At 38.6% G+C, this 72,089-nt stretch overlaps 1 protein-coding gene across 1 annotated transcript; it reads left to right on the forward strand.

Annotated features, from left to right (window-relative positions):
* Nucleotides 1–20,720: 20,720 nt before the first annotated feature.
* PTGFR (prostaglandin F receptor) lies at nt 20,721–56,700 on the forward strand. The gene is made up of 3 exons (XM_042461428.1): nt 20,721–20,793; nt 28,416–29,263; nt 54,837–56,700. Exons 2-3 carry the CDS (start codon nt 28,475–28,477, stop codon nt 55,140–55,142), a joined length of 1,095 nt encoding a protein of 364 aa, XP_042317362.1. The 5' UTR covers nt 20,721–20,793; nt 28,416–28,474; the 3' UTR covers nt 55,143–56,700.
* The last annotated feature ends 15,389 nt before the right edge of the window (nt 56,701–72,089 follow it).

Here is a 72,089-nt window from a genome sequence, read left to right on the forward strand (position 1 = left end):
TGGCTCCCTTTACTCTTCCAATGGTTTTCCTGAAAATAAGGAAACAGCTTTTCATGGCAGATAATTGAATAGCAAATGCACCCACAGGGCAAAAAATAGACTGTGGGCGGCATGTGGTCCCATTTCCATTTCTGCTCCCAAAACATTTTCACCAGCAACAAAAAGCATGGCCAGTAATGTTCCACGAGCCGTACATAGTTATAAGGTAGTTTCATAGCAGGCCTGGGTGCTGTTACTTTCTAGTCAACCTCTTAATTATATTTTCTTTTATCATTCGATGCCTGCTTAATTTTGCATCTGCATTTAGATATACAATTAACCAGACCTCAATTAAGAAGATAAGAAAATATATTTAACAGCTTGATTGAATGAGTTTGATATAATTAGTTTAATTAACTACTGGGAAGTTGATAGGTCTGGAACTGTAGAAAACCTGTATCCAGTTACATCAACCAGGAGTTGAAAGCAGGAAACAATGGAACTGGATGACTGATATAATGCAAGCAATTCCCTCATAACCTTGTATGCAATAGATAGATGACTGTAAAGTGTGATTTTCAGCTTTGACTCTTTGCTTTAAAAATTCTGAAGATATCAAAAATCAGTGTACTTATTTTATGGAAAGTCATTTGTAGATTTTTGAAACATATACAATTCTGTCTACATCTCGTCCTAAGCAAAATGATGGATTTTAAAGGAAACAAAGAACCATGCATTTCCAGAATAGCAGTATCAAATTTAGCTTCCATAAAAGGATTCAAAGCATGAAAGCACTTTCCAGTATCAGTGTAGTATTTAAAGAGCATGTTGCATACATGACCAAAAGATGAATGATGTGAATTTCAGTAGATATCTAGCCTTGAAATAAGATATATCATTATACTCTTTATGTATTGTCATGTTCTGCATGGTCTTCTGAAAGACTGCAGAAGTGAAAAGTGGGAGGAACAGTGGGAGGAAAACGTCTTCAAAGATTGAATAAAGCCATAGCTTGTGCTTTGCTTTATCTGGCTGTGAAACATTGGCTGCATTTTTGCATGGACATTCATATCTATTTTTGCATACCTATTTTATAGTGTTTTCTTAATGTATAGATGCTTTCCCAAATTTCCTCATTGACTGAAGTGTATTTACCTGAATTTGTTAATGACACACATTTTTAGTTAAGTACATTTGTTTCTATATAACATTGTTTAAAAGAAAATGAAAAAATATTCTGATATTTAATAGTGTCCTTCTAGTGACAGGAAGTTGAAATGTATGAACCTTTCAATTTTCTGTCACTAAGAGGACACTGCAGACATCCAATTATTTTTCTTTCTCTTTTTTAAAAAAATTGTATAAACTTCCACTTTCATTAACTGGATGATTAATGGATTGGAAATTATTAAAATAATCAATTCATGCAAGTTTCTTTTACATTTCTGGATTCTTGTTACATGGAATACATGGGTGAGGCTGTCCTTGCCAGCTCTGTTTCTCTTTTATGGACATAAAAGTCTGAAGAGAGAATTCTGTTCTAAATGGTTCCCAACTTGTGGTCCTCAAGAAAAACATCAGCTCCCATAATTCCCTATTGTTGGCCACATTGGCTGGGGCTTTTGGGGGCTGAAGTCGAAAACAAATGGAGGACCAAGGACTGGGCACCACTGCATGACTAACAGATAAATCAATACATGCCTATTTGAAAGTAAGGTTGCATCCACACTGGAGAAATAATCTAATCTGACACCTGCCATAGCTCAGTGCTATGGAATTCTGGGAGCTGTAGTTTGCTGTGGCACCAGAGCTCTCTGACAGAAAAGGCTAAATGTCTCACAAAACTACAGTACCCAGATTTCCATACCACTGAGCCTATTGCAATTAAAGTGCCATGAAACTGGATTATTTTTCTGCAGTGCAGATGCAAATGGATATGCCGTTTTTTGGTCTCTTTTCAACAGAGATTGTCTGCAAATGCATTACAGCTATATTTTTGCCAGGGTTGTAGCCATAACATCATAGTTTGGAATCTTTTTCATGTAGAATTCTAATCTAAGGAAGAACATAGATAGGTGCAGAAGGATCATATGCTGCTCCTGCATGAAGTCACACTTATGTTTCATTGAAACTAATGTGAAAAATTTATGCTTAACTTGAAACACATTGATTTTAGTGGGAAAAACGTGTGACTGACCTTGCCAGGATCCAACACCCATCTATGTTATGTAGCACTTTTAATATCAACAGATTTATTAATGTTTGCATCATGGGAGGAAACAAGGCATGGGGCCAAATTATTTGAGAATATATTCCATTTATGTACTTTTTATGAGCAAAGATATTATTTAAAATTTGCCAAACTGTTCTTTCAGGATCAAATAACTTGGAGCTTGTTAACCTGCTCATAATTTCCATTTTAGAAATCTGGACTGCATCACATTGTAACATCAAAATGGTATCTGTGGAATGGAATTTAGAGGAGACATGAAAGAAGAGGGTAACTGTGATAACAGCAAAAAGCTATGTGAAAACCTTAAGGTTAAAAAACAAACCACAAACAATCCTCTTAATCCATGTACTTTATTTCCTATGGAATCTTGGGAGAACTACAGAAGAACAGTGATCATTATTAGAGAAACTGCCATTCTTTGCTGAAGAAACTCAAAATGCCAATGAAAATCCTGTTTCAAAGCCAGTTGAGAATAAAATGCGAAATGGTACAGTGCTGCACTTTTGGATGGGTGAGCTACTTTGTTTTCAAGCCATACCACTTCTGAATCTTTTCACTTTCCCCAATTTCTGCATTAATCTGTGATCTTTTTTTTTTAAAAGTCCTCTTGAAAACCCATATTTAAATGTGTATTTTTATTTATTTTTTAAAAAAATGTGTAATAAACATTTTAAATTTATTTAAATCCTGGCGATTAACCTAGGAGGATGCCTTGTTGAACTCTGTGAGACCTATGTGTAAGCTGACATGCACAGGACTGATCTCTGAAATTGGATCTACCACTCTGAACATCTGGAACTTTATCAAACATAACATGGGCAAACTCTGGGGAAGAGGGAACCAAGTTTTTATTCTCTGGACCTACCATGAAAAATGTGAGACTCATAGATACCAGAAAAAAAGTAGTTGAATCTTCGCTCTTGGGACATCTTGGACGCAAACAAGTATAGGTGTTGCACCTTGTTTTTAAGGAAAATGTATGGAAATTTTTGTACAAAATGTTTTTGGGAGGGACAAGGAGGTCTGGATGGGGCCTGGGTGGGTGGCACAATATGGGCCTGGATTGCATGTGTCTTGTGGATCACATGATTCACATCCAAGATCTTCCTTCAGAGGGTTTTCTCCCAATGAGTCTTAAGAATTCAGAGAATTATGCCCAGGACTCCAGGACTGTCCTTTAAATAAGTTTCCATTAAAAAAGGGGAAAAAAAGAAAAAGACAAAGCAAACAGCATTTTGAAAAAAATTCTCTCACTGTGCACATCTTAGGTCTGAAACACACTACAGAAATAATCCAGTTTGAGAGCACCTTAACTGTCCTGGCTCAATGCTAGGGAATCCTGTGAACTGTAGTTTTGTGAGACATTTAGCCATTTCTGTCAGAGCCACAATAAACTACATTTCCCAGGATTTCCTAGCACTGAGCCAGCGCAGTCAAAACAGTCAAACTGGATTATTTCTCCAGTGTGTTTTGGACCTTAAACACATTTTTTAAAGTCAAGAAATGTGTTACAACATTTGAAAAGTGTGGAATTTGCTGGGTTAATAATTTCTGATCCCTCTCATTAGTTTTAAAAGTGTAAATCAAGATTCCTTAGTCATCCCTAATTACAGGTTCAGGTGATATAAATCACTGAATGATTACTGTTCTAATACCAAGCATTTCTAAAACTACAAGGAAATTCACCTGGCATTGATTGAACTGATGCTGATCATTTCACTTATTATCTGAGTGAATCAGAAATTTGGCTAGTATTATGACCCATGCAAATCCCCACCAGTAACCCCTCCCAAAAGGTAAAAATATGTCAGTTGACCTTAAACTTCTGTGAAAATATTCAAAAGTCAACCTAAGTCTGGATATCAAGTTCAGGAAAATCCATAAATTTGCATTGTAGAAATATATGAAATGTGTATTCAGAAAATGCCAAAGTAATTTGACAGATTTTGTCCAGATCCTTACTGTTATCTCCAATTTGTTTCTTTTAGATAACAGAAAGCTTGGTGGCTTTGCAGTCAAGCAGATGGATCTGTATAGCATAACCAGGGAATGAGTTGCTTTGTAGTGTAAATGTAGAAGAAAAGTTTGGTCCAAAACAGACGGCCTGGTAAAGCTGGTATCTAGCCAACTTGGGGGCATAGGGTTTAGACACGCCACGCCCCTTAGTTGCCCGGAAGCTGTGCTAGCAATTACATGCCAGATGGCTTCTGGGTGAATTGGGAGCATGGCGTTTAGATGCCCTTCACCGCAGAGCCAATGAAAAGCCAGCTCCAGCAGCAGAAGGGTGGCTTATCCCCACCCCAAATAGGAGAGGACTTTTTCCACTCCTATTTGGGGCAGAAGCTGGCTGGATCGGGGCAGCAGCATGGTGTTGACATGGTGCCATGATGCACGGCTCCATGGCGGCCCGAATCTGGCATTTTTTTGTGGTCTGTTTCGTCCCTTTGTTAAGGGAGATTATATTAGTATTGTCACTTTCAGTATTTAATCACTGCCACATTTTAAGGTGGAGTTGTACATTTAAGACTTGTATTATTTTGTTGTATCAAATCCTAACCTTAAATCATTTTTTGATAACTTTTGGCCTTCACACAAAAAGCTAACCCACATCGTGGAAACCTATTTGGATTTGGCAAAATGATTGGAACAGACCTTTGGGAGGTTGACTAGCAACAGGATTTTTGTGTTTATGGTAGGAAGTTATTACGTTGGGCTTTAATCTCTAGACAAAGTGGCTGGAAGAACAGTAAACTGTAAGGAAGGAGATTAGATCAAAGGTATCAGGGAATAGGAAAAGAGCTTTGTTGAGCTACTTGTTAACAAACTAGGACCAGCAACAGAGTATGTGGTGTAAATGCATGCTTATTAGATAGGGAAACTCAAAGGTTTTGGGGGGTATTCCTGTGCACATGGTTGTTGCACACAGTTCTTTCTCCTCCTGAACCTTTTCATTATAAGTGGAGCCTTGCACAAGAGCACCATGTTTGTGTGTCATGTAATGCACTATGGATGACACCATTGCATGAGATTCACCCTCCTGTTCTACCTATGCCATTGCTACTAACCTACCAGTGCAGGATTGAGGATACTGCCCAGAGCCCCCACCTACCTGTTTTCCAAAGAGAAAGCCATAGCCAGTGCCAACTGAACAAAGAAGATGAAAATATGGCCTTGCAGATGTTGGACTTCAGCAGCACCCATGAATATAGGCAATGATGGATGTTGTAGTCAAACAACATCATGAAAGTCACAAATTCCCGTATGCAATAAAAGTAGAACCCTACTCAGCTCATCCTGTATCCAGACACTGACAGAGAGAAGCTGTCCACCAGAGGAAACTTAATGTCCCCTTAGTGTAAGAGTGGGGGAGGGAGGTTGAATAACTGTTAGATTCATTCTGGGTTCAGGTAGTGACAGGCAAAGAACAGGCAAAGTGTGTTCCACTTTGATAACTTTGCCCTCCCCTCTGGTAGAATGAGAATAAGTGAGAATGTTGAGTTTTTAAAATCTAGATGCAAAATTATCCAATCTGCATTCTAAATCCAAATCATGATTCTGAAATCTAGATTCCACTGACTTGTACTAGGAAATCAAAATGACTATAATTTGATCACATGTTGTTGTTATTGTTGTTGTTGTGCGCCTTCAAGTCATTGCTAACTTACGGTGACCCCAAGGCACCCCAATCATGGGCTTTTGAGGGCAAGTTTCTTCAGAGGGGGTTTGTCATTGCCATCCACTGAGGCTCACAGAATGTGATTTGCCCAAGGCCAGCCAGTGGATTTATGTGGCCAAACTGGGATCATATATTAGATGTTAAACTGGGAATTCACTCAGACAAATTTTGCACATTGTAGCACCAGTGGGTTTCTAGGGATCCACACATTTTGCTGTTTTCAGAACAGCAAAATCTGCTCAGTCTTAACCAATCAAGCTTTTTTTTTGTCCTGGTGTAGATCTCAGTATTAGCAATCCTTTCTATAGTTGAAGAAATGTACCAGTGGAGAACAAAGGCAACAGGAGCCCAGTTAGGCAGGCAGCTATACTGGATGGATATGGGTATTCAAACAATCAGAGTGTCAAACATGTCACTGAATTAATTATAATAGCACTAGTTTTCATATAGTTTTCAAGTCTTGATTTAAGATGATAAGTATACAGCCAGCTAATTCTATTAATATGTTTGATCATGATAATACAGTGTTGATAGTGATGATGAAATGGAGCCTTACTTGAGGAGAGATACTTTTTATTTTTATTTTAAGGAGTCCAAATGATGATATTCTGTGACACACCACAAGGAACTAGAGAGTGATGATGAGAACATGCATTACCAGTAGAGCAAGCAGTGAAATCAGCCAAAGAATTTTGCATGGTTAATGCATTTGGTGATCTGGGCTAGCATTAGAAATTTCTACCTCATGACCTCATATATCCTCCACTTTCATAGCTGTCTGACTAAGTCTCTTGGTAAGGAGAAGAAGCTGAGAGCTGTCACCACCAGTATTATTTGTTCTTGCCATATAGGTCTTCCCCCTGCTCCCACTGTCCTGAGGAAGACCACTTGGTACTGCCACCTGAGGTGCTTGAACATTTCTATGATGTTTCTGACTGCCCACTTTCAGTCCATGAGCTGCCTCTGCCATGGTGCTTCTGTTGCTGAATCCTCTGATGGTCAGTCAAATAGAGCCACCCTGACTATGAAAGCAGATTTGTTCCCACTTGTACTATCCTGAGCCCTCACATGTCTTACTGCGTGAAGACTGCTTCCCCCTGTTCCTAGGGGCATCGTGTGGATTTATAATACTGCTGCACAGATACCTCATAATAGATTGAGTTAAACTAATAATTAAATGTAACAGAAATGATAATAATTGCTTAAACTGTAAGTGTTATGTATATTTAACTAATGAACTCAATTCTGAATTAAATAAACATGCCTGTTGTCATGCTGAAATCATACACAGAGACAAGACTGGAGATAATTTTTAAAAAATGAATCACACTAGGAAACCAAACCAGACCTGGAACAGCAATTACAGCAGTCGGGGCATTGAGAGCAAGACAATAAATTTCACCATCTAGGACTGCATCTCCACTGCTGAAATTATGCAGTTTGACATAACTTTATGCAATTTGACACCACCATGGATCAATAATGTGGAATTCTGAGATTTGTAGTTTAGTGAGATATTTAGGCCTGATACAGACAGGCCAAAATAAAACTGCTTCGAGTCACTTTGGAGGTATGCTGTTTAAATGATATATGCATCCTAAGAGTCCAGAAGCCACATCAAAGCCATGCTCCAGTCCTAAGGACTGGAGTGCAGCTTTGGTGCACTTCCAGACTCTTAGGGCACATACATCATTGAAACACCATACCTCCAAAGTGACTTGAAGCAGCTTTATTTTGGCCTGTCTGTATAGGGCCTTAGTCTTCTCTGTCAGAGAGTTCTGGTGCCACAACAAACTATAAATCTGAGGATTCCATAGCATTGAGCTATGCCAGTTAAAGCAGTGTCAAACTGCATTATTTCAGCATTGCAAATGCAGCCTAGCACACACACACACACACACACACACACACACACAAACTTATGAAGAAACTACAACTCTAACAACTTAACCAAAAAAAATAAGCAGAGTATTAGGCTAGGCAACAGCAAAATGGAAGTCTGGAAAGTTAAAGAGAAAGACAGAACATGTTCAGATGACAATGAACAACCATCCAAACTCTTCCCACAACTCTTTTCAACAATCTGCTACTAACCGTTAAATCTAGCAAATGAACAAAGGGATGCAAGAGATAATTGACCCTTAACAAAATTCGTCCTCAGAAGCAAGGCAAAAAAAAAAAAAAAGGGGGGGGGGATGTGTGGTCCCACCAGCAGTATCAGTATCTCCTTTGAACACTAGGTAAATAGCTGAAAAGGAGGTATGCAAGAGGTGGGTAACTTCTGGGAGCTTTTTACATTTATTTATACCAAAACTAGCCACACGAAACTCCAAATCTGAGTAAATAATGAGGTTTTACCTAGAGATGGAGGGTTAATAGGTATATTTAGCAACCTAGGAGAGAGAGGTCTGCTGAAGACTTGGACATCATCAAAGGGTGATCGCTGAAGACTCAGACTGCATCTGAGAGTTGACCATGAAAAATGGATTGATGTGATCTGAAACAACCCTTTGATGATCAGGTAGGAGAAATGTCAGGACTTCAAAGAGAGAATAGTCTCTGTCAGTTTGACAAATGTCTTGCTTTGCTTCTTTTTCTGTGGGAAATGCAAAATAAAAAACTCAGAAGAATGTGTCATGCTTAGCATAACCCATGGTGCTTGTCTTTTGTTCTTATCTAAACCAGGCTTGCCCAAGGTCAAGTTAACCCAGCACTGGTATATTTTAACCTGGGTAATTGTGCCCCCCAAAACATGTATCAGGTCATTGTGACTTCCAGTCCTGCTCCATATTAGGTATTATATATGAACACCCCATATTCAGCTGGAGGGGTGATAGAGTATGCTAAAATTGGTTATTGGGGAGTGCTGGAAAGAATAATTCCAAGTTTGCATTGCTGAACTCCCAGCAATTCAAGACAAACTGACCACCTTGAGACTACCTTGACATTTTCTTTATATGGTATGCTGGAGACACATTGTCTGGCATTTCCCTCCCTGATTTTCAACATCTCACTTTCCAGTTTAGTCCACATCACTTCAGTTTGTGCTGTTCCATGCTGGAAAGGTAATAGATGAATCTGATTTGACCCTATGCTGGTATAAATCAGAACAAATTGGCCTTTTTGCCAGTTTGCCTCAGGATTCTGCTAAATTGGTTGTACAGACCTAGTGATATGACTGATCTTTGAAACATGTCTCTATTTATTCTATTCATATTTGACAAATTCCAGCTATTACGTGCCTCCCCCTTTTTTAGTGAATTGGTAGCAAAAGAAGCTATTTTATTCTGCTTATTGCTATCTAATAAAATCTAGAAATATTTGGAGCATTCTTATTAACTTGTGCCAGGCTTGTGTTCCTCTCTCAGAAACATAATTAACCACTTTAGCAGACTGATTGTAGAAATTCTTCCGTCATCATTCATTCCCCACTTTTTAAACATCTGTGGTCATCCCTCCTTGCAGCAGTGGCATCCTTTTCATGAGGAAACTGCTGCTGCTGCTGCAGGGAAGCGGGGCCAGATGTGCTCACCCCTTTCCCTTGCAGGAGATGGCCCAGTTGGGAGTCATTCCTCATCTGAGGTGTCACCTGGTGTGGGCTATAACACCGCACCCCCTCTACTGGTGCCACTGGATCTTTCAGGTGTCCTCCAGAGGTCTGTAAGCATGAAAACATAACTGGATGGCTTCCCTCTATCCTTTCCTGATCACTAAATGGCTGTGGGCATGGAGCACAGTAGAGAGATGCTTTGTTCCACTCACAGGGAGACAGAAGAAGAGAGCTGAGTTCTTTTTCTATATATGCATCAGATTTGCATTCAGAGTGTTAATCTGATTTCCAAAAATCAAGGGCCATCACCTTGTTTTCTATGCTTCTCACTATGTTCAATATTTAACTATGTATTTACTAATTTAAGACATTTATATACCACTGTTATTTATAAATCACAAATGTGTATCAAAAGAGAATTTACAACAACAAATAAAAAACCCAAAACAAGCTCCATAAAATAATATGAGTGGTAAAGGCAGAAGGCACAATTGCTCACTAATTATCAACTCCATTAACCATGTCTTTATCTCTTATTAACAGTAAGACTGGAATATTCGAAGGACCACAAAGTATCATTTCTCAGAAACTGCTCTTCTTGTTCATAATAAGAGGCAGTGAAAATTTAGAAGCCTTTTTAAAACTCCCTATTGGTTTTGTGCCATCAGCTTTTTAATTTTCCACTGAAATGACGTAGCATACAGATTCTGACAACTCTGCTTGCCCATTACATGTCAGATTCTGTGCTGTACCTGCCACTTGACTGATATTCTGATTATAATCTGAAAATAAGGGCAGAGAAATTCCTCCCCTCCTGTTGTTGTTGGAATGAGACTCTCATCAGACCTAGTCACCATAGCTAGTGGTGAAGGCGAAGAGAGCAGTAGATCCAAAATGTCTGAAGGTCTACACATTCCTTAAGAGAGCCAGCATAATTTATTGCTGTGAGCATTGAATTAGGGCTATGGGACACCAGGGCTTGAATTCTCATTTGGCTATGGAACCCTACTGGGAAAGTCACATTCTCTCAACTTCAGAGGAAGGCAATGGAAAAACCACTCTGAAGAAATCTACCCACCCCACCTTTGCCTCAAGTCAGAAATGACATGAAGGTGCATAACAACAACCATACATTCCTTGAAACCTAGTAAAAGGATATAACCCCTCATTGTGGTAATTAGAAATGCAGAAAACTGTGGTGAGCCAGTAACTGTAAGGAATTTTATGGACATATATAAGTCATGTATAGGGTTGCCGTGGCTTAGTGGTTAAAACGTCAGTACTGATGATTGGAAGATCAGAAGGTTGGCAGTTCGAGGCCCAGGTGCTGCATGATGGGGAAGTAGTCCCAGCTTCTGCCAACTTAGCAGTTGGAAAGCATGGAAATGCAAGTAGATAGATAGGTACCACTTCTCAGAGGGAAGGCAACAGTGTTCGGTGGAGTCATGCTGGCCACATGACCAGCAGAGCAGTCCTTGGACAACGCTGGCTCTTTGGCTTAGAAACTGAGATGAACACTGCCCGCTACAGTCGGTTATGTCTAGACATTCAGGTCAAGGGACTACTTTTACCTTTATAAGCCACTAGTTAGGCTTTCTAAGTAGATTAGACCCATGGTGTCAATGGAATTTACACAAGTATTCACTTACAACATTCTCACTGATTCAATGAGTCTACTCTAGTTAGGACCAATAATAGAATTTAGGTTAAAGAAAACCTAATTGCTTTAAAGATGCACATATTGTTATTTAATGTTAATTGTTATTTAATGATTCCCACCATCAATAACTATTTATCTTGAAGGGTTACTTTAGCAAGGATGAAATATCTCACATTTTCTACAGCAGAGTTGGGGGAAATTGATTTTTTTTGAGGGGGAGAGGACAGGTCAAAAATACTAGCTAATGAAATAACAGAGAATGGATTCAGTTTCCAATCTGCAGCTCTTCAGAAATCACCTGTGCATAATTATCACTAAAACTCACATCAACGTGAAATGTATTGTTTGCTCTCCACCCATCACTTTTAATCCACATTCATTTACCTGAGCCAAAATCAATGTTTGCTAATATAATGACCCAATTAAGATTGTTTTATTTTTCTTTCTACAGAGATAGGTAACTGAAAAAACAACTAATGTAATTTGCATTACAACTCTGAAAACCTGTAACATTTTGGCCACATTGTTCCTGTGCTTGAAGCAAATTTGAATTTTTTACATTCATCTATCAATAAATCCAGTGCTAACTGATATCCAAAAAAGGTTATTTTGCAGGAAAGGTGTCCAGTGTTCTAAGTAGATCAAAGATTTTTTAAACTGAGTCTGTTTCAGACAAATGCTTCTGCATATGAAGATGACATCTTCCTTACATTAAGATGTTGGTCAACATCTACATTTTTTTTATTTTCCCAATCAAACATTCAAGGCATTCATTTAATTTAATTACTTTGATAAGTTTGAAAGTTTGAAAATTCAATTAAAAAAGACAAAATGCATAGAGGGAACAAGAACATACTTAGGAATAACTAAAGAGAAGGAGAGGATCTGTTTACCTGAGGAATTACAATGGGTGTGTTTTTAAATGGCATTGCTGATCTTAAAATGTCTACATCTATACAGATACAGATATGGAAAGGAATATAAATGAGGAAAAAGAATGAGAATGCATCTTAAAAAAAAGATGAGCAAGAAAAACAACCTCCCTCTATTAAGGACACAATACGAAAGTATGACAAGTGTCAGAGGCAAAAAGCTCCCTTGATGTGGAAGCAGGGCTTCCACCCCGTTACTTCTCTGGCCCAAACCAGAGGAGGAAAGGTAGCTCTCCCTCCTTATTCACCTTCTTTTTTTGGCCAGAGTGGCATTCAGTGGCAATGTGGAGGAGCCCAAAAAGAGACTGCTGTGTCCATATTTAATAAGGGCTTTTTTTGCAGCTGCTGCGATGACAAGTCACTTGCTCTGAGGTTAGAATGAGGCGCCCAGCCATGTGAATGACACTGGGGACCTTGTTTGGGCTCAGAACCACAAACTGTAGGCCATTCAAGAAAACAATCTAGGACATTACAAAATAAAAGCTAAAAACACGTATATAGATGTACATTCATACCTCTTAGTAATGCTCAGAATGGGGGACATTTTGAAACTCCTCCTGGACAGAAGGTGGAACCTGGAGTTAAAAGCAGTTTAAGTTTTTGTTACTGATTAATTAGGGGAATGTAAAGAACTGGGTAAGACTTGAACAATCAAATGAGAGATGACAGCAGGGACAACCAGCTAATATCTGAAACATTCCAACAACTATGACAATCAGTTAGTATGCACTGAAGAACATTCAGAGTTGTAGTACAGAAAGTTAACTCAAGAGAAGACATTAACAGATCTTGTAATTACTGTATAAGCAATTGGAAGCATTAGCATTGGGGACATTTTATATTAGAGAACAGCAAGCAAGTCAACTGCTTTCCTCTTGATTTATGAGGAATATACGATGTTTAAAAGATACTTTAAAAGACACTGGAAGCTCACTTGTAATATTCATTATTCATTATGGACTATCTCATCAGTTAATGCTCCAACTGTGATCCAGTGGAGTTTTCACAGTGTGTGTAAGCCTGACTGGATGTTCTCAGCACTGACAGTAACAGAAGTTGCTCCCAGTGCTGCTCAGATGATATGTCTGCTGTGGGTGGCCATTCCATTTGTTATGTGTGAAAGCAAAGAAATTAATGAATATGGCATCCTTAATGGCCGTCCAAAATATAGTGGTGGTTGGTGACTCCAATGACTCTGGAGCAGTGGTTCAACTTCATGTTTTGACTGAGATTAAAGCAGGGATGGGGAAAGTACTACCTCTGGACTGCAGGTGGCCCCAAAATCCTTGGTGTCCTCCTTTGCAAGCTGAATTTGAAGCTATCCAAGGTACTGGATCTATTTCAGGCATAGGGTTTATGCCATTTGGTTATTCCAGTGGTACTCAATTTTTTTAACCATTGGAACCCCCCTTTACATTTACATGCAGATGTTGCATGAGACATAGTATATGAGCAAAAATATTATCTTTATTTAGTGTGTGTATTTTCATTCTCACATTCATGTATATTCATATTTTAACATTTTATAAGGAAATAACATTGTTCAAAGTAGAACAAAGTTTTATTTAAGTAAATTTAGTATTTAACTTGACACGTGTGTAAATTTCACACATAAACAATTTGGGAAGAGGAGGAGAAGGAGGGATTAGAGCCTCCAAGTCTCGTGTCCCCTTGAGCAACTCTCATGCTGCCACTGGGGGCCCTGCTCCACTATTTGAGAACCACTGGGTTATACAATTATGCTATTGAATTATGGTATTGAAGGGGCAAGGCAGTGCTGTGTCATTTGAGTTTAACCCAGCACTGTGTCACTCCTGCTGCAAATCTGTGGGTTTTCTTCCTCAAAAATGTATTAGCTCCAGGTAGGGGAAAAATTGGATACATCTCTTTATTCTTGCATAGCTTGCCCTGTCTAGCATTTGAATGCTGCTATATCTAAATCTGCCACTATGGCAGCCACCTGGGGGAATCACACTTACAATTTTGGCAGCCTGTGGAATTTATTAGCTTTATCTGTCTTGAGCTTTATCTTATTTTTATTTCTGCTTGTTAGCTTTATCTCTGCAGTCTAAACTGTACATCTCATTAAGATGGCAGTCTAAGTGCCTTTGCCATAAAGTTAATGAGCTGATTTGCCATCATCTGACTCAGTTCCATTGAAAGCTTTTGGGCCACACTTTGCTTCACTTGTTAAAAAAAAGTACATTTACCATTCAAACTGGGAAGCTTAGCTAATAGGAGGTTAGTTTTGAACTGTAGTATCAGATCCCAGCTGGAATTCTTTTTCTTTAACAATTATATCTGCCTTCACCACAAATGCTTAGGTGTCTGGTAGATGATTTCCCGAGAAGCAGAAAAGATGGGGAGTGAATGATTTATCTTTAACAGTGCTGGCTTTACACATTGGGCACTGTATCACAACATCATAAGCTCAAGGAATTCAGGCAACATTCGCTGTAATACCTTAAGGGGGGGGAAAAGAGATGTTTTGTTTAATACCACAGATCAGGATCCAGTGGTTTACTACTGTATGTAATACCAGTGGAAACTGGACTTTCTTTGCTTTACCACTGCATTTTCCATGGCACAAAAATCCTGTAGAGAACTCCTTGGCTCTCTCAATCAGGTTTTTAGTATGGATAGTAGCTGTATATGGGAAGAGGAAAGAGCTCATTCTTTCAGAAGCCATGATCCAACATACATGAACCTAGCCTTTGATTGCTTCAGGTTATATCCACGGAAGTAGGAATTTTTGCAACTGTGTCTGAAAATTAATACATAGCCAACCAGTCTATGTTCAAGAGCAATCACCAGCCACACACCAGAATAACAAATTTTGATGAGGTTAAAATGTGCCATTGCTTAAAGTGTGTATATCTGGCTTTGCTCACCTATCATTTGCGTGGTACAGACCGTGCAAATATGCTGTACTGGTGCCAATTTTAGGGTTAGGGACCGTGCAGCAACCGCAACAATGGCAGCATCCCATGTACACGGGCACCACCATTGTTACGTAAGTGCCGCGTGACATCCGCACATCACCACACATCACTTACATAATGAGTGCGCTAGTGGCGCCCTCATTGCATCGGCCCTGTGGCACAAAAAGAACCTGGTTTTTCCAGGTTCTTTTTTCTCCGGAGGAAAGCTGTGTGGTTTGGTGGCTGTGGCTTCCCTCCAGAGGAAATTAGGCTGTCGGTAGGCTGCCCTTTTCGGGCGGTCTGTCCCATGCCATTATCTCTCAAAAGTTATAGATATATGGTGCAGAGTTCTATTGAAGTCATTGATCCACTGAACAGTTACTTCATAGGATTTGGCCTGATCAGTTAAAATTATAGCTGTTTGCCTTTGGCTTGTGAGAAGAAAAGGTGTAATCCATTAAGCAAAAATTCCAGAACACAGGAACATGAAGTCTTCCAGATGTTGCTAGACTGCATTCATGCCAGGTGTTTTATTCACTGAAGAAACTGTTTTGCAGTTGGGTTTAATTATTTTCACCTATCTAAACCAAGAATAGGAAACTATTCTAATAAATAAATAAATACTGCAAGCAATATGATACTGAATAATGGATTTCATCCAAACCTGTTCTTCCACAAGCATAAAGTCTCATTTTTACACAGAAGAGCTATTCCCAATGGTCCAAAACAGACTGCAAAAATAGTCCAGCCTGAGACCACTTTAATTGCCCTGGCTCAATGCTACAGAATTCTGGGAACTATACAGTAGTTTTGTGAGACATTTAGCCTTATCTGTCAGAGAGCTCTGGTGCCACAATCAACTATAGTTCCCAGGATTCCCTAGCACTGAGCCAGGGCAGTTAAAGCAGTCTCAAACTGGGTTATTTCTGCAGTGTGTTTTGGACCAATCTTGTGGAGGAGTGTTTGATGAGGAAAGTGTCCCTAAATTCAGATAAGTTGTTATGGAACTCTAGAGTATGTGGACGATACTGTTGTGCTGGGCTATTTTTGTAAGAATGCAAAGAAACTGAAATCCTTTCTAGGATGGCTGTGGGTTCAATTAGTTCCCATCTACAGAGACGTTATGATTATATTTTATTATAATATTGTGTTTACACTTTCCCAGAGAGCAACTCCATCAATTTGTTATCGTAAAAATAATAGAGATTCCTATGGCACTTTAATGATTATCACATTTATTGTGTCATGAATGTTTATAAGTATGAGCCTCTTTATTTTGTGTGTTTTATAATCTGAAAAATATAAATGGGAAGTTGTTATCATTTGCTCCATGCCTTTGGTGAAGTGCTTTTAAAAACAGAATAAATTATGGTCCATCTGGCATCCCATGGTCTTGCTCTATCTGATCTGTCTATTTCCACCCAAATAGACTAAATTGAAGAGCCAGAGGCAATAAAATATGAGTTCCAGCTGAAGAGGAAAACGCAAGAAGAAGTTATTATGTGCTCAAAGGAAGTGAAGGGCATAAAGACGTATAAGTAAATGTGAGAAGTTTGGGGGCTGATAATATACTTTGAGGCTGGTCAGGTGAACCCAACCATTGCCCACAAAAGTCACATTCAGTGCACACAGTTTATATGCTAGTTAAAGAAATGCATCTGTGAATATATAGAAGGGAGAGCTAATATTTGTTAAATGGGAGGACAAATGGAAAATGGTGAATGATTCTTATAAAGAAAAACAGCACACCCAACTTTATAACCCCATATTTCTCTTAAAACAAGACAGTTTGTAAGTAGTTTTGCCATAACTGGCTTACAATGCATATAAAGCTGAAAGACAAATAAGTAAAAAAGAAAGATGACAGCCAAAAGAAAGGAAGAGAAACCCAGACAAAACACAGGTTTGGATCCAGACATAAGCCCTTATCAGATGAGTGTGGAACTGGGGGGTTCGAATTCACGTATTTCGCACAATACCATCATACCAGCATTCGAATGGCCCAATCTGCACCACGTGAATGCACGAGCTGCCGAACTGAATGGTACTATGGCTCCTCTTTTGGAGCGTGTTGGCCAGTGCGCTGAAAGGGGATTGGCAATATCCGGATTGGGGCTCTGTTCGATCTCAGTGCGAATGGGTCTGGTGTGACTACCAGTCCTGAATTCCATCGCAAGACCCCCAATTCCAATTTTTACTTCCGGTGGGTCTTTCCTCTTGCCGGTTCCAGGAAGCGGGGGGGGGGGCGGGGCGGTTCCCAGCGGCCCCCCTCCGTCCTCCCCCGGCTTGAGAGTCCCTGGCTGCTCCAGGCAGGGAGGCGCGGGGCCCTGAAGCGGTTCCACAGCCTCCTCCCCTCCTCCCGGCTTGAGAGGCATCCCTGGCGCGCATCCCGGCAGGGAAGAGGCCGCGGGGGCCGCTGAATCGCGGTTCCAGCAGCCTCCTCCTCCTCCTCCCCGCTTGAGAGCACCCCTGGCGGCATCCCAGGCAGGGAAGAGCGCGGGGGCCGCTGGAATCCGGTTCCAGCAGCCTCCTCCCCTCCCTCCGGCGTGAGAGGCATCCCTGGCTGCATCCCAGGCAGGGAAGAGGCGCGGGGCGCTGGAATCGGTCCAGCAGCCTCCTCCTCCTCCTCCCGGCTTGAGAGGCATCCGGCTGCATCCCAGGCAGGGAAAGGCGCGGGCCGCTGGAATCGCGTTCCAGCAGCCTCCTGCCCCCTCCCGGCTGGGAGCCAGCCTAGGCTGCCTCTCAACGGGAGGAGGAGGAGGAGTATGTTGGAACGGCGGGATCGCCGCGATTCTAGCGCCCCGCGCCTGTTCCGCCTGGATGCAGCCCGGGCGGATCCCAAGCCGGAGGAGGGGAGGAACTCTTAATCAAAGCATCCCATTTACTTAGATGCATCCAGCCTCTTTACAGCCGCTGGAACTGCTCCCCCCCCCCCCCAGAAACATACTCACACCTCACACACAACACACACACACCTTAGAACCGGCATTTCATTGCTAATTTGTTGCAGCAGGGAAGGTCATGGTAACATTAAAACCAAGCAGGAATGTAGAGGAGGAAACAGTAATGGGCACGTTGTATCGCGATTGTTATGTTTGCAGGAGCTGGCTCTCCAGCTGTTTACCGGGCTGTCATGACGTGACCTCCCCCTTTCACCCCGGAAGCGTTTAAGTCGCACACATGCAGGGCACCACTGAGCATGGCGAGGGGCCGATACGAATCGGCCAATCCTCATGTTGAGACCGGTGTGACAAAACATCTGCACTGAATGCACTTCGCGGCGAATGCGGACTGGCCAATTGAATCATGCCAATGCGGAGGGACTCCCAGGTAGGAGGGTATGTTGCGAAATAACGTGATTCAAACCGCCCAGTGCAGAAGACCCCCAGTTCCACACCTCATCTGATAAGGGCTACTGTCATACTTAGAGTGGATCCACTGAAATAAAAAAAAACATCAGGCATCTTTTTGCAATATGGGGATAAACACGGTCACCCAACTCAAATTCCATTAAACCACACATGTGCATAAAACTTCTGTTAAAGATACATCTATGGGCCCAGTTGAAAAATTAGACTTCTAAGCTCAGGGTTAAAAGTATCAGCCTAAATCAAATCCCATTGTGTTTGTAGCATATTTCCAATGGTCATTGCAGTGTCAGCCAGAGTTGGATCTAACTAGATTACCACACTACACAGTTATATCGCTGCTGTTCCACTTTAACTGCTCTGGCTGCCTCCTGTTGCATTCTGGGATTTGCAGTTGAGGGAGGGGCATTTAGAATTCTCAGCTAGAGAGCTCTCAGGCCTCACTGAACTACAAACCCCAGAATGCAACAAGAGGCAGCCAGAGCAGTAAAAGTGGAATAGCAGCACTATAAGAGGGTAGTGCAACGCAAGGTCAAGGAGGACTTTGTGCTGAGCCTTATTTTTATCAGTTGCATATCTTTGAAACTCGAACCATGAATTAATGTTCCTTCCTTGCTAACATCAAAAAACATTTCCTGCTAGAAGCAAATCCTCTTCATTTCTGATAAAGGTGTATGGATTTTCTCTCTCTTTCACCCACCCATCCACCCTCTCACCCAACCCTGTTTAAAATATGTAAAAGCTTGTTTGGGAATGTTTTTGAAAAATTAAACTGACTGTCAACAGAGCTGCTCCTCAGTCTTGTACTATATTACATGGGTTATGAATACAGTCTTGTACGACATTTAATACAGTCTTGTATTAAATGGGTTCATGCGCCTAGCCAAAGCAAATGTGGCAGCATTTTTGTGGGACAAGCCAGCATGGTATAGTGGTTTGAGCGTTAGACTATGGAATTTATCACACAGGGGCTGATTTTGACATTAAAGAGAGATTAAAGCGCATTTAACACATCCCGCAAATCAAGCGGAAATGGCGAGTAATTGCGCAAATAATTATCACATGCAGTTGCACAAATACAACGATATCGGACATGCATTGTCACTAAAATCCCAAAATTAAAAAGATGCATATTAATGCTTTTTTGCGACCACTTTAATGGCAGGTTTTGTGCGACATCGTGTGAAATTGTTATGCGTATTTATGCAATTTTTCCAGGATATTCATGGGATAAACTCCCGATCGCCTTTGTGTGGTAAACTCCTCTGGAGACCAGGGTTTGAATTCTGGCTCGGATGTGAAACCAACTGGGTGACTTTGGGCAAGGCGCACACTCTCAGCCTCGGGGGAAAGGCAATGGTAAACCGCCTATGACCAAATCTTGCCCATGATAGGGTTGCCTTCAGTGTACCATAAATGAGAAACATCTTGAAGGTACACAATCACAAAGTGCAGGCCAGATGGAAAGCAGGCTTATCATAACACTGACTGAGCCAGTTCCCTGGGCTTGTTTACCAAGCATGGCTGGCCTTTCCAACCACAGACCGAGTTGGGGAGCCTCTTCTGGGATCACTCTTTTGTGGTGTCCCTCTATCACCCAAACCACACCGAAGGTGAACACTACTACTAGTCTCTTATTAAAAGCTCATTTGACGCAACCGGGCTTCGTGGGTAGAGCAGTTTGGAAAGATGTCAGGGGCTAAGCATTTTTATGTGGAAACCTCAGAGCAGAGGCCAGGCCGAGAGAACAGTCATCGTCTTCAACTGGAGGACAGACAGCTCAGGTTTGGGTTGTTGTTGTTTTCCTTCCATTTCTGAAAATGGCCTCTGTGCTGTCCAGCAACCTCTCTCTGGAGAAGGAGACTGGGGCTGCATCCACACTGGAGATATAACCCACTTTGGCACCGCTTTAAGTGCTCTGGCTGGGAAGGATGGAAAGCAGAAACATGAATATGGGCTGCATCCACACTGGAGAGATAACCCGGTTTGGCACTGCTTTAACTCTTTTCTGGCTCAAGGGTATGGAATTCTGGGAGTTGGAGTTTGTTGTGGGCCCAGTTATGAGAAGCCGAAGGGGCTGTAAGAGATGGGTCAGTGACAATACAATTAAATAGGGTCTAGGCAGAGGGACTAGGCGTCCTCTTTTTCCAGGACATGTCCTCCATTTCAACCTTCAGCCTGAGGAGGGAGGACTGTTTGCAGCAGAGAGAGGAGGAATGGTGGCCCTCTCTCTCTCTCTCTCAGGAGCTGTTCAGTGCAGAGAGTCTCCAGAAGGAGGAGGAGGAGGGCGAGGGAGGGAGGCTGGCTCCAGCCCAAAGGGGCGGGAAAGGGGCTGAGTCCTGGGCTCAGGACCATTGAAGCAGCAGCAGCACCAGCAGCAGCAGCGGGATGAACCCAGACAGAGGCTCGTCTGCACCAAGGACCCTGCAGAGGCAGCAGCCATGGAGCCTGGCAGGAGAAGAGGAGTCCAACAGGTAAGACCCCCTTTCTTTCCACACTGCAGAAATCATCCCCTTTTTGGACGCTGGCATTTCTGGGGGACTCAACTCATGCGAGACTTTTAGCTGCATCCACACTGGAGAAATAACTCGCTTTGGCACCGCTTTAACTCTTTGTCTGGCTGAAGGCTATGGAACTCTGGGAGTTGGAGTTTGCAGTGGGACCCAGAGGGTTGTCGGAGGGTCCTCACTGCTCTGCAAAGGAGGACCTCCAAGAAAAATGGAGGACGCAGCCATCATTAAGCTCAGAATGCTCCCTCCAATGTCATGCTTCTTAGCCCTGCTCCAATTGGAGGACATTTTGACATTCTTCCAGGACAGAAGGTTGACATGGAGGACATGTCCTGGAAAAAGAGGACGCCTAGTCACGCTGCCTAAACCCCGTTAAATTGTATTGCCACTCGCTCATCCCTTACAGCCCCTTCAGCTTCTCATAACTCACAGCTCCTCCTTGTTTGGGTCCTTTCTTTCTTTCCTTTCTTCTCATTGGAGTTTATCACACTACTTTTGACATCAAAGAGAAATTAAAGATCATTTAAAGCATCCTGCAAAAGAAGTGGAAATATTGACTAATTGTGCAAATGATTATCATGCGCAATTGTGCAAATAAAGTGATATCAGAAATGCACTGTCACTGAAATTCCGAAAGTAAAAAGATGTGCTTTAATGCATCTTTGTGACCACTTTAATGGCAGGTTTTGTGTGATGTTGTGTGAAGCCATTACGTGTAATTACGCAATTTTTCTGGGATGCTCACGGGATAAATTTCTGATCTCCTTCATGTGATAAACTCCAGTGTTTATCTTCCCCATAAGTTTCTCCTCCATTAAGACTTTTATGTCCCAGGTCTGTCCCTTCCTCTCCACTCATCCTATTTCTTCCATTACTTCCATCAGTATTTCCCCATAACATCTGCCTTTCCAAATGCCTTGCTCATTTCCGCTGAGCCTTGTCTCTCCTCCAAATTTCCCCTTTCCTGAAAGACGCATCCCAAACACATTGAAAACCCTGGATTCCCAAGTTTCTGTTCTTAAGAGCCCGGCCAATATTTTCAGAGTGCTTCTTGCATTCCTTTTGAATCTTCCCATGCTTTTGATACTCTCCCTTCCTGGCTTCAGACCCCTTTCCTCCTTCCCTGTTTAGCCTCCAGCTATGGCTGTATTCTCACAGTATATACTAGTTTCTGTTATTCCATCTGAGTTCGCAGGGAAACATGTTATCAATCTGCATCGGATTTCTTGCTTTAGTTCTGGATCTCAATGTTCTGACTAACATTGGAGCATGTCATCTAAATCTATATCACCACTTAGTCTGGTGGAATAGCAACTTTGGGGCTCCCTCTTACAATTTGGTTAGGATATGATGTTCTGTGCAATTCAGTGGTGCTATAGTTTCTGAAAATAAGAGTGAGTGGCATGTTGTGGAGCCTCTTAAAATTGCAACCCGTCTTGCAACCTGTTTGTGTTGTGGTTGTGACATTGTGAGGCAAAACCACAAGTGTCTTTGTAAATGATTGTAGAAATAACATTTGAATTTCCCACTTCTACCAATCAAATGAAGAAAAAAGAGATTTATTTGCTTTTAAAATAGCTGTTTCCGATTTTCATGAGTGTCATTTAATACAGAAGCAAATTTAGCATCACCTGTGAAAGTGCTTCTGTACTTATATGTTCTACATTATCATGTAGGTCTCTAGGCTTACAGGAGATTTAGTGTTGATAACAGAAAAGCTTTCCTTGCCAATCTATTGTAAACAGTAAGTTCTTTGTGCTAAGAGCTCCACCACTATGGCTCAGTACAGGGTCAAGTATTTTCTTAGCTCTATATAAATCTTAAGTGTATTTAAGCATATTGTTTATCAGAACCTTCTGTTGAAGAAACAGACTAGATCCTGAGTCAGGGAAATCAGTACAACTGGCCTTCAGTGGATTGGTTGGTTTGAGGTAGTAAGGAATTGCTGCGTTTATCCTAGAAATGCCCGATTTGCTTTTTCTTGGCTTAGTTGACTAAATGATGCCATGTTGACAATCAGAACTTCTCTGAATATTTTATGTTGAGCAGACAGTTTGAGACTAGAAGAGTATTTGGCAAGAAACAAGGGGAAAACATCATCAGGGAGTGTACTGAGCATGTGGGCTGACAAGTAACACAGAGATGAGTATGCAAAAGGCCAACCAGCTCACCACTAACAGTTTAATGCAGGGATGGAAACTGCGTGGCCCTGCAGAGGTTGCTGGACTGCAGTTCCTATCAGTCCTAACCAGTATGGCCTTGGTAAGGAATGCTGGAAAGTGAAGTCCAGCTACAGCTGGAGGGCTGCCCAATCCCAACCCATTCTTTACTGGGTAGCTGAACACTATATAAGACAATGCATGACAAAACAGATTCCTTGTATGCTGGTTCACTAAAGAAAAATGATGTAAACATTTAGATAGGATAAAAGTCATAGAGTGGACTTTTCGTATCCACTGTGGTTTGGTTCCAGGTTCCCCTGTGGATACCAAAAATCAGTGGATGCTCAAGTAGATGGCAAAATCAAACTTTGCTTTTTGGAATATATATATATTAATATGTTCAAACCATGGATAATTCAGTTCATGGATATGGAGTGGCAACTGTAGAACTGTACTACTGAATTTAAGCTTTAATTAAACAATTCACGTTCGCACAATTTAGTTCTAATTTATTGAATAGTAAGGATTGTTTGACAGGTATTATGAATAACAAGCAGTTCTCTCTTTGCAATATTCCAAATGTAAAGCATAGTGTCTATTTTTCCTGATTTTGTATATGCTTTCAAAAGGTATATTTTGCATCATCTATTTAGAACTTTGAATGAGCAAAAGCAGCTTTGTTTGCTTTGCTTCTTAACACTGTGATTCTCACAAGTTTTCCTAATGTGTTATCATGAAGAAGTTGTAGCACTGGATGGGGATGGGGTGCCAATTCCTAAGTATGCTCTTTTGCTGTTGAAGTTAGTCTAATTCTACTCCTTCATCCCCTCCAGCTCCCAAGTCATGCTATGTGGGGATGTCTCTTGTACAGTGAAATAGAACTAAGAATATATTTTTCAAGGACTGAGTGAAAACAACCTTCAGTGTCTACATGTGATGTAGTCAATCATAAAAATAATGCCCTATAATTGAAGTTTTGTAATAAATTATTTTGTACAATTTATAGGTTTATGTGATAAAAATGTAGGAAAGTGTGTTAATGCTTTTTAAGGAGTTTTGAACAATGTGAAATAATGGTGTTTACTGTCAAAGACATGGCGTTTTTAAGTCTTTGACAGCTGCATTTTTAAGTCTGTGAAATATGTATATACAAACACACACACACGTGTGTGTCTGTGTGTGTAGATGTAGTGTATATTTTATTTGCAGCAGCCAATAGTTAGGTCTACATACGGGTAATTAAAACACTGCAATGTTAACTTAGGAGTTTACCCCATTGCTAGAAAACCTGATTTACCCCTGCCACATTGAAGTCTCTTTGAATAAAGTCAGGTATAATCATATGCAAAATGCCACTGATGCTGTCTGGTTAACTTACAGCTAGAAGCTGTACTCAGTCAGCCTTTTTTCAAAACTGGGAAGCAATTAAAATATTTTAGATTGCTGTGGACCAGAAAAGTGGATCCACAAAAACTAGGTCTATAAAAAGTAGTCACAAAAATACAGTATACACACGAAATCAAATGCTTTAAGGCTGAAGCAAATAAAGTTTGAATCTAAAGTCGAAGGCTTTCATGGCCGGCATCCATAGTTTTTTGTGAGATTTTCGGGCTATGTGGTCATGTTCCAGAAAAGTTTCTTCCTGACATTTTGCCAGCATTTATATACCCAAGTCCTTTCCAGGCAAACATTCTCTGAAGATGCCAGCCATGGATGCTGGCGAAACGTCAGAAATAAACTTTTCTGGAACATGGCCACATAGCCCGAAAAACTCACAAAAAACTATACATAAAGTTTGTATGGTACTATACTGTTTTGAGTGTTGACTCTGGAGACATGGGTTTGAATCCCCATTTAGCCATGGAAACCCATTAAGGAAACTTGGGCAAATCACATTCTCTCAGCCTTAGTGGGAGGCATTGGCAAACTCCTTTTGAACAAATCATGCTTAAAAAAAACCTTGCCTGTGATAAGTGCACCTTAGGGTCGCCAAAAGTTGGAAATTACTTGAAGGCACACAGCAACAACAAAACCAAGGGGCCTTTAGCTATTCAAGACATGTACTGCGAATGCTGAACTGAGCAAATTTTTCTTTAGTAAAGTTATGTACAAAGACTGCTATATACATAACAAGTGAAATTTTGAGGCTCATTTGGTTCATTGTGATGGTGAAATTCAGTCCCCAAAACCATTTTCAGACCCTTTGTGATAACAAAGCATAGTGAAAAAGTCAACAATTATGATAATATTCCTTGATTAGGGCAGTGCTACATGTTTGAAATGTGTTTGGTTTAAACACAGTATTACATACTTGGCTTTCTTTTTAGTATTTATTTTATTTACAAGTATAGAGACATGGTGAATTAAAGATTCCCAAAGCTCATTCCCTGACATCTCTCCCTGACTTGTAAAAACCCTCCTTCACAACTCTTCTATTTTGTTCAAAATCATATTGCAAAGACTTGTTTCAATTTCCTCCTTTCAAGTTCTGAACATTCCAAGTTGGGAGAGAGATTTTTGGCATTCAGAGTTTATTAGAATTTGTCATGAAAAACTATATCCTGCTGACACAGATGAGATCCTGCACTGGGAGATTCAACCTAGATGGAACTGTGAACACTTTCCTGTCCCACAGGACTTACCTTCTTTCTGCACCACTACAGTCATTTTGTGGCTGGTGGAGAAAAGGGGGTACGTAGGTTTTGGAGAAGCATCTGGCTGTGGCACTATAACCAGATACACGATTATGATATTATCTGGGACCTCGGGAGAACCCCCAGGAGATGCCTCTGTCATTCTGTGTCTGGCAATAGAGACATAGCTAGATGCTTCTCCAACCCTTCCTAGACTTCACTGACCATTATTTGGCCACAGGGAGGGCACCTTATGGAGGAGTTAGGTGAGTCCTGCAGGTGTTAGTATCACTATATGAGAAAGTTAATAATTTTATTCCCTCTGTAACAATTCCAAAAGCTCAATAAATAGTAAATAAACTCAGTACTTTCAGCCACTGACAGGATCCCACCAAATATTTTCTTAATATAATCTTGGTTATGATTTCTCTTGTCTGGTTGCTCATTTTAATAGTGTTTTGAGTATTTCCCAGATTTGGGGCTGGAACAGACCGGCATAAAATGCTAGCTTCCAGCTGGCTTGGAGCTGTGGTCTGCAGACGACTCATGTCAAATTGTTAATAGGTGTTGGCCGCAGGGAACACACAACTCTCTTTTTGAAACACCTCTGTTGGCTGCCACAATTAAGTCAAAGTGTTGGTGATGACCTACAAAGCCCTATACTGCTTGGGTCCAGGTGACTGGATGATACCTACCTATAAAGAGCCCATTAGAGCTGTAAGATCTTCAGGAGAGGTCCATCTCTCTGTCTCACAACCTTCTCAGACTTGTTCGGTGGAAACAAGGAAGAGGTATTTTTGTGTATGTGTGTTTCTTCCAGACTGCAGTTCCCTGCTTCAGGAAAGTAGGATGGCTGTCTCCTTGCTCTCCTTCCACCATCAAGTAAAAATATTCTTATTCCATTAGGCTTTTAGAAATTCACTGTGATGGTTTTTAATGTTGTGCTGTGCTGTATATACTCTTTTTGTGTGTGTGAGGGACAAGGTGGCTCAGCAGTTAAGATACTAACTCTTATGACCACCAAGTTGGCAAGTCAGCAGTTTGAGACCCAAGTGACATAGGACAGAGCGAGCTCCCATCACTAGTCCCAGCTTCTGCCAACTTAGCAGTTCGAAAGCATGTAAAAATGCTAATAGATAAATAGGTACCACTTCAGTGGGAAGGTAACAGAGTTCCATGCAGTCTTGTTGGCCACATGATCACAGAGTCATCTTTGACAACTCTGGCTCTTTGATTTAGTAGCGGAGACGAGCACTGCCACCTACAGTCAGACTTGACTTGACAACCTTGTTAAAGGGGAAACTTTTACCTTTATATAGTTTTAATGGTATTAACTTTACAAATTGTTTGATTGTTTTAAAATGATGTTTATATTTATACCCTTTATGAATGTTTTTGTATAGTTTTTCACAGGCAAACCTTTTCTGAACAAATCTTGCCAAGAAAATCCCAGGATCATCATAAGTCGGAAACAACTTGAAGGCACATAACTGCATTGAATGCTATTATTGGGAAGAGGTGGGGTGTAAATAAATAAAATAAATAAAACATTCTGGATAAAAGCTTAGTAAATAGAAACATAAGTGAAACATAACAAAATCATAATGTAACTGTCACTAAAAAAGCATGGCACATGGAGATTTACAATATTGGCTTAATATACATTATATCAATGAAAGATGGCAATAGAGACATAGCTAAATGCTTCTCCAACCCTTCCTAGTCTTCACTGTTGCATCCCTTTGGGAAAAGAAATAATTGGTGATAAAATGTTTGAAGTGTTACTTCCTATATATTTTTGATCTCTGGCAGGAATTGTGCATTGGTAAATATATGTATTACTCATAGGTATGTTTCCATAGCTACACCTTTCAATGCTGTCCCCCTACCACAAATTATGTAGTCGAGTTTCCTGCATTTGGGGAAATCCCAGCATGGAGAATGGGGAGACTCAGTTGAGATACATCTGTGCACCTGTTGTAGCATGTCTAGCTGTAGGAAAATAGCCAGACACTATTGAATCCCTTGCTTTCCAGTGACAAAGAAGTGGCCATGTTGTAGGTGCTGCATTGCTTAACATATGAGTTAAGTGAGGAATTTGTTCAGGTGGATTTCGTAAAGAAGCCTCTGCAGGGGCCAAAAAACCTGAATTCTGATGTTGTAAATCAACTATGCCATCATAATTGACCAACAGAATTCCAGCCTTTGGCACATGCATTATTTGTATATGTCCTGGCTGCACCTGTCAATTCAACTGTCTACTGCAACTGGGTCAGGACCATGGCACCTGCACAACCAGTAGGTGGGCAGTGGCTGCAGTACCCAACCTATGCTACCAGGAGCTGGATTATCCTGGCTCTTTTTTGCTCTGGCGTGGCTTCAGGCTGCTTTGGCAGTATGCGTCGTTTGAACACCACACTTCCAAATCAACTAGAAGTTGCTTCATTTGACTGTCTATTCTGGGCCTAAGATATAAATTGTATGTAATAATAGAGAGAAATCTGCTTTCTCTTTCCTTGCATGCTGTTGAAATGCCTTGACAGAGCTTAATACTGCTGGGGTGAGTTTTACATCAAAATAGGAGTGGATAGGAGTTGCAATTGGAAACTTAAGTAGTTATTGCTACATATGAATGTTTGTTAAAATTAAGTAATATGCTACATCACACTCTGAAAAAGTTGGCTGAATGACTGTCACAGAAATACTGACGTTCTTGCTGAACCCATCAGGTAGATGAGCGATACATTGCCATTCTTTGTTTTTTAAACAGACTTTTTTTAATATGTTACAGATGCCTGATGATTTCCTGACTGTTGAAATGTTCTGAATGCTGAACTTTCTTCTCTGACAATGAACAATTCAAAACCACTGTCGTTGGCTGGAATTGGTATATTTTCCAATGCTACCTGTCACACAGAAAATAGGATCTCTGTGTTTTTTTCCATTATCTTCATGACAGTGGGGATTTTATCCAACAGTCTTGCAATAGCAATCCTTATGAAGGCCTACCAGAGGTTTAGACAAAAGTCGAAAGCATCCTTTTTGCTTTTTGCCAGTGGCTTGGTTATCACAGATCTGCTGGGCCATTTAATTGCTGGAACCATTGCAGTGTTTGTATATGCATCTGATAAAGATTGGATTCGATTTAATCAATCAAATGTTCTCTGCAGTGTTTTTGGCATCTGTATGGTGTTCTTTGGACTATGCCCTCTTTTTCTGGGCAGTGTGATGGCTGTTGAACGCTGCATTGGAGTCACTAAGCCTATATTTCATTCAACAAAGATGACTTCTAGACATGTAAAAATTATATTGACTATGGTATGCCTTTTTGCCATTTTCATAGCTTTGCTGCCTATACTTAGGTTAAGAGCCTATCAAATTCAGGCATCAAGAACTTGGTGCTTTTACAAAACAGAACATTTTGAAGACTGGGAAGACAGATTTTACCTCTTACTTTTTTCATGCTTGGGTTTATTGGCCCTTGGTATTTCATTCTTGTGCAATGCTGTGACGGGAATAACACTTTTAAGAGTCAAATTTAAAAGTCAACATAGACAAGGCAGATCTCATCATTTTGAAATGATCATTCAGCTCCTGGCTATAATGTGTGTCTCATGCATTTGCTGGAGCCCCTTCCTGGTAAGAACTTAAATCATTTTATCATTTTCTTAATGTGTGTTTTCATATGGACTTTCTCGCCTTTTTTGCCATTAAAAACCTTCCCACACCGAAGAAGAAAATTTGATGCTTTCATATTACAGTTTCAATGAGCAATAGTTCAAGTGCTACCAAAGCACACACTTAAATGCAATAGCTTTTTCCAGATATGCTGTCTGTGGTAAGTAAATACACATAGAGCAAGACCGGAATTGGGAGTGCAGTCACTGGATGCATCTGCACAGTTATATCAGTTTCACACTACTGTAATTGTTATTAATCTATTCCAAGGAATCCTGGGATTATAAGTGTTTGTTTGGATTTATGTGGGATGAATTGTAAAGGAAAATTTTCAAAAACACTGGGGAAATGTGATGTTGGTATTGTTTACACAAAGGAAAAATATTTTAATTACTTCAGGAGCCTAAAATCTATTATGTCTAATTCAGTTTGACATAAAATTATACTGCTTTGCACAATAAAAGTACAGTTTATTCAGTTTATAATGACAATTGGAATGTACTTTTAAAAGTGTTTATTTTTGCTACAAATGGGGCTACAAGGTCCTGAATTGTAAGGAGCACCTGAAGTGTAAGGAAGCTGTTTGCAGGTAAAAAACAATAAAACAGAAGAAGCCATGAGTGTTAGCAAAACAAAGAAATTTACTTGGTCTTTTCTTATCCACTATAGTATGCAGTGGGATCCTGTAGAAGGTTTGAGATTAATTGCAAACTTTACAGTGCTCTATAAATAAATGTTAATGTTAATAATCAAAGGAAAGAAATGGTAGCATTAGCTTTCATACATTTGGTGTATGCATATCAGGAAGTAGACCAAGTCTACGAAAGCTTATGCTATAATTTCCTTCGCAGTTAGTCTCAAAGGAGCTATGAGATCCCTTCGCATACTGATATTCTAGACTAACGTGGCTATGTCTCTGAAGTCCTTCATAGTGTCAAACATAGGACACGCGTTTGCATAGAAATGAGATAAGGAAGCTAGCAAGGAATTGCAGTGATCTGATGCCATCAAACATTACTTGCTACAACGTTTTAAGAAATAATTTTGAAGGAGTAAATATATGAAAGACATTATGGTGTAGTGGTTTGAGTGTTGGATTATGACTCTGGAGACTAGGGTTTGATTCCCGACTTGGCCATTGAACCCACCTTGGAAAAGTGACATGATCTGAGCCTCTTTGTATCATTCACAACTTATGATTTATCAAGATAGCACTGAATGCACTGACAATGAGGGGATTACACTGATATTACTCAGATGTAATACCAAAAAGTATTGTTTAGTGCTTCAAGAACAATCCACAGTGAATTTAAGACTAATGTGCTCCCTCTTTCTCCTCTGAAGAGGAGTTCAGAAGCTTTTACATCTATTTTATATTGCAACTTGCAGTGAGGTCTGTCTGAACCCAGACAACAACTTTTAACAACAACAACAACAACAACAACAAACATATGAAAACCTTTTCTTAAACAGGCTACTTATAATTCTAAAATAAAATATAGAATCATCTGTTTCTTCATTTTTCTATGGAAAAAAGGCTTCAAAAATTGGAAAAAATGTACAGTACCTCAACCCCTGAAATTTTTTGCTTTTTCTTCTGGGACTTCATACTTTTTAAATCTTCAGTGCATACAGATTATCACACACCTTCCCTTTGTAAGTTAAATTTTATGTATAGGTTACATTTCATTTTAGGTTTCTTTTACTTCTTTTTTATATATTTGAAAATTGTAACCTAAATTTTCTAAATTAAAAAGCAATTTCCCCTTCTGTCTAAAATTCCTTATCTATTTATGTACATGTGCACCTCATTGAAATCAATGGATGTGTTACATAGCTTGGTTCTAGAATTCATATCACATTTGATAATGTGTGTTAGAGACTTAGAAAGAGCAAGGCAAGAGTATTTAAATATAAGTAAAATTAATTCAGATTGAGTACTGTGAATGAAGTAGTGCTAGCAGGCTCATCATTATTCCTAAAATTAAAACTAGGATTAAAAGGGTATCAGCCTGAATCAAGTTTGCTCATATTCTAGTTTGATGCATAAACATTCTGCTAATTTCAGCAAACACTGTTAACTTCCTTTTAAAGACAAGGTGGTTGAAGGCTTTAAAAATATATATATATAAATATTTTGATATTTTAGGTGGTGGCTTAGTTGCTTTCCCTTTCTTATTTTGAGCAAAAATGTATCCAGGAATATTGTTACATCATACCGAATTGCTTCCATGGGGGATTCTGTCCAAACCAACACAGACAATGGGTTGAGTCAAAATACCTTCCTGCAGAAGACAAAAAACAGCCACTGCATTATTCAAAACCACAGTGAAAGACTCCAATATCCCTGCTCTTCTTCAGAGCTGGGAATGATGCATGCTGGATATAAAAATTGGTCCATTTCGAGAGCTTCTTTCAGCATGGAAAGAGGAACAACCTAATCAACTTAAAAACTGGATTCTTAGTTGATGGGATAAATAGCAAAAATCATTTATATCCTTATACTGTAGTTTACCTATAACATATTTAGAAGCTTTCATGTTTGGAAGCTATGGTATGGGTTTGGCATGAGATGCCTGAATGGAACTATTACTTTTTTAGACTTATCTCTGGGGGAAAGTGTAGCTTCTGCACACCTTGTATGCAGGAAATACCAATTGAATTCCTGGAATCTTCAGGTAGTACTGAAGATTGCTGCTTGAAACCCAGTAGAGCTGCTGTCAGATGGACTGAAGTGGACTGAGCTAGATAGACCAGTGCTGTGACTTGTCAGCTATTTTGTACTTTCTCAAAGACAGTTATGCAAGCTTTAAAAAGAAACAGAGTATCTCTGGTAGTGAGATGTGAAATAATTAACATCCAGAGCCAAGAATCTGAAGTGTCTCAACAGCAAAGTCTGTGACTTTTCTGGACATGACTCAGAGGGCTAGTTGACGAAAGTATCAAATGATTTAAGAATATAAAATGTTATGCTATATATTTCAGTCATATTTGGATCCAGTTTTCTTAATTAAATTAGGACTGAAAATCTCTTTCATTGGCAGGACACATTTACGTTTCTCCAACACCAAACTGGGAAAGCTTTTGCCTGATCAGCTTCTGTTTATGTGCTGTTTTGAAAGCAAAGGAGGGCTATCCGAGAAGGAAAAATGTTGGCAGCCCTAGTTTAATTTCTTTGTATCATTCACAATTTATGATTTGTCAAGACAGCACTGAATGCACTGACAGTGAGAGGATTACATTGATCTTCCTCAGATGTAAAACCAAAAAATATGGTTTAGTGCTTCAAGAACAATCCACAGTGAACTTACGACTAATGTGCTTCCTCCTTCTCCTATTAAGAGAAGCCCAGAAGCTTTTACATTTATTTTAGATTGCAACGTGCTGTGAGGCCTGAACCCAGGCAAACTACTAACATTAATTTCTGGAAACAAGCCAGGTTCAGCAAGATGATACTGGCTTCCTATCTTCTCTCAACCACACCAGATCAAGGGAAAGAAGGGGGTAACAGACAAGCTGGTGTCTTGATGCAGCTCAGTATTGTAATGCAGCCATTGTCCCTAACTGGGATGAAGATACTTCCCTATTTGCAGATGAATATATGCAGATAAATATATGAGAGCAAATGTTTAATATGGAAATGTTATTTGTTTAATAGAATATTTATAGCAACACACTTTTTATTATATCTTAGTAATCAGTTGGGCTTTACAGACTGAGGAAATACTTTTGTTTGAAAAGACAAGCTCAGGACTTAAAATTTATGACATTGTTCAATTTAGACACAATTGTACAAAGAGATTTTGGCATGCTAGACCATTACAACATTTTAAAACTCTGGCTTGTTAATTTATTTTTACAAAATGAATGTGTTCAGTGTCCTTTGATTATTGTCTGCCTTATATAACTGGTACATTGTTAAATAAGTTCCGTTACATGTAACAGGACTTCCAAGTATGTGTTTGACAACCAAATGCTATGCAACCTATTTGTACATAGCTCAGTATTATTTATTTTTTTTCCTTTTTCTGGCCCAAATTTAATTGAAGTAAGAGTTTTCAACTCTTTCCTTTGATAGATGTTAAGCCAAGAAGACTGTCATACTACTAATTTCATTCTCTGTGGTTCTAACTAATGTGCATTTAAGCTTAGGCACAGAAAACTATAATTTAAGCACTTGCTCTGGAATTCTTTTGGCATACTGTGTTCTTCAGAAAGCCTTCCCTATATTTCATTACAGTGGACCCTTGTTATACAGTGGGGTTTGGTTCCAAGATCCCCCATGTATAACAGAATCTGTGTATGCTCAAGTCCCATTAAATATAATGACATAGCAAAATGGTGTCCCTTATGAAAAAAGGAAAATCAAGGTTTGATATTTGAAATGTATACTTTTTTGAAACATTTTCAAAACGTGTATGCTTGAATCTGTGTAAAAAATCAGTTTATAAGAAGGGACGACTGTATTTGCTTTTTTGATAAAAAGATTTGGCACACCTAGTTGGCAGATGGATCAATGAATCTTAGAAATCCAAAACAGGCTGCAGCTTTGATAAGATGTATTTATCTATTCCACATTGATCCATTTATGTATTTGTTGTGCATAAAATGATGACCTTTTAGTTTACAATGTATATTAGGTGTACTGAAATGATCAGTACTATAAGTTTTGATTGTGATGTGATCATCATTAACAACAACGACGACGACAATAGAAAACAGCAACTTTCTCCAACATGGTATGCAAATTAGAACAAGTACAGCATAGTTGAAATATGCAAATGATCAACATTAAAATGAATTAAACTATCAACAGTGCTAAAAATAATTTACAACATCCAATTGAGAATGATAAAAAGCACTACAATTAAAGAAGTGTAGCACCCTCTTTAAGTAATGTAGCTATATCTAAATTGTTTTATTTGATCCTGAATGCTAAACATTTGGGCTATAGCTAAGACTATTTATACCTATCTACTGCTTATGGCTAAAATCTACAAATAACTGAAATAATTCCTCATCCTAGGACAGTGGATTCTATAAAGAGCAAAGTGCAGGATCTCTTATATTGCTACCAGAGATGATGTGGTGTAGGTGTCTGGAAGCAACATTACAAATGCTAATAATGGGCTCAAGCAGATAGGGCAATAGGAGCAGCCAGAGGCTGTTCCCACAGTGATCGCCCTGGGACTGTGGCAACCAGATGCCATGGTACTGAAGGCACCCACTGCTGCAGTCCACAAAGGGCTGCACAAAGGAATGATAAGAAATTGCTCCTTTTGTGGCCAGTTTTAGGCCACATTTGGCAGCCCCGGTGCAGCCTTGGCATGACCTCCGAGCAACAAGAGCATGCATCATGTGTATGCCCCAGATCAGTCCAATGACGGCCCTTTTGGGCCATCTGTTTGAGGCCAGTGTCACCCATTTGCTACAATATATTGACAAATATATACAATATATTGACAAATTCCAATCCATAATATATGCACACTGCATATATTAATATTTGTGTCCTCTGAGAAAACCTCTTACTGCAAGGGAACTAATTTTCAATAAGCAGAATATATTGCTTCACACCTCAAGACCAAGAGAACAGCTGCTTGACAGACCTGCATAATTTTATAGAACTCCAGGTCCTGTTCTCTGGAGCTGCAGAAAACAAGCTTGCATCATCCTCAAAATGGCATCCTTTAAAATATTTCAAAAAGGCTATCATATTCCCTTCTCCATGGTAAGCATTCCCAGCTCCTTAAGGCTATCCTCATAGGGCATGGTTTCCAGACTTTTGCCATCTTGGTCATCCTCCTCTGGATACGCTCCAGCTTGTCAACATCCTTTTTTTGAACTGTGCCCAGAACTGGAGACAGTATTCCAGGTGAGGTCTGACCAAAGCAGAACAGAGTAGTACTATTACTTCCTTCCCTCTCAACAATATACTTCTATTGATGCAGCCTACAATTACATTGTCTTATTTAGCTGCTGCGTCACACTGTTGACTCATGTGGTCTACTAGGACTTCTAGATTCCTTTCACTTGTAATGTTGTCAAGCCAGGTGTTCCCCATCCTATATCTGTGCATTTCCTTTTTTTCACTCTTAAGTGTAGTACCTTACATTTCTCCATGCTGAAATTCATTTTGTTAGTTTTGGCCCATATTTCTAATCCATTAAGATCATTTTGAATTTTGATCCTGCCCTCTGGGGTCCTCTGGGGTATTAACTGTCCTAATTTGGTACATCTGCAAATTTCATAAGCATGTCCTCTATTCCTTCATCCAAGTAACTTATAAAGATGTTGAATAGCACTAGGCCCAGTGGCACCCCACTGTCACTGGGCCCTAAACAGATGGGCCAAAAGGTGTGGCTTCCAGTCATTTCGAGGTCATGGTGTGCAGATGGTATATATCCCCGATGTGGCTGGAAGCTGCTCTGAGGCCGCTTAAGGCGGCGTGAAGCTGTCAGCAAAAGGAAAAGGCAACAGTCCGCTCCTTGCTGGCAGCCCGTTTGGGACTGCGGTGGTGGCCTGCTTTCAGAGTTGGCCATCCAGTCTGCGGCTGGAAGCTGTGCTAAAGGCATGTCAAGGCAGCAAAAGTCAGTCTTTTCAGGAGCAGATTAAATCTGCTCCTGCTGGCTGCCCATTTGCAACTGCAGTGGTAGCCTGCTTTGAGAGTGGCCCATGTGATCACTGAGGTTCTAGGCTGATTGTAGCTGGAATGCCTTCTGGCTGCTCTTTTTGACCCATCTGCTTCACCCCTATCTTAAGATTTCCAAATATGGGCAGGATGGGACTGCAGGTTCTGTTTCCCACAACTCCACAAATGGAGTTGACCTGATGCCCCAACCATAGACAAAGTCAAGAAAATTAAGAAAAAAGCAGAAACCATCATGCCCACAAAATCTAAAACATTCCTGTGAAAACAGCAAAATATAAAAGGAGGGGGGGCTGGCTAAATTTGGTCCAGGCTGAATGTACCTGTGGCACAAGGAACTGGTTTATGTTTCTCTAATAGACTGAAGAAAACCTGTCTCCCAACAGCAGCCCCTCTGATTTTCTGCCCAGCTAGGAAGCAGGAAGAGCTGGACCACAGAGTGTGCCAACTCTTTCTGCTGATACTTCTGCAAAAAGAAACTAGAGAGCACTAGTGAGCAGTTCCATCTTGCTTTGTAACCTCATAGGTGCACAAACACAGAGTCCAGGTAAGCTGGAAAACTGCTTGAATTATGTTTCATTCTTTATCCCTAGGGTTTGGACTAGAAAAAGCTGTAAAATTAGATTCTCAATTTTGAAAATACAGACTTCCATGGTAAACTGAAAAGTGTCTTGTTCTGCATGATATTCACAAGCTCATTTGTTACTGAAATTCACAAGCTCATTTGTTACCAGAGTAATTAGGCGTTTTTTCTCAATAGAAGCAAAACTGTGTCACATTATCTTGTGGCTGGAGGAGTTAAGCCCTGACAGAATAAAGTTTCATTTTCAAGTTATATAAAAATCCTCTTTCTTTAGTGCAGTTTCCCACTGCTAACAGCTAGATTTGGTACGTTCCAAGTCATACAAAAAACTGTGGTAGACATGGGATAATATAGTAGCTGTAAAACAAATGCCAAACTGTGTATCATAGTAATAGCTTTTATTAGGCAAGCCATGAAGACTGAAAGTGTGTGCAGACTTACGTTTTAAGATTTACCCACATTGCAGTTAATCTGCCAGCTCTGTTATACCTTTTCTTTCTTTTTTCTTTTTTGGCTGTTTAATAATGTCTTCTCATGTACTCATGCCATGAACTCAGATAGCTCTTTTGCAGCCCTTGAATGGTCGGTTGGAATGGCAATTCTGTAGCATACTGTTCTGCCCTTCTGCACATAATTTGGTGATTATTTTGAAACAAAGGATGACATTTGGTCAAATGAATCTCTATTGAATTGAAGGCTTTGGGGAACTGGCTCGCTAAAGCCTATAGGAAACTATAAAATGTGGAACACATAAGACATGAAATCTGGATAGAACTCATGCATTGAAATATCAGAGAAGCCAGGTGTTTAATTTTTTCTTTTAATATTGATAAAATTAACTTTTGGGGAGGGATAAATATAGATTGAAAGGACAAATTGTATCATTCTGGCATCTTTTTAACATGGATCAGTTTATGAGGAGTGCACAGTTAAGCTGCTATTGTAAACAGCAAGAGGCTTTTGCTGCTGTGTTTTGGATGAACCTATCACTGGTGTTTTTAATATTTTTACCATAACCATAAGGTTGCTAGATATTTTCAAATGAAACCTGAGTTCTAAGAACAATGAACAGATTTGCTATGGCTAAGATAAAAATGCTTTGCAGACCATTATGTAGTGTAAAATATGATGTTCTGCATTTAAAACAAAACAGAAATGAATTTACAAATGATGTTCTGTTAACCAATTATCATTTGTCACTATTAACATTTAAATGTTGATGTTATTGGATGTTGGGTGGCATCCTATTGGTTAGTCTCACAAACAGGAGACCCATTCATTCAATTGTTTTATGGTGAGTCAGCAAGAAGGTAGATCCCATTGATTAAGTTTATTCCAGTCTTAGCTAACAGTAGCACTTGGCACTTTATTTATGAGTCCAGCTGACTCCTTGATCGATGGGTGTTATTGTTTTTAGATTTGATGTTTTTTAGGTTTTATGTTTTTATTTTATTGTGGTTTTAATGTTGTTGTAATTTTAATTTTGTGATTAACCTTGTTGTGATCCTGCTTCGATCCATGGGGAGAGTTGGGAAGATAGAAATAAAAATTATTATTATTATTACAATTACGATTCAAACATATTCTGTTAGTTTTAATTTTTATTGTGTTCATTTATGATGATGGGATAATTTATCTATCTGGATAGGGTTACAGTAAAACAGTTCACCAAGAGTCCTTTCATCCAAATCAGTGAACGGAACAAATGCATTCAGATGTTTTGTGAAAAATCAGTGTGGCTTCTAATGCGCTTTACATGCTGATTAATGCAACATTTTCTGGTTATAGATTTGTAGCACCCGTGAATGACATATTCCACTGTGGAATCACAATGCCGTTAGCTGCTTTCCTCTGAGTGTATGCACACTAATATGTAAGACACTGAAGTGTGATCAATTTCAGAAACAGGACACAACACAAAGTGGCAATTTTGGGAATAAGATAAGCCAGTTGATAATTAAGAGTGTTTTGGATCCAATAACAAAAAGATAGGAGAAAGAGAAACAATAATAATAGCTAAAAATAGATTAATAAGTATACACTTCCTTAAATAAAAAAAGAAAATATAGCTAAAGTACCAACAACTAGAATATAACAAGATAGTCAAAATGGACAGGTATATGGGCAGTACTGATAAGGAGGAAGTTTGTTTGAATGGAGAGGTATTTGAGAAGGTGAGAATAAGTGAATTAGAAGGCAGAGAGACAAAGTAGTTGAAGATGTAGTGCAAAGGCAGAAGATGTAGAACAAAAGGTGAAAAAAGATGATGAAAGACAGATGGAATGGTATCATGATGTCATGATAATGGATGATATGAGGATGTGGAAGGGTATGATTGGGAGGATGAGAAGTATGCTTTATTATTAGTATTATGTAAAATATGTAATTCGTTTGGAGTTGTTGGATAGTGGACTAATGTGTGTATAAGACTGTATCTGCGCTGCAGAAATAATCTATTTTGACATGACTAACTGTCATGGTTCAATGCTATGGAATTCTGGGAACTGTAATTTTGTGAGACATTGAGCCTTCTCTGTCAGAGAGCTCTGGTGCCACAACAAACTACAGTTCCCAGAATTATATAGCATTGAGCCATAGTAGTTAAAGTGGTGTCAAACTGGATTATTTCTGCAGTGTGGATGCACCCTAAGTGAGATCTTGTTTATTAATAAAAATTATATTAAGAAAAGTAACATAAATATGTCTGTCATATATTGAAAAAATGAAGAAATAATTTTTATATTGTTATTCTGTATTATGTCTTTTAAAATTCACTTGTTCACTTCTTGTAGTTTGAAACAGAGAAATACATGCCAGATGTGCCCACTACACTTGCCTCACATTAGCTACATGAAAGGTAAAACTGTAATGGCTCCTCCAGATCAATAGATTGATAATTCATATGACGGTATACTGAGTTTCCACATCATTAATGATACACCCTGGCAGTGTTGTAGAAACCTTCTGCAAAATAATGGGTTGTGTGTGGAAAACTGCTTTAGGCATATGTGGGCATGTGCATGTATGTGAGTGTTTATGTATGTGTATGTGTCTTCAAGTTGCCTGTTGACTTATGGTAACCTCATGATATGCATAGGGTTTGCTTAGGCAACTAATACTCAAGTGGTTTGCCATTGCTTTCCTCTGAAGTATAGTCTACAGCATGTGGTATTCTTTAACAATCCTCCATCCAAGTATGAACCAGGCCTGACCTGGCTAGCTTCAGTATTGGAAAAAAAAATACATTAAAAAACAAACAAAACCAAAACCAATCTTTTTGTTTAAATCAAGTTTTTTAAATTAATATTTTAATGAAAAAAATTGAATCCTGCTTATTATATTGCTGCTGTAAAACATTATTTTATGTTAGAAAGCTTGATCAACCATGTTTTAATACTTTAAAACAATAACAATCCAAAATTATTAGGCTTTGATATGATTTATGTCAATAAAACTTTAGGAACTATATTGATAAGTTGAAAGCCTATGCCTAGGTGTATAGGACTACACCAATATAGCACTGTATCAGAAAATTAAGGAGCAAAATGCAGTTCAAATGTTATGGCCACCAGCTTAAATAATTGTTCTTTCAAAAAGTCATCTTCTTAAATGAAGTTGTTTTCATTGAAATTATGTTAATTGTTGGAAATATAAAAGCAAAATAGGTTCATATTTTCACATGTGGTGGGCATGCAAAAAGATTCAAAATAACTAGACCCAAATTCATGATGAAATTAGGAAACTCTTAAAAATTAAACTCCAAAAGACCCTAAATTATACTTCTTAAGTATGATAGACGCAAAATAGAAGAAAAAAATGGTAGGAGACTATATTATATGACAACCACAGCCAGATTAGTTCATGCAAAGAAGTGGAGATCAGAATTGCCTCCAACAAAAAATGACTGGCTGTGGAAGATGTTAGATTTAATAGAGATGGACAAAATAACCTACCTTCTTAGAGATAAATCCCTTGATTTGTTTAACGAAGAGTGGTTAGATATATGGAATGAGATCCACTCTATTTTGGAAGAAAACTAACTGAGAAGAATCTTTGTTTCGATAATTATGGATGATTTTGATGTTTATGAATCTGAATTTTAATTTGTAATTCAAAATTTATTATGATTTAGTAACTTGGCTTTACTTGGCTAATGATTAAGAGTTTTATTAATTCATTAATGAAGATTACATAATTAAAGAAGCTTCATTATTAAGTAAAATTAATTTAAATAAAGTTACAGGAATTGCTGGAAAATTTACAAAGCCAGATTATAGAAGCTAGATATGTGCATCAGAAAAGGAACTTGGAAGTCAGGTTTTAACAAATATTTGACTAGGTATGTGTTTTGTTTTCTGTTTTTATTTGCTTGTTTGTTATATTTTCTTAATTGTTTTGTATGTCTGTATGCTTGCGAGTTGTGAGCCTTTTATATATACCAAAAAGTTTTTTTTTGGGAAAAAAAGAAATTATGTTAATTGAAGAATATGTTACTGAATCACATTTTAATGCATTATAAAATGAAATGATTAAAAAGAAGCAACTGAATTCTAACTGTGAACAACTGACAATAAACTGTTAAAGGGACTGATCAGATAGACTAGGATAGCACGGTCTCAGCTTATGATATCCTAGCTCTGGTCAATGTGGGTACGGACGGGTATTCACCCACCTGTCTTTGTGCTGACCCATGACAGTTACACATTCCTTACCTTGCTACAACATTGCTTCACTTAGAAGCCCCCCTGCCACCACATCTGATGCAGAAATGGGGCACCTGGCCACATGGGTGCAGCCAGATACCACATTGCCACATCACATGTAGTGATGGGAGGGCTTCTGAGTGAAAGCAATGCCATGGCAAGGTAGGGAGAGCATGGGGTGGTAGTGGTGGTGTAAACAGCCAGGTTTTGCAGTGGAAACTAGGAAATTCTGTGTAAAACTAGGAGTATTTTACCTTGGAGTGAAGGCTGTTTACCCCAGGATTGGGCCACATCCTCTGGATCTATGTCTGGTCTGGAAGGATTGAGCCTGCCCCAGGAGTTTTGTTGTCCAGATTAGATGACATGAGATTCGTGGGAAGCCGGATCTTTTGGCAAGTGTGGACAACCTCAAAGTTAAAATGTTTACATTCAAACAGTTGTTCTAGTAAGAGGGTTGGACAATAGTAAAATACCCAGTCTCTCTCTCTCTTTCTCTGAATAATCAATTAAAATGTCAGGTGTGTTCCCCCCCTCTCAAAGTCATTTGGTTTAAACCAAGTTTTAAACCATGATTTGAATGAACCTGCCCTGCTTATCTTGCAGGATCAGATGGAAACTGGTGCTTTCAGGCTATTATATTGCACTACAAACGCAGCATGCACACAGTTCCCACATTTCACTTCAGGACTGTACTCCTCCCAACACTATTGCTCTCTTTTGACATTGAGTGGATATCACTATTACTTCCCTTAAAAATAATAACATTCTGAGAAGTAGAATTTCTTCCTGGATTATTTGGAGCTAATTTTCTGGTGTTTTAGTTTAAGAAGGCTATATGGTTTCTCCATAAGTATTGGAGGGTCAGCAAAATGAGGGAAGGGTTGAGGAGGTTTGTGGGGATTGTTGGGGAGTGGAAAGGGTTACATGGGCAGCCATATGATTCATACTCCTGTACTCCTGGCTTTGGGAGTAATGTTTACTTCTCCATTTTTGAATTTATCTTGAGATATCTTTGTAGGCATGAAGTATCCTTTCCCTTTATGTATTTTTAAACAAATGAATATTTTTTAAAATTTATTTATAGCACTTATATCCTACCTTTCTACCTAAAAGGGGTACAAGATTGCTAAAATTTATTTATTGTGAAGATGTATTTGGTTCTTTGTAGCTTGGGCATGTATAATTTTAGTTGTGCATCACAGTCTAATCTTTTGAAGCTGAAAGGATTTTGGACACATTTGGAAGAAATAGGGTGGCCTGCACATATGAAGAATTTAGTTTCTAGAGAAAAGAAACCATTTTGATGGACAAACTTGAGATTACTGGTTTTAATGTTGACATTTTTTGGAAATATTCTGCTATATTTCCTTCTACATCGCTTGAAGCATTTTTTAAAATTTTATATGCAGTTTGGTTATACAGATCTTATACATTTAAAAGAAATGCATACAGAATACTATTATGTTCACAATAGCAAACTGTTTTCCTAAGTATGCCATTTCTCTCTCTCTCTCTCTCTTTTTGGCTTCCCCATCTGTTAAAGCAATTTTATTTCACAATCCGTCTCAATCTAATTTATTCTTTGGGTAGCCAAGACCTCCATTTTGTTGGGAGATTGGAGTGTTCTTGGAATAATATGCTCATCTCTCTCTCTCTTTTTTTATGGGAAATATTCCAGTTACAAAATTAAGAGGAAGAAAATGCCCCACAGCAATGAATCATGAAAATTTCTACCTCTTAAAATCCTGAGTAGAAAATATAATCAGAAGGAAAAATACCTTTCTCATTATAGCCCGTTCTTTCTTTGTTATTCTGAAGTGGCCCAAGAGCTCTTGTTCACCAGCTGTTGTTTAGTCTGGATGGCTAAGAGAAAGACTGAGAGGCAGAATATTATGGTGTTAGTAAGGAGAATGCATTTCATAAAAGACCTTATTCCATCTATTCAAGGTAGCTCTTCTGTAAGATGACCAGTTTAAAAGGAAAAAAATCCTATTTATTTGAAATGAGAAAAGTATTTGCAAGTAGTCACTGTTCTGATCTTTTCTACTATATGGTTAAGATTAATTCCCACAAGAATCTAATTAGGTGCTACGTATAGGAAATCATTTTTCCTTTATTTTTTCATAAAGAGACAATCTTTTCTGTCAATACTTTACAGGATTGAACATTTTCTTTTTCATTCTTTTGAAAGATCACTATTGTTCATGCATCCTTATTACTTTTTCACACCTCCTTTCCAATTTATTAGAGAGGGGGGGAAAAGAAAAGAAATGGCGGCATGAGTAATAATTACCACCTTCATTTGAAATTAAGAAGAGGATGACAAATTGCACTTGAACAGATATATTATCGATGCCCTAATGGAAGAAGATTTGATCTCCTCCTCCTCCACTGTTATGATGAGTTCAGGCTTATCAATGGTAGGGATGGCTGAGAATTTTGTTTCAGTTTAGGTTTGATCAGAACTTAGCAAAATTTGCAAAATTCAAATGGAAGAAAGTAAAACAAACAGATTTGTTTCATCCCTAGTAAAAAGTTGGTCACATGGTAGCCAGTGGTTAGTAACAGTGAACTTTGTTTATTTGTTGTTAACTGCCATCAAGTTAACTTCAACTTATGCCAACCCTGTGAATGACAGACCTCCAAGTCATTTTGTCATCAACTGCCCTGCTCAGGTCTTGCAGACTCAGGGTAGTGAACTCAATGGGTTAATTTTATAATGTTAGTCCCCCGTTTCTTTTTCTAGGCCAGAAATGATTCACAAAGATATGCTTAGGCAGAGAAAGTAAAAATTTCTCGCAGGTTAATGCCTTTTGTAGATTTAGGCCTAAATCCAATTACTAGCCTGAATTACAGTAGATCCATTGACTATTGGTTCAGCATTAATTTAATGGCTCTATTGTAATTGAAATTACCAGTCTATGTAGGCCTTATTTACAAGGCTGTTACAATCCTCATGTGTATATTTGTCTGTCTCTGTGTGTATAATAGAATTCTGACACAAATAATATTTGGAAGAGTAAAGAATTCTGACACAAATAATATTTGGAAGAGTAATACATGGGTATAATTGCTTCCCTTTAAATTGATTTGATTCTAAAGTGCTTAGCTTTGGCAGGATTGTGTCCTTATTTTCTAGAAAATAATTGGAATTCAAGTTCATGATTTCTCTGGTACAGTAGTTCACAAAATCTTTTTGTCCAATGCACAAGGTTTCCCTTTTTAAATGAAAGCTTCTGTTATATGGTATCTGTTTGCACTGCGCTGTGTCTGCTATTACACTGTATCTGGCATTTCATTTTGTAGTTGGAACACACTGTGCTCCTAGTTGATGACATAGGAGCTTTGTGAATCTTACAGAAAACAGTGACGTCACTTGAGGGGGTGTGGCGATGCGGCCCACACTGAGTGACACCCCAGAAGAGGGGTGACACCTGATTGGGCCATCTTCCCACAGGGGGGAGAGGAGACTGTGCCTGACCTTGCTTCCCTGTAGCGGCAGTGACCTCCTTGTAAGGAGCAGCAGCAACACCCCCTATAGGCTCCCTAGGGCTGCCCGGCTGCCCGTCCTCCCCCTCCCTGGCCCTGGCTCGAAGAAGTGGTCGCGGTAGTGGCAGCAGTGGAGAGGAGTAGGCTGTGATGTTCCAGATCCCTCACAGATATCAAAATCTATGGATGCTCGTCTCATTGCCTTCAATGGTGGGGCGACCATGTGGCCGCACACCATTGAAGACAATGGGACTTCGCCATCCTATTCCCTCGAAGCCTGCCTTGCCACTCTTACTTCGGTAGTGGGCTGCCACCTCTTCCTCCCCTTCTTTGCTGCCTTCTCCTCCTGCTTCTCTTCCTCTGCTGCCACCGCCTCCACACTTCTTCCTCATCCTCCTCTTCTTTCTTCCCTCCGCCTCCTCCTCCTCTCCTGCCTCTGCTCTTCTTCTTCCTTCCTCTTTCTCCTCCACCGCTGCTGTGCTTCCTCCTCCTCTCACTTGCTCCGCTGCTGGTGCGCTTCCTCCTCCTCTTCTCACTTGCTCCACTGCTGGTGTGCTTTTTCCTCTTCCTGCTCCACTTCCTTCCTCCTCCTCTTACCCCCTGCCTCTGCAGCTTTTCCTCTTCTTCCTTCCTTCTCCTCCTCTTTTTCTTACTCCTCTTTCCCCCTGCCGCTCTTCCTCTTCCCTCCTCTTCCTCACCCCTCCTCCTCTTACCCCCTGTTACCACCGCTGCTGTTCTTCCGCTTCTTTCCTCCTCCTCTTCCCCGATGCGTCCTCCTTCTTTCCTCCTCTTACCCCTCTGCCATCCCTCTTCCTCCTTCTCCTTCCTCCTCCTTTTCTCCCGCCAAGCCTATGGGCTTGCCATCCATGGATACTGAAATCCATGGATTCTAAGTCTGTGGATATGGAGGGCGGACTGTAATTTCTTTTGGGCAAAGTATGTTAAAATGAACAAATTAATTGAATTTGTATCCTTTATAAATGCTTTGTATGTAGCGTATCATCCTAAACGGGGACCTCCTATTCTATTATGTTTCATAATTTATTCTATAAATAATAAATTATTTCTCACTTAGACTCTTTATGTTTGGAATAAGCATTCAATTTATGTCACCAAGCTGTATACAAAGATTATAACAATAGCACCAATAACAATGTATGTTTGAGGAGAAAGATTAAAACAATGAAGTATCATATACAGTACACTTGAATAAAAGGACCTTTATTTTATAAAAACTGAAAGTGGGGAAATCAATTTGTTATTATTAATGTTGGGAGTGATAGAGTTTAATTTGTATAATTATCACTTGTTTGTTAATTAAAGCATTTTAAAAGAAATAATGGGATTCACAAAGAAGGGCATACTTTGTTGCTATCACTGTTCCCTATTGAAATTTTTGTCATTAGTACCTTCAAATGTGCTCTAGTTTCTAATTGCTTTCCCCAGCCTTGTACTTTCCAGATGTATTGGACAGCAGACTCTACAGTCTTATTGATGGCTAGGGATGGTGGAACTTGTGGTTCAATTCAAATGGAAACTGTTAGGTTAGGAAAGGTTATCGTGAAGCAAGAGATTTAACACACTGTTCAGTTAATTCTTTTGGTCACTGATGTGTTTCTCTCTTACAGCCTCTATCCAACCACACTAACACATGCTACCCATTCTTCAAATGCCATGGATTCTTTATATGGATTGGAAAAGGTGAATAGGAAGTGTTGTGTTCCTTCCAATTGAAGGACATTGTTCTACTGCAATACTGAACATAATGATAAGTGGCTACAAAGAACAGTTGATGAATCAAGAATGGAGAATGTTTAATCAGAAGTATTTTAAGAGTCTGTGAGCATCTGTAGAACATTTATTTTCATTGTTGATGACTCTGTACTTCGTCTCCCCAATTACTTTGAATCAAGAGATGTGATCTGTGAAGACAAATACTAGTGCACAAGTTTTGCTTGCAGGGGCCAAGGATCCCATATTCAACCTTGCCATCTGCAGTGCCTAACAAATCCAGTGTCTTCAACCATTCTCCTTCCCTTAGGACCCTATAATAGATTACTAATTAATCCTCTCATTCGTTGCACACAGGAACAATGAGTACAGTGGTACCCCGGGTTACGAAAATAATTCGTTCCGCCGCCGCGTTCGTAACCCGAAATCCTTCGTAAGCCGAAAAAGCCATAGGCGCTAATGGGGAAAAGCCGCGATTTCGTGAGAAATAGCGCCGAAAAGCACCAAATTTTTTTTCGTAACCCGAAATAACCTTCGTAACCCGGAACAGTTTTTTCCTATTGATTTTTTTCGTAACCCGGAAATTTCGTAAGGCGGTGCTTTCGTATCCCGGGGTACCACTGTACTGTTAACTAGCAGATATGGGGGCTGTACAGACCGTCCCTAAGGGGCGGCCTGCAGCTACCCCTTTTAGAACCAAATTGGGGCTTCAGCAACCACATGCTGGGACTTCTGGGGAATGGAACTGCCACCCTCTGGGAGTGGGACTTCTGCCTCCTGGGGGCGGGACCTCCAGAGGTAAGAGTTCCCTGGAGACAGCTAAAGATCCCCTGCCCTCCTGGGTCTTTAGCTGTCTCCAAGGAGGCAGTTGAAGGCCCAGGAGGGTGAGAGGAAGAAGAGGAACTCCCGACTCTCCATGTGCCCTCCATGTGTGCCATAGGTTCGTCATCACAATTATAGGTCATTAAACTGGTTTTTGTGTGTGTGTGTGTGTGAATAAAAAGGCAGGCGTTGTTGCTTGTGTCTTCAATTGATTTGCTTTAATTATTTTTTAAAAAAATGTTTGTTTTCCATTATTCTGTTCTATGTTTTTAACCTGTTCTTATTTTATCCATTTTATTGTTTCTGGTCTTGAATCTCACATTTTTGGGGTGGGATGAGGGAGAAAAACAGTACAGCAATCAAGTGAACAAATATCTAACAGCAGAACAAGAGCTTTGTGGGGAAAGGGAAATTCCATCTGTCTTTACATACCCTTTTGCTGTCCCAGAGAGCTGCCTTAGGGTTGCAAATATGGAACACAACTGGAACAGTTGTGACTGTGGCATGAGAACTGGTGACAGGGGAATAAGAAAATCTATGTTTCCATCTTCTGATAGGAAGACTCCATTGGCCACTTGTGCAAACAGAAAAGTGTCTCCTATGCCAAGAATGATACAATATACAGTATTATATAGTTTTAATTCATTTGGCTACTGTTTTGTCCCAAGAGCGATGCTATGGACTTTGGGTGTAGTAAGGCCTCTGGCTCTCGGGATCACAGCCAGAACAAAAGACTTGTCCACAAATTTCTTAAGTTTCAAAAGCTTTACTGGTTATAAACACAAACATGAAACTGATCTCCTTTTTCTTAATAGTCCTTCCTAAATACCTTGTTCTCTTCTTGGTGGATTCTATCTTTCTTCTTCTGAGGAATATCTTTCTTCTCTTGTGGACTTATCTTTTTTGTGGACTCATCTTTTTGTCAAAGGAAGATACTCTCTCCAGGTCTGAATTGGCTGAAATCTTACTACACACTGAAACTTAGCTAGAGGGAGACAGCATGAGACCCTGGGATTTCCCACAATCCTTGCCTTTCTTAAAGCTGTAGATCTCTATTTCCCCTTCTAAACTAATACATAGAAAAGCTAATATAATCTCAACTAAATATATGTCTCAAGAGCATTAAAGATACTCTGGAGGCATGACAGCTACCTTTCTTTACCTAAACATATAATTTTCTTAGACTGTGAGTTGCATAGTGACAGAACTACTGGGATTTAGAAAAAGAACTTAAGCTACTTAGAGTTTATAGGATAGTCTAGAATCATAATCATCTTAGAGACACTTGAACTTGAAAATGGGAGAAAATTAAATCATAAGAAAATGCCCCCCTTACTTTCAGACTGCAGAGTAAAATATTTCCACTGTGAGTTGTTCAGGATTTATGATCACATTAATTGTCTTTTCACTAATTCAAAATGAAAGAATTTATGTACTCCATCTTGGTGTTGTAATAGTGATTCACTAGTCTGCAATTTCATTTATTGTACAGCTCTCTACAAACAGTAATTTGGGGTGTAACCAGAAAGAAGCTTTAAACTTCTCTATAAAACCTAGAATTCTCTACATAGATACCCTGCATAATAAAGGGAATGATGTAGGTTGGTGTCCTGCACCAGCTTATGTTTTATGGCTACTTCTGTATGTACAGAAGTAGCCATAACATCATGTTGAATATGAGATCTATATTCATTATTCATACAGTGTGCCTGCTATATGCGCAACAAATGGGGAAATGGTGCATCCGCCCACGCTGCAATCTTTAATGGGGCTTAAGCACATGCAGAACTTGCCTTACATGGCGGGGTCCAGAATGGATCCCCGCATAAGGCAAGGGCACAATGTATTTCTTTCCAATGCATATATCCTCAATGTGATCAAAATGGAAGAGAAGCTCTGGATGAGAATGCTGGAGATGCACAGACTTAACTTGACTGACCAGGTGTACTGGTTGCACATGAACTAGGAGGTCAGCTACTTTGTATATACTCTTTACAACTGAAAGTTGACTTGTACAAAAAGCGTGATAATTAGAAACCATTACCACTTTTCCTTCTTAACTGGATTGGAAACTACTAGCACACATGGAATATTTAAAATGAATAAACAATGCATTTGTTTCCTTATATGCTGTTTTCCCATTTATCAGGTGCCCCTAGAGTGGCTTGTATGGCAATAGAAGCATGCTATGAAATATATTCAGCTAATAAAACATGAAAAAGATATAATTAAACAAATCCAGCAATGAACATCCACACCAAAAATGCCCAGCTGGCCCTACAATATATTTTCATCCCACAGCTGTGTGCTACATTCACAGCTCTACCTCCATGTCTGCATTGCTTAGTTTCTCTTCTTCATGCATCTCTCTCTCTGGTGCATTTTCTAATCTCTTTTTGTAGTTTGACAATATTTATTTTGTACATATTTCACCCTTACAAGATAATGGATATCTTGAAAGAAACTTTCTGTTCTCTAGTGAAAACATCTGTGTATGTGCTCATGTTTGTATAGGAATAACCCCTGGTTAAAGTTGAATGAAATTTCTCAATTTATTATTTGAAGTAAATCTCACTACAGAATAAGACTACTGAAGAGTGTGAAATGCTACCATACAACGAATATATGTCATGAATTTTCCCCTGGGGATTTTTGTTTGTTCTTTTTCGTTTTGCATAATTTATGTTTTACATAGTAAAGATAAGAAAATAGAGAAAACTAGACTGAATACAGAATCCAAAGCAGCACTGACTTTCTAAGAAGCAAGTCAAAAATTAGACTGAATACAGAATTCAAAGAAGATTGGACTTTATACAAGAAGGTTGTCACTATTTCACTGGCTTCACTGGCTTTTAAATCAAGAAAACAAGCACTTTGTAAACCATTTCAAAAAACAGGGAAGCATTATCTGAAGTTCAGGTAGGTGAGGATGACACTTGTATGCATGAGAGTCAGTGTACATTGTACATTTCATATTAAGGCCAAGGCTTTCTAAAAAAACTAGGATCTTAAAAATAAAATAAAATAAATAAAAGGCTTGCCATTGCAGTTCTTGTGACCTCTGTGGGCATGAATCTTTAGATAGCCTTATTAACAAAATGTTTCTTTTAAAAATAAAGGAGTTATTGAACTGTTTTCAACAGTTGAAGTGGTCTTGGGGAAAAACAACAACCACAACATAAAAATCTTGGGATCACACTAATTGGGGGTGGGTTGGGAGTGAGGGAAGTGTTAATTGGTTGTGTGGTTTCTTTAGTTCTTCAGCAGTTGTTATAGGGTTTGTTGTTGTTGTTGTTGTTAACTGCCCTCAAGTTGACTTTGACTCATGGCAACCTTGTGGATGAGACATCTCCAACACTTCCTGACTTCCACTGCTCCGCTTAAGTTTTGCAAACTCAGGCACATGATCTCCCTAACTGAGTTTAGCCATCCGACATGCAGTCTTCTTCTCTTTATGCTACCCTCAACCTTTCCCAGCATTATTGTCTTTTCTAATTAGTCCTGCCTTCTCATATGTGGCCAAAGTATGACAGGCTCAATATGATCATCTTGGCTTTCAGGGGTATCTCCGGCTTGATCTGTTCAAGGATCCGTTTGTTTTTCTTTTTGTCTGTTCAAGGTATCCTGGGCAATCTTCCCCAGCACCACATCGCAAATGAGTTGGCTTTTCTTTTTATCCACTTGTTTCACTGTCCAACACTTACAGTACATCCATACGTAATGATGGGGAATTTCATGGCTTGGATGATTCTAACTTTACATGTTTTACTAAGGCTGGTTTCCGAAGCCTATTTAGCCATTTGGGGGTGGGATAGGATGGAACTGCCCCAGCATTTATCCCAGCATTTATCTCAAGGGTGGGAATAATGTAGCCTTCGTGATGTTGTTGAACTGCAATTCCTCACCATTGGCTAGGATTGCTGGAACTCCCATTGACTTACCTAGAAGGTATACCCAGTGTTGTTCAGGCTTGTGCTCTTTGTATTTTGGAAAAGCAACCTAATTCATATTTATTGAGACTAGCCCTAAAGGCACCAGATCAAATCTGATTTGGAAGCTAAGCAGGGTCAGCCCCTGGTTAGTATTTGGATGGGAGGCTGCCAGTGAATTCCAGGTGCTGAAGTGTATATTTCAGAGAAAGAAATTGGAAAAACCACCTGTGAATATACCTTGCCTAAGAAAATCCTTTACAATTTATGGGGTCTCACCATAAGTTGAAAAGTGATTTGAAGGTACATATGCAGACACACAACTTGGTAAGTGTGTTTAGGGTTGCAGAGGTAGCCTTATATGCAAAGAAAGAGATCCTGTTGAGCAGAGTACGAGTTATTTATGAGTAAATTTGAAATTATGTTGTTGCCATATGTTTTACTGCCCAGTTAGAATTCATTTGTCAGCAGGCATTAGAATAAATATGACATTAAATGAATCAAATAAATTAGATCCCAGATAGATAGACAACTCATTTTTCAGACCATAAAGTTCAGTAATTAAATATTCCATTGGCTTCTTTAACTTAAAGAGATATGAACTGTATCTTGGATGTTTTATAGAATCTCAGTTCAGGGGATAGGAATGTTTAATTATGAATTTTTAAATGCAGGGTTTAAAATACTGTCTACATTTTAGCCATATATCAACAGATGCCATAAAATAATATAATTGCTTTTTGTTGAGTATTATAGATAAGTAATCAAGAGATGCAATTACAAGAAAGCAAGATTTCAAAACTAGCACATTTTTAATACTTTTCAGTAATGCATTTGCTAACATCCTACATCTGACCATTTATCATGTCAAATCTGCTACAAGGCTGACCAGCAGAAATGTGACATTACTGCCATAATTATTTGTTATGGCCAGAAAGTGAGATCCAAGGTTGAGGAAATATGAGCTATACATACATAAAAGTTTAAAAAACTTTAAAGGCATGCTCACTAAGGAGGTGGGATGAAGGGGGAGTGTGGAAGAGAGAGCAATGACAGAAGCAGCCCCAGTTGTGTGACTGACAACATGTGTGATAATGGCTGCTCTGAAACTGGTATGTTTCCATTATTTTAACTGACACGATTGCTATGAGAACGGGGCTGATGGGGTACTGTCCTAAGTATTCTACATTAGTCATACAAAATGCAAAATAAAATGTAAATCAAATTGTTTTAAAACCATGTAAAAATAACAAATAGTAGTGCATCAATTATAGAAGCACCATAGAAATGGGGTGAAGGGAATACTCATTATCAGCAAGAGAAGTCATGCATAAGTAATGCATTTAAAGTCTAACACAGTTTCTGACTCTCCAAACACAAAGGGGGGAATATTTCAAATGGTGACCTGTCATTTTCTGGCGGCTGAAAGCTTATTTGTGGGGCAGTGAATCTATTTCACATTTCACTTTGCACTTTAAAATAGCTAGCCAAGGTGCTGAAGCCTATCTACAGATAGCTCCTTTAGAGCCAGAGCCAATTCATGGGGCAAAAGCACGGAAGCCAGAAGCTGCTACCTTTGCCATCACTGAAAAGGTCTGACTTTGGAAGGTTAGGTAATGACATCATACTGTTTGTTGGAAAACCAAGAATGCCTCCAGTGTAGATCCCAGGTGTCATCTGAGCATTTAAGGAAAGGTGGTATCCTGGCCCTTATTTCTTTAGGGCTTTTTATGTCATCAACAAGATCTTAGACATGACTTGATAGCTAAGCAGCTTCATGAAACAAAATGGCTAAAAATAATCACTGATGTACACATCTGTTTCCCGGGACCTTTTTATTTTTTTGAAGCGTGTATACCCGGAATGTAATTCTGGTACTACTTTTGTCCCATAAAGTCTAAATTATATACTGCTGCCTATTAATCCTTGATGACATATCCAGTATGATTTGTGCCTCCAAACATAGCAATTAAGTCTGTAGTCTGGACACCCCATCCAGTTAAGTAAACTTGCTATTGGGAATGTAATCTAACAGGCTCTGCAATTAAGTTACCAATGACTAACTCAAGTCACATTGGTATCGTTGGTATTTCTAAGGATGACTACCATATATACTATTGTATAGGTTAATGTCATGTATATATCAAGGACAGGTTTGGGAGCCAAAATTGTGGTTTATGATATGGTCTATAGATATTGATGGCATAGTGGTTTGGGTGTTGTACTGTGACTCACAAGGCCAGGGTTCGATTTCCCATTTGGCCATGAAACCCCGTGGGTAACCTTAGGCAAATCATGTGCTCTAAGTGCCAGGGGAAGGCAATGGCAAACCTCCTCTGAACAAATCTTGCCAAGAAAGCCCCATGAACAAATCTTGCCAAAAAAAGCCTTAGCGTCACTGTAAATCAGAAATGACTTGAAGACACACAGCAGCAGCAACAACAACAACAACAACTTAATTCTGGCAGGCATTATCCTTTGTACTCACCCTAAAAGCTTGATGAATTGTGAGAAATGGTGGCTGTGCAATGTTTGGAGGAGGTGACCAGGCATGAGTAGGGCTAAGAAAATGCGTGTATGCCAAACAGAATGTAAAGGCAAGAGTTAAGGTACAGTATTCACTCTTATCAAAAAGGGAATCATCCCTTTCTCTGGGTAGAGTGGCAGAAGGTGAGAGTTTCCTCTCGGAAGAACCTAAAAGAAGCACCGCCCCTCTACTCTTTTGGCACTCCTTTGAGGGGAAGCACCAGAGTCACCACTGCCACTATTTTCCCACCCAGGCATTCAAAAAGCCAGAAGTGGTGCCTCAGAAGAGAGATAAGAGGAGGCTGGCGCTTCTTTTAGATTCTACCAGGATGGACTAAGCTCTCGTTTTTCACAACTCTAATGAAAGAAAGGGATGGTTCCTTTTTTTTTAAAATGAGAGTTAATGTACAGTACTTACACTGAGCAGTGGATAAGTCAATCCACATTTCTGAGTTCATGTTTTGATTAAAATTTCTAGACTGATACACAAATATATACAGTACATCTGTATGCAACCTCCATGCCTTTTTTCTTTGGCCTTTCAGCCCTGTGTGCATTAAAAATTAACTGTGGAAAGACTATTTTAGAAGTTCTCCTGTTTGAATCGAAATCTGGGGTGCTATTCTAAGTATGAATAAATCTATATATGATTTGACTATATGGATTTAACTTTTTAAGATAGTCAGAGTAAACATGGAGTAACAAGTTACCCGTGTTTAGGTGGATAAAATTGAGGGATGTACTCAGAGGGTGCAGAACTATAAAAGCAATGTTGATACAATATTATACTGGCTTATCTCTACCTAATGCCAGGTCCAAGATGATTTTTCTCCAAAGCCCTTTATTTTCTGACATCTTTGTAGAAAAAAAAAGTGCTACACATTCTTTTATCACTACACTAATTTGCAGGTTGATCTTGTAATTCTTTTTCTCTGTTGGTACAAAAAAAAAGTTCAGCAGTCTGTTTTTAATGCCACATTATGTCCTGGGTTTCAAATATCCAACTATAGTCTTCAGATTGGTTAAATATAGCAATAATAGAAATAATTTTAATTTTTTTCCAGACAATGATGTTGTTTTCTGATTTCATTTCATTTTGCAGGTGACCATGGCTAATATTGGAATCAATGAAAACCATTCCTGGAAATCATGTGAAACAATACTTTTTGCTCTTCGAATGGCAACATGGAATCAAATTTTAGATCCATGGGTATACATTCTTCTGAGAAAAGCTGTACTTAAAAAACTGTTCCAGATTGCTAGAAGATTTTGTGGAGTGCGTCTCATTAATTTTCATGCATGGGAACTCAGCTCCATTAAAAACTCTTTAAAAGTGGCAGCAGTTTCTGATTCCCCAGTTAGTTCCAAGCAAACAAACCAGCAGCTACTGAATTCACCAATGCAATAAAATGCAACAAGAGACTGATGACATGAAGGTGTACTGATCAGGCATCTCAACTTTTTGTAGAAGTAAGTGTGGCCTGGTATTTTCTGAATGTTTAAAATATGAAATCTGGCTCCATTTATGGATGTGTATCAATCCAGAGCTGCTATTCCAGATCATCACCTTCTGAATATATTTTCAAGAATGGTCTTTATGTAACCAATGCAATCAAATCGAGAGCCAAAGAGATGAGAATTCTGTATAGCAGAATAAAAACAAACGTATTAATAAATCAATATTTAAGACAGAGTGGTAAACTTTTGAAATAATGACACTCAGTAGAGTAAAATAATAAATAATAAAAACAAGGCAAATCTAGCCATTGTTTTCAGTGGGATGTATTTAAGCACGTATTAAATACAAGAATTAAAATAAATAAAAGTATCAAACTTTTTTTTTTAAAAAAAACCTTTGGTTGGATTCAATTATAGTATGTACATATATGTGTCATAACAATACTGAGTTCCAAACATCATCAGCTCCCAAGAAAGATATTTGATTAGTTTAATACAGACTTCAGGCAAAATGCCTCCATATATCAAATGCTCGGAGCTGGGAAGTTATGTCCTACTTGGGCAATTCCCATAGGCAGATGTGTGGACCAAAAATTGGGCTTTTAGGTAGTCTTTTAATTTGATCCAAAAGGGCTCTTAGGCTCTTTTGTAGCACGTCAACTTGTTTAGCTTGGTTTAGATGAATCCTTGTAGACATCTGTGTTAAAAGGAAGGTGCAAATGATGAAATGTCTTGTGGGTGAAACTTCTGTTAAAAGTGGCAATGAATCTGTGTTAACTTCAGAAGATATGTTCCATGTTGCTAGTATGTGTTCACTTTTTCTTGCAAATGTAGCACCCAAACTTGGAAAGTGTGAGTTCCAAAAATTGTGGTAGTAGCAGAAGGGATTCAGCACTTTAGAAATTAGGCTCCTCACCATCACAATTTAAAATAAGTGCACTCAGAAAAAGAATTCAAAATGCAAATCCAGAAGCCAGTAAAAGATAACTTATAAAGAATGGTGATGTATATGTTATGCATATGTTATGCCATTGCCTCATTGACTAGTAATTAGCTAGCTGTTACACTACTTTGGCATTTTAATCACAATCATTTGATTGAGAAATCACATTTATGCACTGTAATCTTGTTGTAAAATATAAGGTGCCGGATTTTAGACGCTTGACAGGTCATTGGTATGTACTTTTAATGTTTCTGTTTATTTCCATAAACATGAAAATCCCATGTTATTGAGGCCTAGTGTGTAGCAATAAGAGTACCAAAAGAAAAGGAAAACAGATGAAACACCACTCATAAACAGTTATAACAACAAAGTGAAATTGCACCATACTTATTTTGATCTAAACAAAAGAAAGTAGCTATGACATATAATTATACTTGTATAATGTTTCAGGCAGTAGATTTAGCCTTAAATGTGATATCACACATTGAATCTTAAAAGTAATTGTGGTGCTGGAGGAATTATTTTAGGAAAAGAGAAAAACAAAAAGTGGATTAATGAAAAAAGAAACTGTTATTGCCATTCTGTAAGAAAGTTACAGAGGGAGAGCTGGGAAAGCCTTTAAGAAGAATATATTAATGTGTCAGCTTAATAGTTCACCAGCCTTAAATTTTTGGGAGCAATTACCATATTGTTCATATACCAGCCTCTTGCAGTTCTGTGTAAATATTTCAAATCCTGTAACATTTCAAAGCTCTCAGGCAACTAAGTGCCTAGGATTTTCCCCCCCTGTCTTGTATATGCTTGTACTGTTTGTTTTTTAAATGAAAAAAAGGGGACGTTGAGTGAAGAGGAAAGCGGAGATATTGAACTTTACCTCATAGTTTGTTTACAAGTAAAAGTAAAGCAGGTTAAATTTGTAAACAAAGTCTAAGCCAAGCTCTGATCTGCTTAAACAATTAGTAAATATGTGAAATAAATGTGTGAAGCGATCTAAGCGTACCAGCTCCTATTATTACTCCTCCCCAAAGATTTTTTTTGGCACCAAAGGTTTGCAATGTGTGGTACAGGACACAGAAAAGATATCATGCAAAAGTCATACACTTTATATTAGATGAAAACCATACCGGAGTAAAAGGGCCATATTGCATATGGCCCACACGAGTGACATACAGCCCACTCCAGTAGCCATGTATTGTGACCTTCGGGGCAGTTTCCTGTTTTTGTAATTCTCATGATTGCTACCTTCTGGGATTACAGAAACTTTGAACTCTTAGTGGTCTTCACTAGGATCTCACATTCCTGCTGTTGCTGCCTATGGGTTTGTAACTATTAGCTCACCCGTTGTGTAGCCCTGCAAAAACAGATTGACAGTGCATTAATGATGAGCAGAGTGAAGGGATTAAGCATATAGTAACACGATTCAATACTCATTCAGGTAATGGGGAAGTGAGCATTGAATCTGGTCCTAGCATGTACTAGGCTTGTGTTAAGTCTGTACTTATGGATCAAACATTTTCTCTCCATGCAGAAGATCTCAGGTTCAGTCCCTGAAATCTCCAGGTAAGACTAAGCTCACTATAATAGTTCTTTCATATAACATTGTTGCTATTATAGTATGGCATCAATGAAATCATCTGGTGAGTGATTGCTGAAATTGGACTTTTCATTGTACAAAATATCAGTGCACTAATAACAAAACTCAGTTTTTTTTTCATCCTTTTGGGTGAGAAGTATGCTTTAGCGACTGCAAAGTGATGTTTAATTATATAATTGTGGAAATGCTTGACTAGTGAAAAGAGCATGTGTTTTTCTCTCTTTTTGTCATGTGACTAAATGTTATTATCTGTGTGTAGACATACTATATATACTGTATATATTAATTATGACTGAATTTCCCCCCCAAAATGTATATTTGTTTTCTTGTATTCTTTCTCTACAGAGTAATGTAAGATGCAGTCCTTCATTAAACCTATTACAATGTGTCTCTTGAGTTGTTATGTTTTTAGTGTCAAGGGATTCTAAAAGATGATTGCTATATTATAAAAACCACAGAGATGTCATAAACATTAGGAACATTTTGGCAGCTGAATGATTTGAAGGTTTAATGTTGACTCTTCACTCATTTTTTTGTGCTTTCAAATAAAGTTGTTCAAAATCTGCTCCTTTGCAACTTTCTCTTTGGAAAACGTAGTAGAACAAACAGAACAAGACACAAGCCCCTTTCTCATATGTAACCCACTACAGCTGAGTAGAATAATTGCTTATCTTTAATTAATTCAGTTTCTATATCTTTCTAGTACAGATAAATACCTTTACTTTACCTTGACCTTAAGTAAAATAAACCTGTGTTCTGAAAGTATTGGGACATCCTGGGTGTTGACAAGAAATCTTGTCTCTGGAGTTCGTTTCTGGAGTGCACTCCTTTAGGTTATTCATTCAAGCAGTTTTTTACATACTAGAAATTAGCATGTGTGAGAGAAAGAATTTTAGTTATACTTTAGTTATACTTTCACCTCACATTTCCACTAAAGAAGAGGGGAAGAACAATGCTGTCAACAGACAAAATTTAAAACAAGTTAACCTTCTGAGTGGGTTTCTTGTCTGTTTCCTCACCAATAGTCAATTTCCATTCTGCCTACTGAGCATTGCTGAGTCCCAAATGTTTTTCCTCCACTATTTTAGAGGTATTCAAGGAGAATATAAGCTGGTGGGCACCTCTATTGTGCCAAATTTTTGATCATAATAATCTGACTGGTATTATCCCTAAGGGGTGGAACCAAAGTATTATTGTCCCCATTCACAAAAAGGAGAGCAAGTCACAACCATCAAACTACGGGCGATTAGCTTGATGGATGTTGTATCCAAAGTTTATGCTGGACATTTGTTAGCCAAACTTGATCAATGGGCAACAGAAAAAAAAATATTTCATGAGGAACAGTTTGGATTCAGGAAAGAGTATTCCTCTCTTGATAACTCCTTTGTTTTAAACCATCTGATCACTAAATATTCATTCCAACAAAAAGGACATCTTTATGCTGTCTTTGTAGATCTAAAAACTGCCTTCGACACCATAGATCGCACATTGCTTTGGGGAAACCTTTAAAGGCCAATATAAATCTTTGGTTATTATACTTAGTTAAGATTGATGTTACAGTGCTGTTTCCCCATTCTTATTCATTTAATTCTGCATGTGCCTGAACATTACTCTGTTTGATTGCTCTCAGCTGAGTGTAAACAGATTCCAATGAAATGAATTAGTTTGTCCCAAGAGCTGTATGAGTACAAGCATACTTGCACAAATAGAATTCCCTACCAGCTTATCTTAATTGAATCCTAGCTTTCTTTACAACATCTCCAAAACTTCTCAGAGGTCAGAACAGAAGGCTCTTGGGATTGTTCTGGGATATGGGTAATGGTGTAAGCTGCCTCCATCCAGTTTTGCCCTCACAGTGCAGGCTTCTGCATCATGTTTCTGAATATAATGAGTTTAAGTTGTTATTCCCCTGAGAAGAACTTGAACAACTGACTTTTTGAAATAACTTGTAGAGTTATTTCAGAAACTTATAATTCTAAGAGCTGGTATGTCTAAATGTCTGGACTAGGACTGTACACTGTGCCTCTAAAGGGTTTATTCACAAACTTTTCTGCCTCTTATCAGCTTCTCCAGTTCAGCAACTTAGCCTCAGGGGAATGCAAGGAGCCTGTTGCACTAGGCATACAATCAGAAGTTCTCTTTTGTTGGCAGGTAGTCATAAATGTGATACTAGATAGCCCCCATAGCTCTGTTAGCTTTCAAGTTCAAAACTGCTTTTGTTTATTGGGGTTGCTTACGTGGAAAAGTTAAGGTATGAAAATCAAGGGTGGGATGTTTGATTGCCCTGGCCTCCTTGCCCTCTTGCTTAATTTGCCTGTCAACTTAATGGTTTACCTCAGTGCTTTATTACTGGACTGGAGCCACTGGCATTAGTTAGTTGTTTTTATGTTCATAGAAGTTGACAGGTATAACCCAGCATGTCTGGCTCAGATGATAAAATAGAATCTGAGGGATGTTGTTGAAAGCAGCATCATAAAATATCTGGGAGAAAATCTGGATTCAGTGAAACTTGGCCAATAGAATAAACTCTTCTCTTAGAGACTTCTCATCAACATTATATATATATATATATATATATATATATAAAATAACTTTTTGACCTGAAACAACATGCATGGATAACAAATACATAACCTTCTACTCCTCCAACACACTCTAAAACACCCCCAATCCCCTCATACAAAAAACACATGTGGCTTCCAGTTTATCAGTTTATGGTTATAATTATCTCTTATTCCTACTCCCTCTAATTCATAATAAAAAACTACATGTTTATGTTAATAATATCCATCACATTTCTACTTAATGATATGTTCTATTATATCCTAAGCTGTTACATTACATTTTTAGTAGAAGTTTCTTTTTCCAAGATATGGCATTCCCATTCACTGGCAAAATTTTAAAGACTTCATGACATTGATGATATTAGATGCATTGAATGTGCAATGCATTTATCCCTTTTTGGTGGCTGGATCCAGTGGAGAGGGATGGACTCCTAGTAACAGTGTTGCTTTAATGGCTGGAAATAGGCAATAGACCTGCGTGGGTACTCTGAGCATCCCATACTTAGGAAGCAAATTGTGCTGGTTGAAATTAAAACAGCATGCACCAAATCCAGCATTGGTCCCCTTACCGGAGCTTGAAGAGAACTTAACTGCATGGCACCATTTCAACCCAGTCAACATATATTCTTATGGGGGTGAATGGAGAGAAGAGATTGAAGGATGTAGAGACAGCCAATGGTAATATTCTTCATGTAATACACACACACACACACACACACACACACACACACACACACACTTGACTGGTTACAGTACCAGAGAACAATTATGCTGACTTGTCCTTGAAGACATTAAATCTGTTAGGTAATTGCAATATGTATTATATGATTTGGGACAAAATTAAATTTAAAATTATCTTAACAGATTAGAGAGCTGGGCGAAAACTAACAAAATGAATTTTAACTGGGAGAAATGTAAGGCAGGAAAAATGAAATGCACAGATATAGGATAGGTGACACTTGGTTTGACAACAGCATATGTGAAAGGAATCTAGGAGTTTTATCAGGTCACAAACTGAACGAAAAACCAACAGTGTGATGTGGCAACTTAAAAAGCCATTGTGATTCTAGGCTGCATCAATAGCAGTATAGTGTCTAGATTGAAAGAGGTTAATACAGTTCAGTCTCTATATCTGCGGATTTTTCATCCACAGATTCAGCTATCAATGGCTTGAAATATTCTTGAAATCAAAACTTTATTTTGCCATTTTATACAAGGGGCACCATTTTATTATGCCATTGTCTATAATGGGACCTGAGCACCCAAGGATTTTGGTATCCTGGAACCAATCCCCAGCAAATACCAAAGACCCACTGTAGTACCACACTATCATGCTTTGGTCAGAATTCCCTTGGAATACTGTGTCCACTAGTTCTGGGCAACAGAAGGATTCAAGAAGGATATTGACTAGCTGGAATGTGACCAGAGGAGAGGGACCAAAATGGTAAAACATCTGAAAGCTATACCTTATGCGGAGTGGCTTAGGGAGCTGGGTATGTTTAGCCAGGAAAAAAGAAAAGTTAAGAAGTAACATGACAGCCCTGTTTAAAACTGGATGGCCATCTGTTAGGAGTGTTCTGTATTCTTGCATGTCAAGGGGTTGGACTTGATGGACTTGATGGCTCTTGTAATTTCTTCCAACTCTATGATTCTATGAAAATCCAGTTAATCAGTAAATTGAATTGTCAGTGCCAGCAAGAGTTTAAGCTGTAAACTTTAGGTATTTTGAATTTTAATTTTTTGCTGGAATTACTAATCACCACATCTGTTTGCCTCTCCCTACACCAAGTGCTTCTACATTTGTCATGATTCCAGGCAAAGAAGACTAACAGCTGCTCAGCATCATCTTTGAGACAGTGCCTAGTTAAAAATAGTGATGTGGGAGTACCATGCAAATCAATTGACTTAAGTTCTATTTATTCTATTAGGATTTCAGTGTGACCAATGGTCTTCATATTAGGCCAGTCAGTGTTCACTTTCATTCTACACGCTGGATCCTGTGCTTGACATTGACCTTATTGTTGTTGTTAACTTTATTTATATTCTAGGTTTTCCTCACGATGAGAACTCAAGGCAGTTTACACATTAAAAATATTATAATTCAATTAATAATTTAAAAAATAATAATTAAATTAATTAATTAATAATTAAAAATTATAATTTAAAACTAAACCAAACTGTATTAACCATATTAAAACATGCACATTAAAATATTTTTTTAAAAAGTTAAACAATATAATTTAAAATATTGTAGTTCTTTCAATCCCAGGGTCCAAACAGATTCATATGGGAAAAAAAGCTCTGTCAAATAGTCTGGACTTAAGATATATAGGGCTTAAATAATATTTCCCCATAACTTGACTCCCATCATAGGTTTCATTAGTGCTTCATTCAGATTATATCACTGCACAAAGAAAACTTTTACAGTGGTCTAAATGACAGTTTGTAACCAGCTTTAAGTATGTCCTTATCCATTACATAGCAGACCCTGGTGACATTATTAGCGCAGTTTATGGGAGAAATGACCCTCAGTTCTAAACTTAATTGTAGTTACTTAATGTATTAATAAGGGTTTATATGACATGTTTTTCTCCCCTGGTATCTCCATTGTGGTACATTTCATCCTTGCCCCCCTTTTCTCACAATGCTTAGTTTCAAATGGTGATGAGGTCTCAGGTAGGTTGGAAGGGTGAAAAAAGGTATTTAGTATTTTCTGATATTTTTTGCACTTTTATATAGTTCAGTTATAATGTCTGGATCCCAGAAAGCATTACCAATGTAGGTTGTAAAAATATTAAAGTGCACAGTGTATGGAATACTCTTTGGGATGCTTGCCTTACTGGCATTCCTGAACATAGCTTAACTTGCAAGTACTTAAGTTCTGCTTGTCATATATGATAATATGAATATTGATTAGTTTCGAGCTTCTGGATAGGTGACTATCATAATCATGATACAAGTAGTGGGGATTCATACAATGTGCCAGTCATAAGCTTTAAAAAGAGAATTGTCAGCTAAGGAGCAGATGGAGGTGCCTGATGTTTCCAGCAGATTCCCAGGACCAGTCCTGGAGTTCTGTTGGCTTCATTAGGTAAGTGGGGGGGAAAACCCTCATCATGCTTCAACTGCCCTGGCTCAGTGCTAGGGAATCCTGAGAATTGTAAGTTTATCATAGTACCAGAGCTCCCTGATAGGGAAGGTGAAATGTCTCACAAAACTACAATTCCCCAAAATCCATAACATTGAGTCGGGGCAGTTAAAGTGGTCTCAAACTGGATTAGTTCTTCAGTGTGTTTTGGACCATTATCAAGAAAATATATTGGTAAAAATGTCCTTAAAAATAAAGAGAATAATTGTCAAATTGTGTTCTGTTAGGATGTCTGCAGAGTAAATGTGGAAAGGTTTTGGTTTTTCTTCTAGGCAAAAGATTATAGTCCACCAGTACAGCATATTTCCTGCATGCAAAATATTTCAAGTTCAGCATGTGTACAATGGCTGGGAAAGCATCCATCCCCAAACCCCGAAAAAACTCTGACAGCGTAGATACTATTGAGTAAGAGGGAGCAGCAGTCTTACTTATGGTAAGGTGATGCTATTCTCTAGCTGCCTTCCACTAGTAGCCTTACATCTACATGTCCCATCCATGCTCAGGGAGCCCCCTGCAGCGGCACTTATAGGATTTACTTCATTTGCTTGTGGATGGGTAGGTAGGCCTGGGTTCTCTCAAAGGGCTAAATCCATTCTAATCTAGCCAGATAAGAGCCATTAACATAGATTGGTTCTGTTATTTGCCAATAAAACAGATCCCATTGATTTCAAATGAGCCTAACATTAGTTAGGACTAACACTAGGTTTGACCTTAAGTGTTTACATTAGTAGTTACCATTTATTAATGTTTGTAGATGACAGTCTACAAGTTATTTTGCCATGGTTTATTTTAGATAAAGCAGGAATGACCATTTCTTAAAATCTTTTAAAATAGTGATAGCAAAGATATCAACATAGAGAAAACAGTAAATGAAGTATTGTCAACCTAGGGTTTAGGTGATTTTTAAATAACAATTTTAAGTCAGTGCATAGAACTAGTGAACTGGCCAGAGCAGAAACTGGTCAAAAGGGTTTCTTTAAACATTTCCTTAGTCCAAGAAGAGATATATATCCAGATATATCCAGATTTTGGTCATAGATTATCTTGTGAACTACAAGTACCAGGAAACCATCATGAATAAGATGTGTGAAGTGTTCATTTTCAGTAAATGGGTTTCATGTGCATTTGCTTTAAGGAATTCATCCAGGATTCATCCCAAGGATGAAAAATGTTAGAACTGGCTCCAAGACAAATGAAAGACAGATGACTTTAGCTGGCTATATCCATTCCATCCCTTGACTGGAGACAGTAATATCAAAGAATGAGAATTGTACAGATGCATAAATTTTAGTGCCCTGGCACTAATTGAAACTTTGAATAAATAGTGATATGCAATGGAATATTGTGTAAGCATCAGCCAAGACTTCTTTTGTATACTGTGATGCAAAACAGTAGTGGCTGCAGTGGAGCACAGAATGAGCAGTGTTATCCATTTTAGGCTTCCCCCCACTGTTCCTCTTTCATTTAGCTATAAATGACTAAAGGTTATGCCTGGGACCTTGCCTGTTCAAAGTAAAAGCTGTGGAACAGATTTCCTAAACAGAGATAACCTGAAATAAATCAGAGTGATATCATTTTGACTTTCCCCATGCAAATTAATCATCAAAGAACATTACTGGAATTTTTGTGAGAATCTCCACCCAATCTGAAGTCCATTTTTTAAAAACTCAGGCAAAGCAATTTAAATTTGGCCTGATGGGCAAATCTGTTCTTGAGCTACTACAGGTATTTTGTGAAGACAAAAACAGCCAGAGTAGGAGGTGTTTTGTGGTAGGGGCTTGCTTGTTTTTTGGTGATGATTTCTTTTGTAACATTTTGCTCATCAGTGTTAACAGGAGGCTACTTTATCAATAGGATATATCCAGATATATCCAGATTTCGGTCATAGATCATTTTGTGAATCACAAGTACCAGGAAACCATCTTGAATAAAATGTGTGTTTCATTTTTCACACAGTAGGAGTGTCAATGGGCCTTAAATTTTTAAATTAAATCTTCACTATGGTGCCAAAATATTCCCTACCCTAGTCATGCCACACTACTGGAATATTCTAATTTGGGGCCTTTTAATGGTGGCATAATTTTCAGTGAATGTAACAGGGGTCTCAGGGTGTGGGTGCCACGACAGGAAAGGAAGTAGGTTGGCAGTTCTAGGCCCAGGTGCCACGTGATGGAATGAGCTTCCATCACTAGTGCCAGCCTCTGCCAACCTAGCAGTTCAAAAGCATGCAAATGCAAGTAGATAAATGGGTACCACTCTGGTGGGAAGTTAAGCAGTGTTCTGTGCAACCATGTTGGCCACATGATCACAGAGTAGTCTTTGACAATGCTGGCTCTTAGGCTTAGTAATGGAGATGAGCACCACCCTCTATGGTCAGATATGACTTGACAACCTTGTCAACGGGGAATACCTTTACCTTTACCTTTACTGGGATTAATATTGTACATTTATGTATATACGTCCTGGTTAGCCCTTGGATGAGGAACAGTCAGGTGCTTCAGAGGAAGAAACTGACAAAGCCACCCCTGAATATTTACCTAAGAAAACCTTATGAAATTCATGGGATCACTATTGACAGGCAATTTGTAGGTATGTGTGCCTTTGATTAATTTCAGTTTGAGATTTATAGCCATATTTGATCCATTTCAGTTTTGGGATGGGTCAGTTTGATGGATGATCATCACTGTGAAACAGATAGAGGAAGTGTGTCTTTATTGGTTCTGATGGATCTCTCAGTGGCGTTGGATACCTTCATCTATGGTGTCATTTTGGGCTGCCTGGCTGGGGTGTTTTATAATGGCACTGTTCTTTTCTGGAGAGAAAAGTCCAGAAGGTGGTGCTGGAGGATTCCTTTTCAGTTGGCCATTGGCCTGTGGAGTCCCCTGGTAGTCTATTGGAGCTATTAAGGGCCACATCCTTTCACCACTACCTTGGAAGTGGATGGCTCTAAATAGCAGAACAGGGGATAAAAATATTGCTTGAATAAACATATGGAGTCTAGGCATCTGAAGCTGTTATGCAGCTGAAGTTACCATTTCATAGTATAAATACCAACTGTCACCTGAGGTCAGAGGAATAAGGAATTCTAATTTAGATGAGATATAGATTGTATCATCACCCTATCAATCTGAAAGTCTCTGTGCTTTGACCCTGCAAACCCTGGCACTATTACATGATTGCTTACATAACCACATGCATATTCATGTAGTTGATCTCCCAGGAAGTCTGCGTACAAGTCTTAACAGAATAGCATCCTTTATGCAAATAAGAACTTAGCTGGGTCAAGGTTTTCCACCTGCTCCTTATTTGAAGGAGCAGGAATTATTTATTATTGAAATGCAGCATTCATTATGAAGAAAATATACATCATAATTACAAAACAACAGCAATTTGACATATTACAAAGCAAGTATAATTTCTTTAAAATGTGATTAATAGTTTGACACATGTAATACTGGCAGATGTTTCTTATAGTCTCACAATGTGTTCCTTATTTTGAAAACCTTCAGGTAAAATCTTTAGCTAACCAAGTTAATAACAAACTGTATTAAGGCATCACACCATTCCTTCCTCTATCTGCATCTCTTCCAAAGTGATCACCCCAACTTTGCTGGGCTGGGGTTGAACTATGCCACTTTTTCCAAACTCTAGTGGCTTTTCCCTCTATAAAAGAATAGCTATTTAGCAATCCCTGACTGTAGATTCAGTTGACACATGTTTCTCATCATGGTGAAGAAATATAGCTGATATGACATAACAGTTTTAGGGTACAGGCTACTATAATGAAGGAATAAAAAATAATAATTTGAAGATCATTCAGAGAAGAAGAAGAAGAAGAGTTAAAAATGTAGACAGAAGATTAAAGAATCAATGTAAAACACTGCTGTAAAAATTCTGGTGGAATTTGTTTCATGAAAGCTAGTCCAACAAAGATTTTTCACAGGTTTAACCAATGTAGCGTAAATACATCTGCTCACTTTTATGGCCTTATAAATATGCCAGCAGTCCATAATTCAGTGCATTGGTGGTGATTTATCAAAGCTGTAGAATGGTTATCACATATGAAGGATTAGAATAATGGAATCTTAGTGCTGAACATTACCAGAAACTTATCAAGTCTGATTGCTTACCTCAGTTCAAGGCTTCCTCCTTGCATTCCACATACCAACATTTCAATCCACATGACCTTGGCCACAGAAGTATAATGGGCAGAGAGCAGGAGCAAACAAGTGTAGGAGGCCACAGTACATGAATAACAGATATCTTCAGATGACTCAGAGACATAATTAAGTTGAGGCATATACCAAATGCAAAGATAGCCAGACTGTCCACTCTGACAGTGTGATAACATTCTTTCCAGCCCCAAATATGGCAAGCAGTTGTATTTTGAGTGGAAATAGGAATAAATGTATATGTAAAAGTACTTATGCCCAAGCCCAGCATTGATATCCATAATTCTGAAAAAACAAAGTAGGTTCTGGAAGCATGAAGTTTCTCATCTCTGATCTCTGCTTCAACCCCGCTCCAACTCCAAGGTTGCCATGAAGAGTAAAAAAGTGTGGTGGAGTCTCCTTTTTTAAAGGTTTTTAAACAGAAACTGGATGGCCATCTGTCAGGGATGTTTTAATTGTGCATGGCAGGGGGTTGGACTGGATAGCCATTGAGGTCTCTTCCAAATGTATGAGTCAATGAAAAATCAAAACTCTGGGAAAGCCAGTCATCAATCTCCCATACAATATTTAGCATGATCTATAGTGATCTGTATTTTATTCCACGCAGAACTCAAAATTCCACCAACATAATGCAGATTTTCTTCAATCAAAACAGGAAAATTGATAAATTTGCAAAGGTATTGCTGTGAAGAAGAAATAATTACCATGAGTAATTGTTGGGGTTTTATCTTTGTTTTCATTCTAACATTGTCTGCCAATCACAAGCAGATTCCTACATCATGTGGGTGAAGAGTAACACTGCTCATGTTTCTGTTTGTTTCCCTTCTGCCCCAGAAGTCAGTTTCCAATTGTCAGAGCACATTGCCATGGTCATTTACTGTCTGGGGACTGGAATGTTGGGAGGCATGCAGACAGCATTTGAATGCAGTTCTGCAGCCAGGATCTGACATCTAGATCTGCTGGAGATCTAGGCTTGTGACACCACTTCTCTTTTCCTGTCTGGAGAACTGCACCACACAATCTCCTTTCCCCTCATAGTAAATGGCTGGGGAAGCATGTTCTGGCATTTGGAAGTTGCCTTCCGTGTGTGTGTGTGTGCGTGAGAGAGTGAGAGAAAGTGTGTGTGTTTCTCTGTGTGTGTGTGTGGTGTTGCACAATGAAGTACTGAATACCTCCTTCTACAATGTCTAAAAAATGGCATATAGTCATGTAGCCCCAGGTTAAGGAACTGTAGGTCCCCAACAATATTTCAAACACCTATTTTCACTCTGTAGTTCGTTATAACAAAAACCTTTCAAGGAATATATGATACACATATAATACACACAATGAATATTTTTACTGTTAGCTTTGAGCACTTATGGTCAAAAACAGGCTAAATGGCTTTTGCACACCTCTTAAATTAACTGAAATTTAAAAAAAATAGATTTACTATATATTACAGCAATAGTGCCCGTATACTATCTTAACATTTAAAGCTGTAATACTGACTAAATGAAATATCTCTTTTGAATCTTATTTTTATGTGGCACTAATGACTGCTTCTTTCCTATTTTTCAGAATACAATTGCCGTATACACACATTTCATTTTGATCTTTATTGCTAAAAAACATTTTAAGTGTTTCTTCTGAAATACAATGTGGGACATTTTTTGGGAACCATTATAGGAATACTTCACCACTGGGAAGACATCCAAGCTGCAGTTCTGATTGCTAACTCCATGATGCAGCTGGGCACAGGACTGAAGGTTACTTGTTCTCCCAGTTTCTGACACACCATTTCTGATATATTCCAGGCAACTTCTTTATTACTATGTATTAAGGGAAATCCCCATATCCAGTTATTCATCCATATGAGAACCTTTTGCCCAGCAATTTTTGGAAGTTGAAGCATACAGAATTTACCAGACACACTCACAGAACTGAAGTGAGATTCCTCTTATAGAAACTGTGCTGTTCCTTCTTTGGACAGACCTGCCTTGATCTTTCTGCTCTATAACCATTTTCCTGGAACTCCCTAACTTGACTGTAATTTGCTGATTTCTCTGGATGTTTTTGAAACAGTAAACATCTTGTTGGATATATTCCTAATTTTAGTGATGATTTTTGTAAGAAGACAAGTAGCTTCACACTATTAATTTGTTAATTTTTAATCTGCCAATTTAGTTGTAGTTGTTGTATTTGCAGCCCTATTTCACTCTGTCTATTTCAGCTTATGTTTAAACTTTTAAAATTGGGAAGAACATGTAAAGCTTAATGTCACAATTGATTTTTCCAACTGAAAAAGAATCATATTTTGTTCTACCTCCTGCCAGTAATCGCTAAAAGAATGCAAGTGTATGGTGTATGCAAATATTATGGCCGTAATCCAATGTGTTCTTGCAGTGGCAGAAAGTGGATCTAAGAAGTGGATCTAGGAACTAGTTTCTCTCTGGAAACCTGCCAAAGCCACTTTTGGGTGATGAGAGGCAAGAGGAATGTACACAGGAAAGAGAAAAGAAAAAGAAAGAAAAAGAAAAGAAAGGAAAATATCCAAAACACATTAAGCCTTTTCCATCAATATTATATAAAGCAATAACATTTTTGATTTCCTAGAGGAGAAGGGACATGTTTATATCAGGTTGTTTTCCTAATACGTTTACTCACCATAATTATAAATGCTTCTTACAAGCTTAACATAACCGTATGTAGAATCAAACATGTGTTATTCCTAACCTGTTGTCTCTGAGCATTAATTACATATATATATATAAAGATATCTTCCATGAAATGGGTTTCTCCTGTCACCAAACAAAATTCGAAAGTAAATTCTCCCGTTTCATATAAACCATAAGAGGGTTCCATACTTTTTTCGTTTGATTCCAGTCCAGGTTTCTTAAAAGACAGGTAAGTTTATCCATTTCCATATATTCCAAAAGCTTCATACACCAATCTTCCCGTGATATGTGTTGCGTATCTTTCCAATGGGACGCAAAGATTATCCTGGCTGCTGCAATCATATAAAACAGCAGTTTCCCATACTTTTTTTCTAATTCCACATTTGGTACGATATTTAACAGATACATTTTGGGATCTAACAAAAATTTTTCCTCCAAGATTACTTGAATTAACTGGTGAATTCCGTTCCAGAACTTTTTAGCATAGTTACAGAACCACCACATATGAATATAAGAGCCAGAGGTGGTATTACATTTCCAACATAGTGGGTTGTTATTTTTATATATTTTAGCTAATTTCAAAGGTGTTAAATGCCATCTGTATTGCATCTTGTAGTAATTCTCCTTGATAGCCACAGACGATGTATACTTCAATCTGGTATTCCAATTTTTTTCCCACTGTTCAAGTGGAATATTCTCTCCTAGATCCTGTGCCCATTTTATCATTATGGGCTTAATCAAATCCACATGCATATCTAGCTTTAATAAAAACTTATATATTTTGGAGATTCTTCCCACCGTCTTGCCGAAAATAATTTTATCAAAGTCTGAACTATCAAAGTTAATCCCCACCTTTTTCTTATCCTGGACAAATCTTTCTTTCAATTGCCTAAATAAAAACCAGTTAATATTGAAGCCTTTCTCCATCAAATCCTCTAAGGGTTTCATTTCCAATTGTTTAGTAATACTATCTTTAACTAAAATATCTTTATATGTTACCCATCTATTAACAAGAATTGCATCGTTTCTATGGAAAGCTTCATTAATTGACGCCCAGAAGGGGATCTTTGGGTAGATTATATTTTTAAATTTAGTCCAAACCCTATAAAGGGTTTTCCTTACATAATGGGCAGCAAAAGCACGATTAACCAATATCTTATCGTAAAATAAATATGCATGGATCCCATACACATTATCCACCATTTCTAAATTTAACAATCTTATTTCATCCAATTTAAACCAAGGTATCATCCAATCGATACAACAGGCATAAAAATAAAGCTTTAAATTGGGGAGCCCAAGTCCACCATGTCCTATCTCATCCTGCATATCACGAAAACGAACTCTAGGTTTTTTGCCACCCCATAAGAATTTACTTATATTTTGATTCCATATTTTAAAAGGTGCTTCATTAGTTAATATTGGGATTGTTTGAAATAAAAAAATCATCCTCGGGAGCACCATCATTTTTATAGCTGCCACTTTACCCAACCATGACAAACCAATATTATTCCAACGTTGTAGGTCCATCTTAATTTTTTGCCAGGTTGTACCATAATTATTTTTAAAAAGTTCTGTGTTCTTTGTAGAAATCCATATTCCCAAATATTTAGTCTTTTCCACAATCTTATATCTAGATTTTTCCTGCAGTCTATCCTTATCCAACTTGGATAAATTCATTGTCATTACCGCGGTTTTGTCCTTATTTATGGTCAGTCCTGAAACATTGCCAAATGAGGCCAAGCATTTATTAAGTTCCTCAACGTCTTCAATAGGGTGGGAGAGAGAGACGACCAGGTCGTCCGCGTAAGCTCTTAAT

Source organism: Sceloporus undulatus, chromosome 4 (genome assembly GCF_019175285.1).
Source record: "Sceloporus undulatus isolate JIND9_A2432 ecotype Alabama chromosome 4, SceUnd_v1.1, whole genome shotgun sequence".
Lineage (NCBI taxonomy): Eukaryota > Metazoa > Chordata > Lepidosauria > Squamata > Phrynosomatidae > Sceloporus > Sceloporus undulatus.

Bases quoted from the DNA above. Each gene is read 5' to 3' on its own strand.
- PTGFR (XM_042461428.1), top strand. From the start codon at position 28,475: ATGAACAATTCAAAACCACTGTCGTTGGCTGGAATTGGTATATTTTCC. The intron at 29,264-54,836 runs GTAAGAACTTAA...TTCATTTTGCAG, and splicing joins TTTGCTGGAGCCCCTTCCTG to GTGACCATGGCTAATATTGG.